The sequence below is a fragment of the Pollicipes pollicipes genome, unplaced genomic scaffold (assembly GCF_011947565.3).
Source record: "Pollicipes pollicipes isolate AB1234 unplaced genomic scaffold, Ppol_2.1 Scaffold_4740;HRSCAF=5597_pilon_pilon_pilon, whole genome shotgun sequence".
Lineage (NCBI taxonomy): Eukaryota > Metazoa > Arthropoda > Thecostraca > Pollicipedomorpha > Pollicipedidae > Pollicipes > Pollicipes pollicipes.
This window is the reverse complement of record NW_023596545.1, coordinates 24,820,245-24,891,576: the sequence shown is the minus strand read 5'-3', so window position 1 is coordinate 24,891,576 and position 71,332 is coordinate 24,820,245. Positions and strand designations below refer to the sequence as shown.

Here is a 71,332-nt window from a genome sequence, read left to right as displayed (position 1 = left end):
GCAACGGACAGCGCGTTTGGGTGTCTTTAGAGGTAAGTTTGGAGGTTCTCTGGAGGTCAGTGTCGTTTTGCTTTGTATCACGCGCTGCGCTGTGGAGTGTTTTACAAAAAAAGACCAGACTCCTGTCCTTTAATTCCTGCAATCATCAGGTTACAATGTTGGACTCCAACCTGAAATTCAGGTCACTCTGGACTTGGACAGCCGCTGTCGGCAAAGGGTTCTTTACGCTGGGTTCACCTGATCAAGCCTTCCCGACATTGGCGGCACCACACGCCACGGAACAGCAACTAGCCACCATTTCCTCAGTATTTGGCCATTTGTTAGGCCTTGAGCTCGGAAGGGCCATGTCTGACTTTTTGCTCCCAGCGCGACGGGGCGATAGGGCATGCGAATAAATCGATCCATTTGTGCTCCTTCGAGCCGAGAGAGGGCTCGGGTGTCTTACCAAAACACGTGGAACGCGTATATATGGTTCAGGATAAGATGCTTGACAGGCGCTAGCAATACAATGGAAAAACAGATGCGAGATTACAGCCCGCAGCGAGGGTACATGAAGCCGAAAGCAGCACCACATCACGAGCTTCACAATTTCCTCAAAAAAAAAAAACGCTACGAGCACCGTCCATCCCAATCGATATCATACTGCTATTTTCAAATCGCGACAAACGGCTCACAAGATCCCCGGCCATCCAGATGGTCGAAAGGATGCGGGATATAGCTGAATGACTCTGGTAACCAGAGGCCGCTGAGCTGCCAGCGGGTCGGCAAGAACCAGCTGGGCGACTGGGCAACCAGAATAGCCTCTGAGAAACCAGAGGCGCCCATTGGTGGACAGGGGAGCCCGGTTGGCCATTCCTACCCCTACGCAAACGATGCCATCAGTGAAGGACTTTCCGGCGGTGGCCGAGAGGGCCTCGTGGGTCCAGAATGGTAGAGCGGCTAAAACAGCCCCTGCGCGGTAAGAGGGCTTTGACATACAGAGCGCGGTACGCTGTCATTGTCATACATAATCTACCAGAGCCTCTCGGGAGTAAGAGGATCTTGAAAGAGGAGAAAAAGAAAGACAAAAAGGGAAGAGGGGCGAATTTAGGAGGGCCGGAGACCTCCGGCATCCATGGCCACCATCGAGCGCATGGTGGCCAGGTGCACCGGAGTGCCCCTGGGTGGCCAGACGGCGTCTACTGAGCGGCAGGGTCGCGATAGGCCCTGAAATTAGTAAAAAAAAAAACAACTCTTGGCCCTTCCCATTCAGTAGTCGAATTTTCACGGCACGCTTACCGAAACGCAGGTCCCGTGCGACCTTCAGATCACAGACCATTTTGGACCATAGTTGTCCCCGCAACTCAGTCTCGAACGGCCGGAGCCCGGCGTCCAGAACCCACAGATCTGTGCCGCATCTCCATCCATGGTTCCGGTAGAAGTCTATGCTCGTTTGGAGCAAAACGTTCGTCACAATGGTAAACTGCTGGTAATTTAGGCACCAGGAACATTTTCCCTTTGTCCATCACAAGCAGCCATTAGCGGAAGATTACGATATAACCCCGCAACACACCGCGCAAGCTCAAGACCCAAGGAGATCGCAGACTGAAATGAAGCCGCGAGCGAACGGCATGCAGCTGTCCGCCCAGACCGGGACACCGCTGGGGGACGGCAGAAGGGGTCAAGTTTAGCCAGGCGCGGCGCGTCCGAGACACCGGCTGGCACACGTTCCTCCGAAGAGCTATGAACACATGAGCAAGGCAGTGTAGCTCCGAGCCGAGCTACAGCCGAGCTCAGAGCCGAAGCAGAGCTCTGAGCATGCCAGGGTCCACACGACGCCCACGAAAATCAGACTGGCCCGCCGGCCATGCCTGCTTAGCAACCACATCCAACAACGCAGCGGTGCTAATTGCCACCCAAGAGGAGAGCGAGAGCGCTCGCCGCAGATGTCATTCTGAAACCAGCTTTCGTATGGAAGTAGCGAATGAAGGCGGCCCAAACGATGATTCCGTATGCTATTGACTGAATGCAGCATAGTTAGGGTCCATGCGTCTTCTTGCGTCTTGTGAGACAAGTGTCAATGTCGCTATGCGCTCTCCCTCTTGGAATGGCCCTAAGGTTACCCGGAGCGCTGTACAAACACCCGCTCCACCTGCAAGAAAGTACCGCATTCCAGACAGCCCTGGGCGAGTTACGACTGTTTTAACAGTCGCACGCCCATTTGGCGACGGCAGACTGTGGGTTTAAAAGTGTGCGACAGTTAACATTGCTTTTTTCACATCACCTCGCGGGGCGCCCAGCGGTTTTCGTCACGAACACACATGTGCAATGCATCCATGCGATCCATAAGGTGCATGGAGCAGCCATTAGCGCAATAATTTACAATGCATTCAGAGGTATCCACACGATAATTATATTACGCTTTTCGTTACCACATAGTACAGACCATACAAAATTCACCTCAACTTTCAACATAACGCTCGAATATCTACGACGCTGCCACAAAGCGACAGCGTGTTACACCCACGATTCCAAGTGGCTACACCCCTCACATTCTCATTCACCAAATATGGACACGCGGCCGCGAACTCCGCGTAGCAAAACACTGCAGACCGGCGGAGGAGGCACAACGCCCGCCTCGTCACGCAGCGGCCGGAGAGCGGGGAGCGCGTGGGCCGGCCGGCGGCCGCCAACGGCTGTCGGGCGGCCTTCGTGCCCCGAGGTCAGGCCACCGCACGATCCACCCTGGGGGGGAATCCGCCCCGGGCGGCGCCGACCCAGGCGATCAGGCCCACAGAGGCCGCGTGGCGCGCAGTGCAGGCCGGGACAAGTGCAATATTAGTCAGTGGCAATGTTGCACCGGTCACGGCCGGTACCGGCGACGCCGACGTGCCGTTCCGGCATCTGGCAGGACAGGTCAGGGTGGTCTTCGTCCCGCTGAAGCAGGCCGCCGCCGCCCGGAGACCACTGCTGCAACTGTCGCAAGGCGGAGACGCGACCATCGCCGCCGGCTGGTGAAGCACCCGCCGTGACGCGGCGCGCTCGCAGGTAGACCGAGGGCGCCACATCACACGCCCCACCCACTACACCCCGCACAGGGTGGCGGGGAGCGCTCGCAGGCAGACCGAGGGCGCCACATCACACGCCACACCCACTACACCCCCGCGCAGGGTGGCGGCGAGCGCTCGCATGCCGAGGCTGGGCGATACGGCCCCAGACGATCCACGTCAGCGAACAAAGTTGCTCCGCAGCACCGCACGGGCATGCCGCAAGACGCGACCGTGTTATCGTCCGCGTCCGATACCAGCTCCGGCGCCCGGAGACGGGCCGGCGCAGTCTGGCCCGGACGCGTTCGAGATACGGCACGCGGAGTCCGCGCCGCCGGCGGACGGAGATGGGGGCGGCGCGCGGCTTCGGCGGATGGCGGCAGAGCCGTGTCGCGCTTACGCTGCTCTCGGAGGCCGGGATAAGTGCAATATACACGTTCAGGGGCACTACATTGCACACATCACGACCGCCGATCGCAGCCTCGCGTTCTGCCGCCGCTGGAAGCACGCGCCCCCGCAGGACACTTCACCGCTCGAGCACGTCAATGCTCCGGAACCACAATCGCAATTGCCGATGGTGCACTGCCCCCGACCGAAGTCGACTTGCGGAGCCGTGCCATGACCGCACGGGCGGGCAGAAGCGGACAAAGAGTGCGCATGCGGGCGCGCAGTTCCCACCCCGCTCCGCTCCCTCTGAACAAAGACTAGCCCGACTTTCCCGCTTCCCCTTCAAACGCTGCTGCGTACGTCCTCCGACACCGCAACGTCGACCAGCGCCGCGCAAAGCGGCGCCTCTCGGCGCCGGACTGTGCGTGGGAAGCGTGTCAGCGAGTGTACCACGCAAGGCTGAACCAATCAGCCGCCTGCGGAGAGGCGGTCCCAGGCCGCGGCCCGCGCCGGCACACAAAGAGTGGCGGCGGGACGCGGCGGCTGCGGGGGGGCGCCGCCGCGCCGGAGGACGCGCGCGCGCGCGCACGCGGGCGGGCAAAAACGCCGCGCTCGCTAGGTGGCGCGCAGAGCGCTCTCAAAGACGCCCGCCGGTACCAGAATATGGCGGGAAAATTCCGCAAACTGCTCGCCGGTGAGTCACGGCGACCCGAACGATCGGAATTCGGTCAGGTCCGGTCCGATGCCCTTGCCGGACGTGGCTGAACTGAGCGGAGCTCGCGCGGCACCGGGGCTGTGGCAGCCGCAACAGCAAACAGTAAACCACGAGCGCCACACAAGTCATCGACAGCCAGCCCGCGAAGCTCCGCCATTGTCGGCAGAAAAGGAAATCCCCCAGCAGGCAGCCGCGACGCAATGACCGCGCACACATGCCATGTGAAAACAATGTATTCAAGCCAACAGTTGCTGCAATACATGTCTTGCAACATGCAGCGCCAACTCATTGCGACTGTAGCGCATGACTGCAGCAAGATATCCTGCATTCATCGCGGTTGGAGTGGTTGCACAATATCAATGAAGAGTGTAGTTCCGTGTTCAGTCGGGGCATCAGCCTCCCCTCCTTGGTTTCAGCGTTTCCCCAACTTTGCGAAGAAAGTGAGAAACCCTGAGAAGAAGCCTGTTGGCATATTTTGGGGCGGTTTGGGTCATTTTTCATTGTTCAGACCCCTCCCCTTCCCTCTAACACGTTTTGGGGACATCACGCCCTAGTAGCAATCTTTTTGATGCGTAAAAGTTTTCTTGCAGAAATTTACGGTTGCGGTCGTGAGCAAAAGGAATCACATTTTAACACAAAGTGAAGGAGTGGTAAGTGCGTGCTGTAATGTCGGTGAGGGGCCAACTTGCGAAACACGACTGATGGAAATACAACCACGCCACATGACATTAATTACGGACTATGAATTCGGGCAAAGTGCGTGTTAAATATCGGAGCTTTGCTTAAAGTGGTCTCACGTGCGAAATAAATACAAAGTGGTGACTTCAAAACTGCGGACACCGCTCTGTTTTGTGCCACCCTAGCAATCGGCCCACGCTTCATCCCCCATGCGAGCGCGCATGACGGTGCGCCTGGGCGCACCTAACGAGTGACTCAGGCTGTCCTCCCGAGGATCCGCGTGAGTGGTCAGCAGTCACCCACCCGCGTTAGTAACGAGTGGCTGACGCGGCCCGCCAGCTCATGCGTTGCACTGAGTCACTTCCGTAGAAACGCGCGGCGGTGCGCGTCCGTGCGACTGCGCCGATGACTCCGCTCCATCGACCGCTCACCGATGACTCCGCTCCATCGACCGCTCACCGATGACACCCCTCCAGTGGCCGCTGCTGATGGCTCCGCTCCACCGACCGCCCACCGATGACTCCGCTCCATCGACCGCTCACCGATGACACCGCTCCAGTGGCCGCTGCTGATGGCTCCGCTCCATCGACGGCTCACCGATGACACCGCTTCAGTGGCCGCTGCTGATGGCTCCGCTCCATCGACCGCTCACCGATGACACCGCTCCAGTGGCCGCTGCTGATGGCTCCGCTTCCGAGTGGCGTGCACAGTGCCATTTCGATGACGGCTGCACAATCGGCGCAGACATTGGAGCGCAGCCCAATGCACGTTAAAAACACTAACTCGAGTCCAGTCCGGTTGATATATTTGTTCGCACTCCTGAGACATGAAGCAAGTTGTGCTGATATGTAAGGGTAAGTTGAAAAACTAATGGCATGCCAACAAAAGTTGCAATCGCCGTCCGTGAACTACTAACACCTGTGTCGGTGGGTTAAAAGCGAAAAAATAGAATAAAAGACCACCCATTTTACTTAAGGAACAACACAAGGACGTTTGACAAATGGTGAATGTTTTTCCCTTGCCCCCGCCGACCTAACCACGGCGCTCACATTCAGGGTCACACCCCTACAGCCCTGACCTGTACGAGCCTCGAGCTGGAGCTGCTGGGTAAGTTCACTGCTCCCTGACGCCCGGTCGGGCACCCCTGGCCTGTGCAGACTCCATGTCAGCAGCCTCTCACGCGGCCCGCCCGCCCCTCCAGGTGCCGCACTCGGCAACGTCCATTGCACGGGCGACAGGCGACGTTCCATTGCCGGACCCCGGGACCGCGGTGCGAAGAGCGGCGCGTCGAAAGACGGCGGCGCGGCGCGCAGTCGACACCCAAACCCGTGCTGTTTGCTCTTACCCCGGTGGGCGGCGGCAAACTTCCGGTCAGTTCAGTCAGCTTATTGGAGTGCCAGCCGAGAATAGCCCAGTCACGCTTCCAGTCACGCGTCACGTGCACGGATCGTGGGCAGCGCGTGACGGCAGAAATCGTGCCGATCTGCGATCAGCTCATCTGCAACCCACGAAGCGATCAAATCACTGCTGAGTAACAAGGTACCTAAAATGACCAATGTCTATGCATATATTGCATATATATATATATATATATATATATATATATATATATATATATATATATATATATATATATATCCATTGACTACAGCTTTTTATCTTCGGCCATTTGTTTAATCACTGTAGTATTGGGAGCAATGAGGTCTTCGTTTCATCTTGTATGTAATTGTTGCGCGTGCCCTTTACCCACTGCAATGCATTGTCCTTATTTATTGTTGAGCGTCGGCAGGTACACCCCCCCCCCCCCCGAATAAACAAGCACGGTCATGAAATCAAAACAACAAGAATTCAGGCGTATTCGATGTAACGTGATCTCTAGAGCACAGCAAAAGACAGAGGAAAAGGCAAGTCACCCATCGTCTGCGCAACGAGACAGATGCAAACTTTCTAAAATACATACCGTTAAAAATCAGCACCGGAACTCGCAAATGAATGCCGTTCATGTCATGAGTTATGCGGCATGGCATGCAATTTTAGATCGTTTAATCTCAAGGGTCTGTAAAAAATATGACAGGATATATATGCGAATATACCTGGCATAGACAGTGATATCAAACAATGGATGTCTGTGAAGTCCATCCGGCCCCCCAAAACATTGTGTGGCAGTGAAGACCGTGCTGAACAAGCCTAGGTCTCATGTGTGAAATACCGAACTTTGGCAGAAGATGCACGCAGTCAAGAAAGCCAGACGGTTCGTACAACATACCGCCTGGTACCGTCTATGCATGCAGCGTTCCGTATAATACAACGTACCGCTAATGAAACCGTTCCATACAACGTACCGTTTATGCATACAGCGTTCATTGTCGGCCACACTGAATGCTTGTGTTGGGCCCTATTCAGTCGCGAGTTATGAGACTTTGTAGCGGCCGATCAGATTATCCTGCCGAGCTCGATGGTGGAGCGAATGTGGAAGTAACAGGCAGTGATAGTGAAGCGGGCTCAAATCTGCGGCCAGCTGACCTACTCGAGGTCTGCAGCAAATGCAGGTACATGCATGCCTTAGACACAGGTTTCTCTCATGTCGGCACAGTGATGTGAGATGCGAAAGTTTAAAGGAGTGTTGCACATTTACATGGGGCTTTGAGCTGAAATAGCCATTTCAAACATCATTGTGCACTGCCCTGTCCGTCTTAAGACCTAACACCCTTCACTTTCCGAGGTACACGCCCGCGAGGATGTGTAGATTATTTCGTGCAGAATATCTTAAGTCCATTCAGGCATTCAGGCAAGACGCCATAGAAACGCCATTTAAATCCTGCCCCGCCTTTGGCCGTGCGGCGCCCAAGGCCAAGAAAAATATTATTGTCGGGCAGTTCAGTTTCAGCGTCCGTGTGCACGATTCCCAAGTGAACTTAACGTTTATTAGCTCTCGCTTAATGCGGAGCAAGCTGTGCAAGTTTATGTCACGGGTCATGTTTTGCACCATCTAGCGTAAGAAGTTGGACGCAACTGTTAATTATTACGGAAATAAAAACTGAAACCGAACAGCTTAGCCTACGTATTTGAATACATGATAATTTCGTAAATTGACGGATAAATACAAAAGCACATCACGAGAAAGGGCTAAAACCCGACCATCTAACGATATTTGAGGACTTTATGTGAATGAAAGGGTGGCAATTCGCACGGCTGCTTTGGTAACACCTCAATGTCATACACATGTTCCATGACACAATCAAACAATGACGTATAGAGGCGCACAGTTACTAAATAAAGAAAATGCGCTGTTCAGAACAGTCTTGTCGACTTTAAAGTTTACCAATACCTGTAAGTGAACTCTGTCATATCTGATAATTGTTTTGATATCTTCAAATGTGGAACACCGCCTTAAGATTGCAACGTCAAGTCGCAATTCAAAAGGATTTCGGCAGGCTGAAAAATTGTTGAGTGATTTAAAGTGATTTTTGCGCAGAACGTTTCGGATTCATTTCCAATTCATTTCGTACCGAACATTATGCCACTATTTTTTTCCTTACGTTCGAATAACCATGCGATTGTCTGGCCTTGGCAGCGACCTTAGGTGGCAGGCAAGTACACTTCAGCTGTGTTTCTGTTAGAAAAGCGTTTGTGTTAGTCCATGGCGTTACTGCCCGATGGAAGCGCAGGAAAGATAATGTTTGCAGTTCAAAATAGTTCGAAGCTAAAAATAGTTTTTTGAATGCAAACGTGCTTAGGGGTCTAGAAGAGAATGAAATTTGTTTACCCCGTCCATGTGGAACCGTCTTACAATCGGTATAACTATTGAACTCTAACGCCCAGTCCAGTGGTGCTTGGGCAATTATTCAGCTCTTCATGCAAGGGTATCAGTGACCTGCGAGTTAATTCTGGCCTTGTCTCCGCGCTTCACAGCCGGAGCCATCTCGTATTGGCGTGCTCTACATTGCCACCAGCAGTGACCTCCACCACAACCTCGGCACTCCAGTCCGAGGATTACTAAAACAGGTCTCATCGAGACACGACCGGTACCTCACGCGCGCCAGCGCGCGCTTCACCATTACATAAACCAACGCCGATAGGGCTGGGGCGAAGCCACGGCTGCCGCCAGGAAAGGCCAATTTCGTAACATTTCCAAGCGTGACGTCATGGCGGTGCGTCGTCCAGCGGCCGGTGCGTTGAATCACCTGGCTACTCCTGACAAAGGAGACTGCGCCGGCTGCTCTGTGGTCAGCCAGCCATCCGGGCGCAGCGGCCGGACGCCGAGCCCTCGGCCCCGGTCCGGGCCCAGCTGCGTGGGACAGAGGCGGCGCTCAGACCCGCCCTCACCCGGTCGGGGCGCCCCCAGGGCGTCTCCGCCAGGTGGCAGGCAGAACGAAATGTCCATCCGATAGTGTCATGCTCCCCGCCCACGAGACGGCCAGCCCCGATCAGTCAGATTGACAGTTCTCAGATTCCCGCCTGGGTTCATCCAGAGTTAATCCAGAGGCCCTCTGGACCCCGTGCTTGCGATCTGTCTGCGCCACTGCGCGGCGCGTACGAAGGGGTAGCCGCGGGGACGAGTTCGGGTTTCGGCGCCCGTCCCTTCACCCTCGCTGCCACAGCAGGGAGGGGGGGGGGGGGGCGTCAGCTGCCGGGCGGAAGGCGAATGGGGTCGGTCGGTGGCAAGGCCCAGCTGTCGCCGCGCGCCGCAGGCCGGTGACGTCACCCAGCCGACCGCTGGGAACGCTCGCGAGTCGGCGGCCGTATTTCCCCGGCGGCGTTACGGCTGAGGGTGGCGACGGTGCCTGTCGCCTGTGCTGTTGCATCATTCGGTTGGCGCGGACGGATCGACATTCGCTCCTGACACCAGTGGCGTCACCAAACATCGTAGGCGCCGTAGACGCTAATCAATTCTGCTGCGGTCCTGGTATTTTGTGTGGAGAAGCCGTAGCAGTGAACCGTTCTGTCTCCATGCCTTGCTAGGGTCCGGTTCCTAGCCACCCCGGTGATGGTTGCGGTTGTACTCACGTATGAGATGGTTCTGCCTCCCCCTCCCACCCTCAACCCTCCCGACCCCTGCTGGAACTTTGCCAGCGGCACTATGACCCGGGAGAGCTCTTTTCAGCACGAGTACATGCTCACTCACGTGTGTGATAAAACGTCTTCAACAGACGACTTTGTTGTAGTAAGCTGAATAGAACCCGAATGCACTCGTCAAACAAGAACAATGCAGTGTTCCCTTGAAGTGAGCACCTTCCCATGCTCCATGGAAGCGTAGTGTTTTTTTTTTTAATGTTTCATGATTCATGAACAGTCGCGGTGCCTCCTACCTGTCATGTCATGTCCTGCTATCCTTTTTGTCCTGTTGTTTATCACGTTTAAGTCCTTCATGCCCTCCGTTACTTACGTACAGAAGAGGTCGAAACATTAATTACCGATCGGAAAGGAACACAGGCAGAACAAGAATCAACATACTGGAGCGTCTGATTGTGGCCACGAAACGTGACCCACTCTCACGCACGTGATTGACATGGCCTCAAAAGCACCACCGCGACCGACATCCAAATCACATGTTCCGCAGCCGGCCATAATCGCCCGCTCCCACAACGCCGCTGTCGAGCGGTGACGCAACAACGGACAGCGAACCACGAAATGGCCCGAGGCGCAGTCCGCGGCAGCGCCTGCGGGCCGCGGGCGGCGCCGCGCGCCCGCAGCAGCTGTGGCGCGGGCGGTGGTGCTGACGTCATCCGCACGATGACGTCAGCTCAGCACGCGCGACCGCCTCAGGGCGTGATGGGGCGGACGGCGGCGGATGCAGCGCGCGCGGCTGGCTATGACGCAATGGGCCGTCGCGCTGTTGGCGAGCTGAGACGGTGTTGATTGGAGACCGGGGACTGGACCAGCATTGGTCACATCAAAGCTGCGTGAGATCAGGACAATTTTGAGGTGTTGTCTAAAGCGATACCGATCCGACTCTGCGACAGAAAACGGATCATTCGGGTTCAGATTTCAAGAACTGACCGATATCCAGAACGGTCGATCGTAAATCACTGTATTATACTTTTATCCTGATGTCTCCAACTAAGATATTCTTTACGTTATTTGGTGTGCAAATGCCATCTAGTCTGGAAAGGTTACATTGAACACACCAGCAAAGACGGCCAGACGTTAACGCTCACGCGCGTTAACGAATGTATTCCTTGTCTGCAGTGTTCTGTTTCAAGCTGCTGCACTCGGGAACCGGTAGTGCGCTTGGTGGCAGCAATGCACGAAAGCTTTTCTGACAATACGCCAGATGGCTTTCTTACATCACGTATTCAAACATCGATACAAGAGGGGTCTAGCCTTGCTGTGGCATTGACTGGCGTTTTACGCGACTTGTCATTTGTCGCACCAATGCAAGAGACGTTCGTTTCCCACAAATACCAATTTCAGCAACATACCGAGGCAAGGTACCTAAGTTGATGGAAGCAACTATTGTTAGATGATAAGCAGCATTTGTTCCGAACGAGTGCTCCTTTGGCATTGACGCGCGTTATGTAAGAAATACTTATGAATTCCTAAGAATGAATGCGCGAATGAATGACTAAGAATTCCTTATGGGCCGACTGAAAGTCCCAGTATCTTCAGATTTCAGTATCTTCAGTCTCCAGTAGCTTCAGATCAGATCCCGATCTAGTTACTGAAGCAGGAGATTATCAGCTTTTCAGTCGACCTATGAAAGTTCTCTTTAACCGCAGTTGTGTGTTCGTCAGCCGTCTTTGAACAGGTCACGAGCCGTTGTTGGTTTTTGTTCGTTCGTATTCGTTTGAGACTTCGCCGCATACCGGCCGACTGTTGGTAAACACATTCTGTTCATGTACAGTTCGTCAAGTATTTGTAAGCTTCAATCTAACATTTTGTGATGCAACAGGAGGAGGTGATCCAACACTTGTTTTCATTTCTCCCACATACATAAGTGTAGGTTTTGAGTCTTCCAGCTTTCGATTTAAGTTCACATATTTGAAGCAGATAAACGCGTGAAGTTGCTCACCATCCATAACTTTGGCTGAAGAGTGGTGGACCGAATATAGAATCGAGGGGGGGGGGGACATGAGGTAGCTCCCAGTCAGTTGCTGGTGCTGAAAGCTAATGAAACTGTGTTTGTGTTCGCGTCCGTTTCTTTTCGTTGGTGATGTCTTATACAATGGTCAACCCAGTGCAGGGCCAGGAGAGGGAAAACGGCAGCTCTGTCAGCTGCCGTTGCTGAAATATGCTGAAACCGAATCTGCCCCTGCCTGAATCTTTTTGTGAAGACTGGCGACAGACAGAATGCTTTGGCGCATGCTTTCTATTCATGTAGTTTTGAGTTAGTTAACCCGTCGCCCTAGCACTCAGCTCAGTAGATTGGCTGACTTCTTGGGTGTCCTAGGGATTGGCGAGTGCGTGCATGATACGCACAGCAACACTAACGCCTCATAACGGCACAAACGAGGGAAATGAAGCAAGGCAAGGGGGAAATGAAAGACGGCAAGAGCATGACAGTTGTCACACAACAACGTGAGAGTCTCGCATACCAGAGAAAGCACATGCATCGACACTGCATTCCTTTGCCACAAAGTTTCCTTTTCACCACCTGTTTGTGGACACTGTTCGTTTGTGTTCGCTGACGACTTAGGCCGCCGACTGTCCGGCCGTCCGCGCACCCACCCTGTTCGCGAACATTACGGTCGCGCTTGTTGATTTACTGGAATTGATGGACACTCATCCTTGATTTTACATGCAAATCGCGTGTTGATGTATTTTAGAATTGTGGTCTTCCCCTGGATCCAGAACCAGCTTTTATCTGCATTAAAGGCCACATAAGGCCTGCATTCATGAATGTCTCAGGCCAAAAAGACAAAGTTCCAGTGCACCTGGCTTTTGCGTCAAGTGAGCTATGCACTGAAAGAAGTGAAAGGGAATCATTTAAAGAATCAGGCACTTTCACAGCAGAAGCCAATCAACTGAATTGATTCCGGGATCGTAGTCGATTCTCGGATCTCTGGCTGGCGATGGCAGTCCTTTGCTTATTTCCTGCAGCGCGATGGACGCGACAGCGGGCCGAAGTGAATGCACGATGCCTATTGTCATGCACGACATATTGTGTCGCCAGTTGCTGCTTATACTCAGCCCCCATGCGAACATGTAAATCCTGTGTTTCCACTCCCTGGAGTGGGCGTTGACGCATAACGGCATTTGCACGCGCTCAGTCCGTCATAGCTTTCAGTTCTGCAGCCTGCCTACACCGGTCATGACGGCGCCCGAGCGCCCCTGGCAGAGGTACAGCCCAGTAGATTTTCGGGTCGCTTCCCTGCAGGAGCCGCAGCATCGCCTGCCCCCCCCCCCCCCTCCCCGACACAGTCACCTCACCAGGGTGTACTGCAGTGGACGTGCACCGTCAGCGCTGCCATAAGCGGCGGGGGGCGGCAGCGGTCGCCGCCGCCGCCACGCCGCCGCCGCCGCCTTGATGAGGGCGTGACCGCCGGTTCATCAGCGGCGTATGGGGAGCGCGCCCAGCCCGGCCCGGCGCCACCGCACGAGAAGGTCACGACAGCTGACCCTGCCAGCCACGCAGCCTGCAGCCATGGCGAGCGGGCTGTGTCGGGCGGTGTAGCCGTCTCGTGCGGCCTAGTCAGCACCCCTAGCATCCAGAATGGTAGACTGTGGGCAACGTGTAACTGTGTACAGTGTACACGGCTGGCTCCAAAGGCCTCCACGGGTCAGACTTTCATATTCGACCCACCCTGCATTCAAGCCAGGTGGCATGAAGACAAACAGAAGCGGAAGCATTTAAAAATGCCTCTTTCACGCATGCGTGCATTTTCGCGCTCGCATTTCACTGATGTGCTGTCAAAGATTGAATTGCAAACATTTATGCAAAGTTTAGTTGTCAGCAATAAGCAGGAGCGCAGGCTGGGGAACACAGCGGTCTCGTGCTGGGTGTCCTTACCTCATGCATGCGATGCATGCGATGCGAATGCCGCTGTTGTCGCGAGGTATCTGCAGGCCCCTCGTGACTGGCGATTAAGAACTCAACTGGAGGGCTCGAAGGAATGGAGGGAGCTGGCCGGAGATCCTGGTATACTGAAGGTCGTTAACTCAACATATGACCTTTGAACTTAAGAGGCCGCTGTCTTGCACACCAAAGCAGTTCAACGTTTGACACCATACGATGAGCATGCATTCGAACAGACAGCAAAGGTTTTGAAAATGGGCTGTGCATTCCCCAAGTATCTCCCCAGATAGTATTTCAGGACTGCCGGAAAGCAGGAACTCGTCGCGACGTTGCCACCTCGACCGCGACGTTCGCTGGAGGTGCTATGAGGCTGGCTCGTGTTCCCCGACTGGGTATGGGTAGCCCTCTAAGGCGCGCCGTAACTGGCGGCAGAACCAACGTTTCAGTGGGTGATAGGAAATGCACACGAACGCCGTCAGATAGCGACATCGCTCCAAGGAGCGTTTGGACGTCTGACTTATGCTCGAGTGCGAGATTCACGACATGCGGAAGCGTTGGTCTGGTCGCCAGGATTGAACTTCTGGGAAAAGTAAGCCATCGCTTCGTTACCTTAGCACATCATGACGACGCAGGTGCGTCGGTGTGTCGACACAGGTGCTCCATCGTAACTCTACCGTATACCTGGGCCCAAACTACGGCAACTGAGAACTGAGATGTTCCGCACAAAACAGCCGGACGAACCACCTGGGTGGCGAAACAGGAGAGAGGGAGAGGGAGAAGGGAGAGGGAGAGGGAGAGGGAGAGTAAGGAGAAGAGAGAGAGAGAGAGAGAGAGAGAGAGAGAGAGAGAGAGAGAGAGAGAGAGAGAGAGAGAGAGAGAAGAATAGAGAGAGAGAAGAGAGAGAGAGAGAGAGAGAGCAGGGATGTTGTGGCGCGCGGCATATTTGTACGCCGCGGGCCGTATGTTTTTCTTTACAATGCGCGAGTACGGCTTGTTACGTTTGTTACATTTGAACCGGAACCGCTATAACATATACGCCGGGACTGTGAACAGGCGACATCCTTGAAATACGCCGACCCGGTCGATGAAATTTTGCCAGCTTGCGCTCTCACACATGAGTATTATTGTTTTTTTTAATGCGCTTTTTCATTTTCACATTCGACCAAAACATTTTTACTTAATTTGAACCGCCAAAATTCATGTGACGGCACAACAAATCCCAACCGCACACCTTTTGCAAACTGTTCCATCACCTGCCATGCAGGCCTAATAATATATTCAGCGAAAGACATGAGCTGTGCAAAACCTGTATACAAACGAACATCGACCACGTCGTGATATTCTTCAGCCGGCTACCGCCAAACAACTGTGCGAAACAGGCATTTCGCGAGGGTCCGGCACTGCCGTGTGACCCTGTGTGGCTACACACAGCTAGGCGGGAGCAGGCGGCAGCGGCCGCAGCAACGGCGGAAGCGGGAGGGGCGGCAACAAGGCCGGGGGGGGGGGGGGGGAGTATGGATAGGCGCGAGACAGCGGTGACAGCAGCGGTAGGGCCACACTGTGGGGCGCGCAGCTTCGCGGAGCCGGTACGCCAGCCAGTCACCTGCGGCAGGACAGGAGGGCACGCTTAAGAGGCCGAGACGCACAGCATGATGACGGACGCGGAGGAAGGAAGGCCCGGTATGGGCGGAGGAAGAATACAGATGTATTCTGCAATCTTACCAAAGCTCTGTCAATCTATTATCCAGCATCAAAATTTAGATCTGCCCATTAAGCATCCCAGTTTGCGCACCGCACATTATTTCTGACCCGTTATGCAGCGTGTACTCTTTTCGTGCTTGCATGCACCGTCTTAATGAGCTTACACAAGGTAAACAATTTCGCCGCCAACGCGTGGTGTGAAATCAGGTGCTGACTCCTGCCTGGTGTCCTTCTGCATGCTCCGATGAACAGTCTGTGTGAAATAGAAGATTCATGAATACGTGCGGCTTGGTTTTTTCAGTAAGGCAGAACGCGTCATAGCCAGGACTTTGTTTCCACGTCAATACCTTAAATAATTTTCCCCGAGTCAAATCGAACACCTTTTTGTCACGACGTGCTAAATGCGTCACACGTGCGTCTCAACGACTGCTCGCGGGTAGCGACAGAGGGAGACCTGCACGTTACCAAGGCGGTAGCTCCTCGCGAGTAGCGATTAAGGAAGTCCCACGCGGTGCGAAATCACTTGTTATAGCCGTAGGTTGAAAGGCTTCACTTCGTGCAGAAGATCGGGATTTGTTCGGTTGGCTTTTGGTCGATCCCTCCGCGACTCACGGGAGTATGGGAACCCTTGATGGATTTGCGACTCACAGAACGCGATATTCGCTTATCAGCTGACATCGTGCGACTCGCAGAAGGTGGAGGTCCAAACAGCGTCCTATTTTGCGAATGCCGAGCAATTTACGTGGATTGATTCTTCCTTTCGTAGATTATCTTGCGACCACAGAAGGGGGCTCGCTGGGATGACCATGCGAGTAACTGACCCTTGGCACTGGTAGTGAATTCGGTCACTAAAGATACCTTTGTTAAGATCCTACCAGCAACTCCTGAAGGCGAGGTTCGCACATGCCGATGATTGATTACGGCAACTGAGGGTTTTGAGCCGACGAGAGATTCCGGGGAGTCAACGAGAGATTCCGGCATAGTTTAGTGACGCAAGAGGGTGGGGGCTACATGGTGATGCCGCGGTGAGCCTTTCACCAGGGCCTACTATTTACTGGGAACAAACTCCGAGGTACACGTGGTTTATGGCTTTACTGCTCCACCTCATCCTTGAGGGGTCTGACCGTTGCATATAAGCTGCAGACAGAGCTGTGACCACACCTGAGGCCTCCCTTTGATATGACCGAGAGCGAGACGTGCATGAGACGGTGTGAATGTGTGAGTGCTAGTTGCGGGATCCCAGTGAAGTGAAGTTTTCTACCCGGCATGTTACGACAAAAGCTTCTTTTTCATGATAGGAACTTCTCCATATTCTAAAATATTGAAACAAGCATCAGGACATGATTAAATAAGCTAACTTATGATTCATGGCATAATTTTAAGAGGAAAAGACTGCTCTAGACAGCACAATTTCCCTATTTAGAAATATGCTGCTCAATACCTCATTGCTTGATCGCGTCATCATACCTTGCAAAACATTGATCGGTAGCTATCTGGAAAGCGTGCTCACGAACGTCGGATATGGACGACTCGACAACAATAATTTTATTGGCCATGATCGCCGCATGGCTAATGGAATGACAGGATTTGAGTGACGTCATTATGACGTCATGGATGCCCTGGGTGACCTTAACATAGTTCTCCCCGAAAAGTCTGCACATCTTTGTGGACGTGTAGCTCAGAAACTAGAGGGGCTTAGGCCTTAAGGAGGGCAGGGCTGTAAACTGTACCGAATGATGTTCAAGATGTCTATTTCAGTTAAAAAACATAAAAATGCGGTGCATTTCACTTAGAAACCGTAAATTGTCGGCGAACAAATGTTTCCGCTACCATTTGCGTCGCTCCAAACTATCTAGTTCATGACCGGGAATTGTCTGCGAACCAGTAGAGTGGGAAAACGACCTTGAGCCGTCATTAACTGTGACATACATGATTAAACTAATCAAAGATGATTGCTGCCGATATACGTACTTATCCCAAGGAACGTTTCTTTCATATTACTAATTATTGTTGTGTACCATTGTTGTCAGGACAACGAGGGGGAAGGCGAAGAGGTGGCATGCCGTCGATGTTAACGGTATTTACCGGTACCTTGCTTACAAAAAAAAAACGCACGGGAGCTCCACCTGAGCGATTAAGTCAGTTATGGCGCTTGTTGCTTTCATGCGAGGTGAACTTTGGGAACCTGGCGAATGCCGTTCATGCCGGTGATGAATCGGTGGGCGAACATGACTACCTTACGAACAAACGAGGAGCGTACTGCGTACGGAGCGGGGACCATACTGGCCAGTAACGAGGTGCCCAGTTTGGGGAGGCGCGCACAATCAGAGGTTCAAGGAAACGCGACACAAATGCAGAAAATACTCACCGTTACAGAGACTGAGAGGAAACCAGAGGAGAGAGAGAGAGAAGGGGGAGAGAGAGAGAGAGAGAGAGAGAGAGAGAGAGAGAGAGAGAGAGAGAGAGAGAGAGAGAGAGGAGAGAGAGAGAGAGAGAGAGAGAGAGAGAGAGAGAGAGAGAGAGAGAGAGAGAGAGAGAGAGAGAGAGAGAGAGAGAGAGAGAGAGAGAGAGAGAGTGAGAGGCTAGAGTCACCAAACCCAGCTCATGGGGCTGGGAGAGAGAGAGAGAGAGAGAGAGAGAGAGAAGCATTCACGTGCTCACGTGCAAAAGCACTTCATCAGCCGCAAGCACGGTTCTGCCACTGGTAGAGTCCCAACGTTGGTTCAGCACAACTGCTGCTACGGCACCAAGCAGTGCTGTGATACCAGTCTCTGGTGCTGCAACGCCGTGGAGCGTGGTTCAGTTGGACGCTGCAGTCGGCACATCAGCGCCCGACGACCGCCCGATGACGTCATCCCCAGCGCAGTGACGTCATCAACGTAGCACGATGGCCGGATGAGTCACGGCGGAGGAGGCGACACGGCGAGGGCAGTCCGACCGCGGTGAGCAGCTTCAGGGTGGAGGGCAGTCCCAGTGCGGTAAGCAGCTACCAGGCGGAGGTGGACAGCCGCACGGCCGAGGGCAGTCCCACGGCGGAGGGCAGTCCCGCGGCGGAGGGCAGTCCCACGGCGGAGGGCAGTCCCACGGCGGAGGGCAGTCCCGCGGCGGAGGGCAGTCCCGCGGCGGAGGGCAGTCCCGCGGCGGAGGGCAGTCCCACGGCGGAGGGTAGTCCCACAGCGGTGAACAGTGCGACGGCAGGAGTGGCTGCAGGCCACACACATCAGCGTTCGTCCCCGGACCGTGCGGCCGTGAGAGCTGGCACGTGCAGTGTTTTGCCAGAGATGCTATGTAGGCCTTAGGCCACCTGATTTCTGAAGATCGCTGAGCCATGCTGTAGTAGGTCAGTACTTGGTTAATTAAGGTTACCTTATCTCGATTAAAAAAAGTGGTTAAGAAACGTTACCTGAGCTTGTCTGCTGGTGAAACCATGTGCTACTCCATCGTGGCGCTCACAAGCTCGATTTTGTCCCTATCTACGAGCTAAAATGTCATTCCTCTCTATCAACCCCGGCTGCTTAAGATTAGCCCACAGCGTTACCCAGCACACATCACCAGTACGTCGTATCACCATTCAGACCCGCACGGGCCGCGAAAGACGTACCCGTGCTAACTGCGCCGCAGGAGCCGCAGGTTACGGGCGTTTCCGGGCTCGCCCTGCTCCGGTAAACCCGCCCGTGAGACGGACGGTGGCGGACGCGGGTCTCTCTCAGATACGGCCGCAGGTGAGCGTCGGTGCGGCCCGCAACAGTGACACGCGGGCCGCCGCCGCGGTCGCGGCAGGTACCCGGACGCTGCGGGAGGATCCGCTCAGTGCAGACCCATTGTGTACGTTCGACAGGACAAACCGGCGTATGCATATAGCGGCTTGCACGAGCCATTACGGCCGAGCTGCGGACAGGAGTGGCTTGTCTGTCAGTCACGTTAAAAGCCCCTCTGGACCCGCCTGACCACTCGGACGCGACGACAGGCGGCATGGCACATACCAGCGGTGAAGTGAAGCACCGAGCACCATCGGGGCAACACGTGAACGTTGTGGGGAGCTTGAACCCAGCGTCGTCAAGATGGCGTTACGTGAGCATTGGGCATCTGGCTCCCCAAGATCCGCTAATACCACTTCTCTGCAATAAAGCCTAGCACAGGGAGCCGGCATTTGCTCAAAATGTCTTTTTGCCAATGGTGCTGCGAAGTTGCTGTGACGCAAAGCTCGCTCGGGGTCGCAGCCCCGTATCATTTTTGAGCCTTGTTCCCCGGATAACTTCAGAGCCAGATCAGCGGCCGTCAGCAGCCGCCTGCCCCGTAGCCGACGTGGCCGGCCCTGCGACGCACGGCGGTGTGGCGGCCGGCAGGCCCCCCGCTGTGGCTGCAGCCGGCCGCGTGCGCTGCAGCTGTCGAGCCTACGCCGTACCCCAGCGCTGGCGGTGGGCTGCAGAGAAGGCCCGGCTGCGACCCAACAGGTGGGCACGCGGAGACGTCACCGCCAGGGGCACGCAGCCTCATGGGCGGCGGGGACGCGGCGCACACTCATCACTCATTGCCGCACATCCCGCGCCACGCAGCTCTCATGGGCACGGGGACGCGGCGCGCACGCGACCTCACCGTAGGGGCGCACGCCTCATGGGCAGCGGGACGCGGGCGCACGCAGACTCACCGCCAGGGGCGCCACATGCAGCGACGCGGCGCGCGCTCATGGGCGCACGCGGCGCGCACGCAGCCTCATAGCACCGGGGACGCTCGCGCACGCATCGCATTCAGCTCTCCCTCTCCGCATTTGGAACATGAAGCAAGTCAAAGCTTCGGAAAGAGCGAGTTTGGGATAAGGATGATAATGTGTGCGGGGGGGGGGAGAGGATCTCTGCTGCCGGCCATGAGACGACTGGGCGGGGGAGTCCTGACGAACGCTGCCGCTGACCGAGCCGGTCTGAGAGCGCCTTTTAACCAGAACTAGCGCGGCCTCAGCGGCCGACCCGGCCTGGTCCGGTCCGGCCAGTCGCGTTTTTGACCGGCCATTTTACCTACACAGCCAATGACGGTGCCGCGATCGGATTTTCAGCACCGAGCAGCTCAAGTTGTGCTGTATCGTTTTTGAAGACGCTGAAATGCTGCGACTAGGTTGAAGGGAGTGTTCCACCTTTATATGGAGCTTTGAACTGAAATAGCCATCTTGAAGACGTTTCAGTGCTGTTCATAACCCTGTCCTTCTTAAGACCTCAGCCCCTCAAGTTCCTGAGCTTCATGCCTGCAAGCTACATCGGAGAGAGTACTTCAGTCACCTTGGCATTCATGACGTCATTATAAGGTTATTAAAGTCCTGTCGTTCTATAAGATGTACAGCGATCAAAACCAAACATATAAAATTGCCAATGCGTTCGTATCTGGCGTTTGTCATCGCAATTTCCAGATATAACGGCCGTCAATTGGCTCTAACCCAATGTTGTGCAAGGTACGATGGCGTAATCAGACCATGATTCATTGAGGGACACATTTACTGAACAGACAGTTTGTTGTCTAGATCAGACTTTTCTTTGCTGGCTTAGAGCAGGCTGTGTTTTCCACTTAAAAAGTATAGCAATTGTTATAAAGGAGCTTATTTCATCATATTTGATACTTGCTTCAATCTCTTCACGTGTGAACAATTTCCTTTAAAACTACTGTTTTAATAGGTGGCGTTTGTCTGCGACGTCGCCAATCACCCCTGGATCATGTCCCAGCTCGGTTACCACGGAATGCGTAAAATCTTCAAATCATGACGAAAATCACGAAAATGGTCGTCAGAAACGAATCCAAAGCTCAAGGGCCGGGCGTCGCAGCGGGATGAGTCTGACGAATATGGGCGGAGGAGAGAACTCACACGCATGGGCGATCATCTGCCATTGTTACTGTCATAAAAGGCGATCGACCACCTTTCACGGAAGTTTAGGCCAAAGCAGGATAACACGCGCAGTCGTGCGCATGCCACGAATCGCCCGTTGTTGGTCGCTTTAGATTGTTGTCAGATCAGATGACCAGATGAGATCCGAGTAGGTCAGATCTTGGCAACGAGAGCAGGTGGACGCAGGAAACCAGCAGCATAATGCGTGGCGAATGCACCGTGCATAGATCTTCTAGCAGCGTCAACGCTGTCCGATCCACAGGCACGCTAGTGGTAGACCAGGGTGCCACCACGTCACCTTTTTACGAAACCGGCTACAAATACAAAATTGCTGTGGCGTAAAGGGAGACAGATCGCGGCATGTCAGTTATTCGTACTTCTCTGCAAGACATACGTCGTCGCTAAAACTGAACTGCTCGAAATTCACACCTCGTCGATTAAAATTCCCAGGTCCAAACTGCTTGCCAACCCCACGACGCTGAGCAGTAGTACACTATCGCCTGCCAGATACACGCGATTAGGATATTCTAATGCATCGGCTCGTCCCAGCCGTGTAGGTACCCAAACGCGATGGCTTTACCGTTCGCTTGTGTTAACACGCGCTCAGGTGGGGGCCAATCTGAACCGCCGCAACGTGCTTCCAGAATGGTTTTTGGACGGCGCGACGCAGTTGGGCCAAGTTTTGCATGCCTGTAAGAAAGTAAACAGTAGATTGCGTGGTGTAAAAATTAGACGTACCCTGCAAGGCCGCTGGCCCACTATGGGTCGAAGTCAAGCCATGGATTCAGCGAAGACAATTTTTTTGGAATCTTTCAAGCTAGTGTAGCAACTGAGTGTTAGACGAAACGATGCATCTCTGAGATGGTTTCTTAGGCAACACAACAATTTTATGAAGAAATTCTATTAACCTAGGGTCATGCATGAAGGTCACACAAGGTCATAACCAACTTGCTTTGCTACTGAGCAGCTTGCTGAGTAGGGTAGTTTCTGGTGCTCATTTTGAATTTAATGATAACAGGAACCGCATTATACATCTTTCTTAAACTTCTTAAAGGTCAAAATAGGTCACTGATCTGTAATGACCCCGTCAAAATTTCGCTTTTAGGAGCGTACTGCCTATCACAACCCTTGAGGCTTATTCGAATACAAAGCTTAAAGCAGTTTTGTATGATTCAGGTCAAATGACCTGCGAAAGGTCAAGTAAGGTTACTGATCTGAAATGCGGACCCGTGATCTTTTGCTTAGAACAAGTATCTAGATTCAGGGGAACTTTGGTCACCGTTACGGAGTTTGACCTTCCTTGGCCTTATTTGACCCGAAAGTCCAGACCTGGGAACTACAAATTTTGACACGAGTAAGTTTACATGCCCGTTAACGCACCCTATGAATTTAGTGTATCTAGCTCTCTTAGTCTCTGAGATCTGAGGGGAGTCAAATTGACTCCCACCCGAGCAAAATTGTATCCAACCGGTCACCGGGGCGCGTGTTAAGGCACGTACCATCCGTAGGGTGATAGCAATCACGTCTGTTGTGTTCGTCCCACGCCACAAAGGACGTCTTTGTGGTTGATTGGACACAGAACGATGGGTTTCGTCTGATGTGTGCCTGCCGAGCATAGCGCGGTGGCTTAAACATGCCATGCTGTTGTTGCTGACCGAGATAAATGACCGACATCCAGGGTAGCCTTGGCCCACCGCATGCTGACCTCTTCTTCTGCAAAAAGCCCAAGACACATGCATGCCTCCTCGCCAAACGAGGCGGCACGGTGACAAAATCCAATCACCGCATATGCGGCGAGCAGCTCGCCCACAGGACTGCCCTGGACTTCAGGACTTCCACATTAGAGAGATGCGCCGGTGGGAACAAGCCTCCGACGGCGGCGGGGCGCAGTAGATACCCCCGCACAGTAAGCGGTGCAGAACGCCGCTGACGGCGTGCCTGCCTGTACAGTAAGCCACAGCCGACTGTGTTCGCTTTGCTGGCCATGGACGATTTACGTCAGCTGGGGTGCCGCGTGCCGTTGTCAAGCGTTTATAGGCTTGCCAAGCGTGTATGCTGACGGCAGAACATGGCGCGCTCGGGAAAATGGCCATACCAGAGAAGGTTTGCGGTCCAGACTATTCGCGCACCAACTATTTTCCCAAGACGACTGCCGCCCCCTGCACAGCGGCTCCGGATCTCCGCCACGGGCGCCTCGGTGGCGGAGGTCCGTGCCGCCCCGTGCAGCCAGGCGCGAGCGACGCGGCGGCGCCGCCAGTGGGCTGACCGGGTGGGGCGAGGGGCGGTGCCCTGCCGCCACAACACCTCCCGCGGCTGTGACCGGCGCCGGGTAACCTGACACGGACCGTGCGGCGCACAAACAGCCGGTCCGGTCGAACGCGGCGCCCGGGTCCGCCGACCTCTCCCCTCGCCCCTCCCCTCCCACCGCACGCTGCAGCAGCCAACGTGAGCGGCTGATTGATACACACACCTGCGTCCGCCGACCGTATAAACAAGGAGATGTGCCCGTGCTGATGCCAAACGCTCTTCGGCGAGGACTGGTAAGCTGCGTTTGTTCGGCATTTGCGGGATTCAGTGGAACATTAACTTGTGGTAATGATGAAACAATTAGTCTTTGAAAGCCAAAGAAATTTCACATGGATATCCTGTTCCGGCAGACCATCTTACGTTTCATCTACGTTTCACGTTGCAGATTTTACATTTCCTCATTACATACATTACATTGGTAAAGTTATACACACACATACGCACGCACGTACCTGCGCTTACACGGTGTACTTGCAAGAAAAATTCATCCTCTCATACCGCCACATACATTACAGATGAACCCGCAGCGACCCAGACGACCAAGAATCCATGCCATCGACGTCGTTCGTGATGTCATACCCCATAGATTCTGAGCCCTTTGATGTTCACAGCAACCCAGACGACAAATATTTATGTGCCGTCACTAGAGCCTTTGACGGGCGCGCGAAATCTTTTCCCGCAATTTCATCTAGGTGGGACACCAATGACGAAACAGATTCAATTTCAGTGAAGTCAGCTCACGGTCCCAAAAACCGACCGCAAGTAATGAAAAGGTAATTATTATGATACAAACATGACAATTTTCAGTTTTCGCTGTAAGCATGCGTAGAACATGCAGAAGAAAATTTCCGTATCTTTTCATACGCAATTATTGTCGCGACTGTTGCCAAGATGAAACAGATAGCGCGTCGGGCTGCGAACACCTCCGGCCAAGATTTCCCGTGAGGTCACGCAACGCTGAAAATTCCTGGGACGCTGCGAAAACACCCCAGGTAAGAGTCACTATCGCGGAAGCGATGCAATGACAAGTAAGGGTGAGAAAACATATTTAGTGGCTTGTAATTCGTCTCACGAAACAAGGAAAAAACATTGTTATAAATGACAGGTAAAGCGCGAAGTCGGAAGAATGATTCACTTCAATCCGTTACATTCCGAAACAAAACAGCATCCAGAAACAGCTCATTTCGCACTGAATGCCACTTGTTTGCGTTTCAGTGCGCCATAGCTGCCTGGTTTATTTAGTGCCATGACCAGGCTGAAAATCATTTCACAAGCGTGGGGTTGGCGGAAAGCGCTCCGTAATGCGATCCCACGAACGCTCACAAATGTATTCATGAACAGTTCTCGCTTCTCTTTATTAAACTAAGTCACATCCATTTCAGGCGATAACCAGACATGGCTCACGGCACGACAGGAACTGCTGTGTAAAGGTAGGAGGGCCTCAGCGAATTTTTTTCGGAACAGGAATTCAGTAAATCATTCGATGCAGCCTCCTGATGTTAAAGCCAAAAAAGGTGAACGCCTTGCGTTCAAAATATGTCCAAATTCCCTTTCTGAACACGTATGCTTAATCCACCGATACCTACAAATGCTTCTCCTGAACAATTTACCCGGGGCCTTTTTGACCACGCACGGCAGTTATTCCTGTCAAACCTGGCATCCGATTGAGACTAAGTGGCGCCACAGCCTGGGCCGACCGGCCGCCCGGCGCCGGCTGGCGCCCGAGCCGGCCGGCAGCGGCACACCCGCGCACACCGGACGCCAGCGGCCGCCCTTGTGCGTGTCGCCCGTCTGTCTCGGTGGAAGACACGAGCGCAAACGGCCGCCGAGCCCACACCACACGCACCAGTCGAATCCAGCTGCACTTTATTGGCGGGACATGTAAGAGAGACAGGCGCCTCCGGTCACGCTGTTTGCACTGTAGATCGACTTCGTTAACAGTGAGCCGATCTCTCGGCAGCTGAGCAGTTTCGCTCCAGAGCAGCTCTATCGGGGCTCCTCCACGGACTAAGCAGTGACTCCTTCAAGGCGTGCAACGGTAACAACCATCTACCGTCTACAGGCGACTCGGTCAACACACTGTGGAAGATCTACCGCTCCTCTTCGCTGGCTACGGGCTCATGAGCGGAGCGCGTGGGCTGCGCACACAATAGTTTTTAGGCTGAGGCATCTGGCGAGATTCACTTCTGGCGCGTGTCGCATCACGCTCTATCCTACCCATCCCGATACAGCACATTCAACACAGCGGGTAGTAGGAGAAAACGTGGTGCCCACTCACCACTTCCATCGCAAACAACGGCAATACAGCAATTCCAAAAAAACAAGTGAGCAGTGAAGCTATCAAAGAGTAGCAGCGGGTATGACCTGGGCAGACGTTGAGACTCCTCCCAGTCATCACAAGTGATAACCACGAGGCCAGCTGCGACACAGATACTGCCCCAAACATCTCGTGAAGCACAACGGAACACCTAAGGCAGTAAAGATCGCAACTCCAAAACACAACGAAGAGCGCCACGAGGCTGACAGACCGCACTACGAAACGCATCTCCAACGCCACAAGACTGGGGCGTCGAGCTTCGCCGCGGCAGCCGATATACTGGGAGCGCCCCCACGCGCAGTGCGCGCGCGGCACGGCGCAGTCCACGCGCACTTCCGCACGATGATGTCACTAATATAATTCGATGTCAATGCAGAGCCTTGTCACACTCCACGAACGTAAACGAACACATGAGCAGAAGCGAGATGTGCAAGGGGGGAAGGGGGATGGTGATGGGTCGACTCACAGCCCGCCGCCATCTATCTGCGGGCGGATCAAGACACGGGCGAGGCCCTCGCCCGCGACGCTGTAAAGCTGGACGGCAAAGCGAACTGGTGAGACAGGCGCGTCAAACACAACAGATGAGAAGTGGGATGGAATGTACGAGCATCCGCCCGCGGCGGGCTGCCTCCCCGGCCGCGCGCCGGGCACCTCCTAGATGAAGAACTCCTTCATCTTCTCCACGTGGTGGCCGGTGCGTCCCTGGGCGACGGCCTCGTCGGCGTCCTCGGCGCCATCGGCGCCCGAGTCCTCGCGCGTCAGATAGTCGCCCTTGTGGCGGGACGTGTAGCGGGCGATCAGGATCGCCATCACGATGATGGCGATCAACACGACGGCGAGCACGCCTGCCGAAGGGGGGATGACGGTCAGGCGGGCCTGGGCGGGGCCGGAGGGGCGGGGTTCAGGGGTCTCGGTCAGGGGTCACGCGGGCCCGGGCAGGCCCGGAGAGGCAAGGTACGGAGAGGCCCGGTCACGGGGCCAGAGGGGCGGGGTCCAGGGGGTCTCGGTCAGGGGTCATGCCGGTCCGGTCAGGGGTCACGCAGGCCCGGGCAGGCCCGGAGAGACAGGGTACGGAGAGGCCCGGTCAGGGGTCAGAGAGCACCGTCTGCCGGAGGGGCAGCGGCCGATGTCAGCGTGACAGGGTGCCAAGGGTTCGTGTCAGGGGTCAGTGGGTCACGGGTTGGTAGGAGTCAGATCGGTAGAGGACACTGTCTCAGACATAAGGTCAGATGTCACAGAAAAGATGAGCAGGGAACAGACGTCAGAGATTCAGACGAACGAAACGGAAGCACCGCCGGAGTGTGCGTTGCAAGACGACTTCACTGGTTCAACAGATGAATCAATAGCCAGTCACTTTTCCGCGCGCAGCCGGTCATCACAATCAGATTTATCACGGCCCACGCAAAACGACCAAACACCACGCAAAACTACGCCCAAACTTTTCCGCGCACCAACAAACACCGTCCCACAGCGAACTTCCATGCCTTCCCTCCGTGAACATCACGAGCGGGCGACGACCGTTTCCAGCTGCTGACGAACAGAGCGCGGCGCGTGGCCCAGGCCGGTGCCGCGGGTGGACTCACCGCCGAGCACGGCCGCGTCCAGCTCGTTGTAGAGCGAGCTGACGATGTCCTCGTCGACCTCGGGCGGCGGCCGGGTCTCGGTCACCTCCTCCGGGTGGCGGACCGGCTCGATGCCGCAGTAGTCCTCGTGGATCTTGGCTGCGCGGGCACAGGGCACGCACGTCACGCCGGCAGGCCACGGGGCGTGCTCCCCAGCGGTCTGGGACGCGAGGACCGCTGAATGCCCGCGTCACGCCCACACAACACAACAGACCAGACCCCGGGCGCAGCCGCTACTCGGAACATGATCAGCAAGGATCACCCTACACTGCAGCAGTGCCCACTCTGCTGCGCTGTGGATTTGGCCTGCTCGAACTGCGCGCCGGTGGCAGCTTGGCCACCAGCGAGCACGACAGATCGACTATGGCACGAGGCAAACGGCGGGCAGGCCGCCAGGACGCACAGACCGGAAAACAGGCAGCCACAGCACGCAGTCACGGGACAACCAGGCACAACAGCAACACCGACACACACACACACACACACACACACACACACACACACACACACACACACACACACACACACACACACACACCCACACCCACACCCACACCCACACCCACACCCACACCCACACCACACCCACACACACCCGCACGTAGCAGATCGCAGCAGCAGGCTGCGCGCGGCCACGGCCAACGCCCGGCCCGCCGGAGACGGCGCACCGCCACCTGGTGCGCCCTCTAGCGGCCGGCCGGGACCGCCCGGGGCGCCGGTGTTTGGGCGGAGCGCGGCCGCCGGCGGCACGCGTCACCACCGCCCCGCCGGGGTGTTGATGCTCGGCAGCGCCGCCGGGAGCAGCGGGCCGCGCGCTCCCGCCGACGCTGCTGAGCTGCCGCTGTCGCGGCGGCTCGCGCGGCAGGGGCGGGGGAGGAGGGGGAGATGGGGCGCACGGGATTCTCAGAGCCAGAGCTATGCACTGGAAGGACGGGGCGGGCCCAGTTGGAGCTGCGGTTACTACCGCGTCGCCTAAAGGGGATGCTTCACGTTGGGAGAGCCAGACGCCCAAACACAGTGACCATGAACGCCAATAAAAGTAACTGCACACGGCCTGTGAGAAAACATTATTTTCCGCAGCTAGTCATAACTGACGGCACTAAAACGAACTGCCAGATCTCGATGGAATGAGAGAGGAAATCCAGCGTCAGCACATTCAGGCTGGACAAGCATTAGCAAACAGAACCGCACCAGAGAAAGCAAGCGATGCCAATCACGAAACATGGATGACGCCCGCTTCGACCAGGGTAACATGCAACTCCCAATAAAAGTCATCACAACCATCAACTGCACGTTCTGAGCTACAGGCGTCAGACAAGACGTTCCGTACCGTTCTCAGGCCGCACCCCGGTTTCTGCGGCATCAGCGGGGCACGGGCGCCTCTGGAACACACACCACCTCCCACACCCATACCGCACGAGCCTCCCTCGCCGCAGCCCAGCCGGCTCCCCTCGAGCGCGCCCCACATCCGGCACCAAACTCACGCGAGCTGCCCATGACGTTGGAGGGCCGGTTCTCCTGGAACATGAGCTTGAGCGGGTAGATGTCGTCAAACTCGACGCGGCTGATGCAGCCGACGAAGCCCTCCAGCATGCTCTCGTTCCTGCCGATGTACAGGTACTGGATGTTGTCGAACTGCACGTCCGCCGAAGGGTTGACGTAGAACGTCTCGCTGAACGGCGGGTAGTTGTCCACCTGGGCGGAGGGCGGAGCGTGAGACGCGCGAAGCTGGCCAGGCTCGGCCGGGTGCGGCCGGGAGACGCCGGACACCGCCGGTACGCGAAGCGGCCCGGGTCGCCGCTCAGTCCAAGACAACCGCCGGAGACACCCGGTGTAGCCCAGCCGGTCGCACCACCCCGCTCCAGTTGCACCCCACCCACCTGGATCTGGATGGTGGAGCCGCCGTTCAGGCGCCGCACGCGCACGTCGTGGAACTGGCCCTCGTTGAAGATCTTATCCGGGTAAACGACGTCACGCCGCTCAAAGCCGAAGTCGAACACCACGCGGATGTGCCCTGGCGGCGGGCGGCCGACCCCGAGGTCACGCATCGCGGACCGAGGTCACGGCTGACGCGCCCGCAACACCGCGCACGTCAGATACGGCCACGTACGGCACGGCGCGTCATTTATGGCACGGCATGTCATTTATGGTACGGCACGTCATTTATTGCACGGCATGTAATTTGCGTCACGTCATTTACGTCACTATCAGGATGGCCGGAATGTTAGCATTACCAGCGTGTTTCTGCACGGTAGAAGATAGATAAAGAACTCAACCCGGTGGGGCTGCATTGTGCACGCCACAAAGAAAAACATACAGTTTCCCGTCAAGGGACAAGACATACTATACATCATGACTTTCTCATGGCAACTGGAGACAAATTTAAGAAGTGAGTTTCGCGGCGTGACCAATAATCAGCGTGACGAAACGGCGCACTGGCGGCTCGCCGCCACGCGCCCGGGGGATCGTGTCCACCCGGCGGAGGGAGGTGGCCACTGACCGCTGTTGGACACCATGATGGTCATGTACTCCTTGGTGATGTTGGAGACGAGGCCGACCAGGAAGCCGGACGGACTGGTCGTGGTGAAGCCGACGCGGATGTCCTCGGCGATGGTGCTCTTGTAGCTGCCCTCCAGCTCGTACTTGACCATATAGCTGCGCGTCATGCTCACGCCGATCTCTGCCGGCGGGCGGAGCGCCGTGCAGTGTGGAGGCTGAGCGGGAGACCAACGTAGCGCGACAACGCCGCACAATGACGCGAGAACATCGCGTTCGCACTACACTGTAGTATGGGGCGGTGCGGACTATGACCCCACAACGAAGGAGCCTGCCGTGCGACATTCTACTGCCATGTGACACCTGCCATGCGACATTCCCCACGCCCTGCTTCAGCGAGGGCCCGCAGCGGCACGGAGCACGTGCTCCTTCCAACCGGCGCGGACGACGCGGCCATCCCGTCCGTCCTCCAACGCCGCGTGCATCGTCACCCACCATCGGCGCAGATGGGGCCCTTGAAGGCCGTCCAGCGGCAGTTGCACGTGTAGTCGGAGTAGCCCTCCACGCAGGTGCCGTTGTTGAGGCAGGGTGCGCTGACGCACTTGCCCTGGCAGCCGACCGACACGCCGTACAGCGGCCGGCCGTACAGGCCGCGCTCCGCCAGGTACTTCAGGTTCTGCAGCTGGCCGTTGATCATGAAGGCGCGCATGCAGCCCACGAAGCCGTTCCGGTACTGCGTGGTGGCGCCTGGCGGGGAAAACGTCACGCCCGGTCAGGTGAGCGTGCGACGAGAGGGAAAGACATGGACGCGCAGGTCACAGCGCGACAACGACCAGCTGCGGCAGACGAAGACAAACTGATGCTACTCAGTCGCACATGGCAGATGAGGCAGCGGAAGGCTCCATGGAAAGGCCCCATCCCAAACCGTGCAACACCCACCTCAGCCTGCCGCGCGCAGACGCGGCCCACTCCTGCACTCTCACCGCAGCACGGCTGGCGCCGCTATCCCCCGCCCTCCCAGACGTCTCCGGGCGCGCCGGCGCCACCGCCTGCTCCCCCCGCCGTCTCCGCCGTCTCCGACGCCCCCACACGCACCGACCACGAGCCGAGAAGTCAGCTCCATGGAAGCGGACGGGCCCGGACGGCTCGGCGACGTCCTCCTTCAGGGAATTGTCGACCAGCAGGCGGGCCTGCTTGCGGTTGCGCTCCACCAGCACCGAGTGCCAGCTGTCGTCGTTGAGCCGGCTGCTGACGTCGACCGAGCCGCTGAGGGACACGCTGCCGGCGCGGTACTTCAGCTGGATCGAGTTGCCGCCTGGGGCAGCGCAGGCCGTACGGTCAGCCAGCACCACCGACGTGGCGAGGCGCACGTGACGCGGCGGCGCGGAGCCGCACGCACGGCTCAGGCGCAGGTGGTGGGTGCTCGCAGGACGGCGGATCAGTGACTTGTTGCCAATACCACAAGGCAAGTGGAGCAACGCTGCCACTGGCGTTTGAACAGACACAACTGTTTATAGGGCGCACCGTGTGCTGGCCTTGATTCAAATGTCAGGAACCAGCGCTGGAGGGTCCGAATATCCGCTACAAGACGTATTTGTCATTTATCATCATTCGCAACCGCACACAGCTGCCCACCTATTCGTGCAGACCGACATCCTATATATAGGACCATCACAAGCCTACTGGATATGGCGGCAGGTGTTCAGTCGAGCACTGGTCGGGCTCATATGCCCCCAGCGCCGCATACGTGCCAGTTGTTTGCGTGCCTAACATGCCAGAGAGCCGCATTTGGACGATGCCCGACAACCGACAAATGCACCAAACCGACATCACAGCACTATTCGCAATGGCTCAACCGTCTAAACCCTCCCGACACCGTAACAAGTCCCTCAAAGTTGAACAGCAGCGCCTCCACAATCTACCCCACGCCTCACCAGTGATGGAGACCTTGATGAAGTCGCTGGGCCCCTCGATGTGGAAGAACGTGCCGGACTCCTTGGTGGTCTTGAACTCGAAGTAGATGTCGCCGCTGTAGCCCATGTCGAAAGGCGGCAGGTCAATGGTGGCGTCCGCCAGGCGAAACGTCACCGTGTTGTCGAAGATGGCTGCCGAACGGGGCACAAGCTCAGTGAAACGTCACCGTGTTGTCGAAGATAGCTGCCGAACGGGGCACAAGGTCAGTGAAACGTCACCGTGTTGTCGAAGATGGCTGCCGAACGGGGCACAAGCTCAGTGAAACGTCACCGTGTTGTCGAAGATAGCTGCCGAACGGGGCACAAGGTCAGTGAAGCGTCACCGTGTTGTCGAAGATGGCTGCCGAACGGGGCACAAGCTCAGTGAAACGTCACCGTGTTGTCGAAGATAGCTGCCGAACGGGGCACAAGGTCAGTGAAACGGAGAAAAGAAGCTCGCCCCGCCTGCCCCCTAAATGAGGGTCAGTGACGAATATTGTGGTCTGACAGAACACCAACTCTTAGGTCACAAAGTAGAACTTGAACAAAAACCCAAAGAAACGGCTGTGCCACACCCCAACCAACTAGTCAACCACCCAGTTAGCCCACCAATCAGCCAAATCAACAACCATCCAGCCGACCGGCTAGCCATCTGACAAACGAACCACCGCACCACTGAGCCAGCGCGCCGCCACCGTGCCAGAGCGGGCGGGCCGGCCGTCTCGTGGGCGCGCTCACCGTCGCCCTCGCAGATGAGGCTGCCCAGACGGAAGATACCCCGCTTCTCGTCGCCCGGCGAGCCCGTGTCGCCGAAGCGCAGCTGGCGCACCGGCAGGTGCTCCTTGAAGATCAGGTCACCACCGTCCGACGCCTCTCTGGCCAGCCCTGCGGGGTCGGGTCGGGTCGGGTCGGGTCTGGTCAGGTCGCGGACGGCGGCGGACGGACACGGCGCCGCCGGTCGCCTTTTTAAGCGCAGAGGTGATTTTATGCTCCATTTTAGGGTATATCATTTCGATCTTCTTGGCATCACGGGTTGACTGATTGACGGAATCAAACATGTCGGCGCTTACTTCAGTGCTACCATGCAAACGGTGCCACGCCACGTTTCTGACTGGTGCTGGACTGCCAAAAGGCAGCCCAGCACGAGTGCAACACTTATACTACACAACCCTAAGAGGCGTTACGCCCTTTTTGCCAGGCCATTCGATACGCATACGGAAGACGCGACAGACCGCAGCTGTACTCGGGATCCTAAAAACCCAAACCTCAAAAACTAACCTTCACAAAGTACTGCGCTTCCCATTCCATCTTCCCCGGTTCCCCTCCTGCCGCCACTGACAGCGCTCGCTCGCCCCCGGCCCCGCATTGGCAGCGGGTCGGGGGAGACGCAGTCCGCTCACCTGCGTCGCAGTTGCAGTCCTTGGTGGGGTCGATGCAGCTGTCGAGGATGCCGCACTGGCACTTGCGGCTGCCCGGCTGCGAGCCGCCCCAGTAGTCCATGATCTCGTTGTTGCGCGACACCCACCACGAGTACGGCTCGAACAGCTCGCCCTCGCGCACCGGGCTGTTGAGCAGGCGCGAGCGGCGGCACGCGTAGAACAGCTCTTGCCTGCAGTTGAGCGAGGCGTTGATCAGCCGTTCCACCTGCGGTGGGAAGGAGGCGGGGGCGTCAGTGGGGCACCCAGGGAACAGGCGGGGCGAGCAGGGCGCACGCGGCGGCGCCACGGGTGCCCGCCGCGACAGGCCGACGGTTCAGCCCCGCAGCCGCCGCCCGGCGCCGCCGTGCCGCGATCCGCGCTGGTCGCACCGTGGACTGTTCGTACTCTGACCGCTGGCTTCGTCAGCCGTCGCCGTTTGAGTCGGAGCTGAGCCGGCCGGTGACCGCGCCCGCTGCTGCATCTGGCGTTACGCCCCTCGACAGGCGGCCGACGACAGCGGTGTCAGGTAGACCACAGACGTAACCCACAGCAACCCTTCAAACGCTGACGCTCATCTACGCCGGGCGAACCGCACAGCTTCAGGCGGCCTTCGTGTCACCATCCGTGCCACGCTCCGCGCGGCTCCCCCATCTCTCGCCGCGGCCAGAAAAATCGGACCAGTTGTGACCAGCAGCCGTCCTGCAGTGTCTAGCACTCCCCTGTCTCCCGCGCCGCCGTGACCAACAGCTCCCCTGCCCATGCCGTGAGCAGCTCAGCTCTCCCATCCCCCGCCCGTCGTAAGCAGCAGCCCCCTCCCCCAAACTCACCTGGCGCATGTCGGCATCATACGTGACGTCCTGCACGAAGCTGCCGCGTCGCTCGAAGCCGTCCACCAGCTGGTCGCCGGGCACGTCGTGGTGGAGGTGCGCCTCCACCTGGCCCTCGGGGGTCTTCACGCACGTGACGGGGAAGGCGGCCAGCGGGCCGGAGCCGTCCACGTCCACGTTAATCAGCTCGCGCCGGCCCGAGCGGCTGATGAGGAAGTGCTGCGCGCACGACACCGGGTTCGTCGCTGCCGGCCGAGGAGGCGTGTCAGCGGAGGAGGGGGGGGGGGGGGGGGGCATCCAATCGGACGAGTAGCCGCGGTCAGGCTCGAGACTGACCCCGGTCTCAGCACTCCACGTTCCAATGTCAGAAAACTAGCGTGCAAGCTATTGAAGCCTGTTAGCCCTGATAGCCATGAGGAATGCTCGAGTGTACGGGAGCGCGGGCTGGGTACAGCCGTGGCATATTCCAAGCACAGAGCGGCACACTCTGCCATTGTTCTGGCGGGGCTTGGGCCGCCGCGGCTGACTCACTGGCGTGGCAGACGGCGCCGGCATAGCCCGTGTCGCGGCAGTCGCAGAAGAACTCGTGCGAGTCCTGCGTGCACACACCGCCGTGCTCGCACGGGTTCGGGTTACACCGGTCGTCCATCTGGCAGCCGTCGATCACGATGTAGCGCTCGTTCACTTTGTTCTGGGAAGGCGCGGCCGCAGGGTCATGGTTAGGAAATGGCAGTGACGAAGTGTGTTTCCGTCGAGCGGTGCTCAAAGTACTGAATGGCGTGCAGTGGCATTAGGATGATTGTTTCCCGTCACAACACACTTGGTTATCTAGAGATGCCTGGCCAGTCAGTAGTACATCTGATTGTCCAGAGATGTCTAACTTATAAGCATTTAGAGCTCAACTGTCATCCGGCTGAATCGGAAAAGCAATGCCGCACGCCACGTTCAAATCGGCACAGCAAGAGGTCCCATGAAGACCCAGATAGGTTCGCCAGGGCCCCGAAGAAGGCCGAAAGCAGAGGCAAGTTCAAGTGATCCACGTATGGGATACAAGATACGAGAGGTCCAGAACGGCGAGCCCTTGATCGTCCATAAAAGGTGGCACTCTCCACCTAAAATCTCTAATTCTGACATACTGTTGCACATCAAATTTTAAACACATTCCAGGTCGATGATAATGCCGCTAAATCAAAGTGCCACCACGCTTGAACACACGTTCCCACGAGGCGCACACAAACACGCGGCCGGGCACGCTAAGCCGGCACCGGCGTGCGTGCCCGGTACGGCTGGGCAGTGGACAGCACCAGGGAATGACGGTCACGACGGTTCCTCTCCAAAACAGCGGACGGTTCATCTGCAAAACAGCGGTGTCTGCAGTACAAGAGAGCGGGCCGTACCGACCAACCTGCGGTGCCGAGGGATCCGTGGCAAAGCGGGGCGCGCAGCATCGACGGACCTGCGAGCGGAGAGGGGTGCGCGGCACGGCGGCGGCGCCACGGGGCCGGCGACCTCACCTGCGGACCGTACCGACCAACCTGCGGTGCCGAGAGATCCGTGGCAAAGCGGGGCGCGCAGCATCGACGGACCTGCGAGCGGAGAGGGGTGCGCGGCACGGCGGCGGCGCGACGGGGCCGGCGACCTCACCTGCGGACCGTACCGACCAACCTGCGGTGCCGAGGGATCCGTGGCAAAGCGGGGCGCGCAGCATCGACGGACCTGCGAGCGGAGAGGGGTGCGCGGCACGGCGGCGGCGCCACGGGGCCGGCGACCTCACCTGCGGACCGTACCGACCAACCTGCGGTGCCGAAGGATCCGTGGCAAAGCGGGGCGCGCAGCATCGACGGATGCGAGCGGAGAGGGGGTGCGCGCACGGCGGCGGCGGCGCGACGGGGCCGGCGACCTCACCCGCGGACCGTACCGAGCTGTGGCAAAGCGGGGCGCGCAGCATCGACGGACCTGCGAGCAGAGAGCGGTGCGCGGCACGGCGGCGGCGCCGCGGAGCCGATAACCTCACCTGCGGGCCCAGGTTGAGCGGACTCTGGTTGTTTCCGCCGGCGGAGATGCTCCTCATGCAGCCCAGGTAGCCGGGGTTATCCACTCCGGATAGGCCACCTGAGAAACGTCGACAGTCTATGTGGAGCCAGGCACGCGGTGGGCACTGTGACAAATTACCCGGGTAGAGATGTAAAAGATCTTGATCTTTTTTGCGAAGAAGTCGTGGGAACCGCAAACAGCCAAAATGTTCAGATAGTAACAGTGACAAAGGACGGACAAGAAACACAAATGAACGCGAGCTGCAGGTATGTACACAACGAACAATTATTAAGACAAAAGCCAAACAACAAAATAATTATACCCCACAGAGGCGACGGGAAAGTAGGCATAACTTCTCCAGCCTCATCAGCCTCCTCCTCACGGACGTCTCCAAAGTGGATCCCTACACCCCGCCCAAGGAGCGTCAGGCCGACATGCCACGCCTCCACCCTGCCCCTCAGGGCGCCTGCGCAGCGTGCTACGCCCCAGACCCTCCGGGGGAGGGGGGCAGCAAGCGGCCACTGACCGGCGAACCAGTAATCGATGCTCGTGGTGAAGGTCATCAGCCGTTGCGTGTACATGGGGTAGCCGTCGATGACGGTGACGGCGCTGTTCTCGGCCAGCGCCACCGTGGCCGCGTGCCAGCGGCCGTCATTGAACGTCTCCTCGAACGGGTCGAGCACCACGGCGTCGTTCCTTTCCGTTGCCAGCTCCACCTTGAAGCGGCCCTGCTGCAGGAACACCTGGCGGCGCCGCGGAGGGTGGCTGCTCAGCGCAGACGACCGGCGGCCGTGGAGCGGGCGCCAGGCACGGCATGAGGCTCGGGTGTCTGCCGGCGCGAGCTGCTTACACAACTGCACGCGAGTAACTGACGCTAATGCACAATCCCGAATGGCACCCATTTGAAGATATATAGCCGCATTCAGCTGGCTGTAGCTGTTAAGTATACAACCACAAGTAGGTGCAGGCATGATAAGCGAAGGCGTGTACATGACCGATAATTTGATTTACCAAAGCACAACACGGTGTCGGTGAGAAATCCGTGACATGACACACTGGTAAGGCTTACAATGCAGCCACCTCCCTGGAACACCGCCAAGAACAGGCGATGGTCTGTACACCAACCATACCTTAACGGAACCGGCCGAGAGGAACTTGTGGTACGCCATGACGCCGTTCTCCTCGTACGTGCGGAAGCCGAACGAGATGTTGAGCTGTTTCTGGCCGTCGTTGCCCGTGACCTTGATGAACGCCGACCGATCCAGGAACGTGATAGGCACGGTGTGCACCGCCTGCGGGCGTCAGGGAGCGGGCCGGGTCAGCCACGACACGGCTCGCCGGTCGGCCGACGCCAAAACGCCTCGGACAATGCAGTGACCGCCGACGCCAGAGGAGTACCGACGTGGCCCATATCGACGGAAACGCGGCACCACGAGATCAATCACTGGCGATCGCTACCTGTGGGAAGGAGGCGGAGGGGGAGAGACGCACACCTTGGCGCAGAGTAGGTCACGCGCCACATACCGACCGTCCGACCACCGACCGCCAGCCCCGTGGCAAGGCCCTCACCGCGCGCCGCAGAGCCACCCGTCGCCCCCGCGGCCAGGACCACACCACACTACACCTCACCATACCACACCACACAGCCCGCGCTCAACGTTCGACATCCATCCTCCCGCCGCCTGACCCCGCCCCGCCCCCGCCGCGGTGCTGCGTGCTGCCAGCGTCAGCGGAGATCGGTGCGCGCGGACGGGAGGCTCACTCACCGGGCAGTTGAACTCGCCCTTGTAGTTGGTGTAGTCCTGGTGGCGGTCGCGCACCTCGCCGATGAAGTTGGTGCTGTTGATGTACAGGTTCTCGATGCAGCCGGTGAAGTTGCTGGCCACTTCGATGCCATTCCGGATGTACGGCACGCCGCCCAGGTACAGCTGAAACACGAGCCCAGTCAGCCGATGGGTGCGGCGTGGGGCATTCGTCCCTGGCCCGCGGGGGAGGCGAACTAGGCTTGAGGATTTACACGAGTTAAATCGTTTAGATGACGTGTTTCACAGCTGTTTAAAATATTGCTTGAATTGCACGATGGAGTGCTGGTTTCAGACTCATAACTAAACGGACATGGCAGGGTAGTGACAAACCACAGAATCAACATACCAAACTTTACCTCCAAATCACGGACGAGTGTTCGATCTTCCCCGAGTCTCGATGACGGTGCGGATGACCCAAGGAGGGCCTCAGCCTACAAGCTTACCTCCACTATTTTTGATAAAGGTTTGACATAATCGTACTACGGTTTATCGTCTGCTCCATGATCGATATCACGGACAACGTAACGCCCACAACGAACGCCCCGGCACCTCCACGGGACTGGAAGCATGGAAGCAAACCAGCGCACGGACTGCACCGATCATAGCAGCAAACTCCTCGCCACATCGCCGCCTCGGCCACCCTCCTCCACCGCCGCCGGCCGGCACTGCCTACCTTGTCGTTGAGGTCCAGCTTGCGGAAGACGCCGTTGACTTCGCGGGCGACCTCGACCCGGTCCACGGTGAGGTTGACCATACGCTCCGTGCGCTCGATGCGCACGTCATGCCACAGGTGGTCGTCCAGCAGCGAACCCACCGAGAGGGTGGTCATCTGGCGCGCGCCTGGCGACGCAGCCGCGCCACATTAGCCGTCAGGGGGCGCCGATCGACAAGACGTCACGACGCATGGAACGGAGGGCGGCTAGCACGCTGGACGCGGCGAAGGAGACACCAGCCAGGGCACTACTGGGCTACCAGTCGCTCAGTTGTCACGCTGCGAAACTATGGCCACGGGTGCACCGAAACAAACACATTGGGCTGACAGTCTTTTGTGTATCCCGCCAACAACTCCCCACGTCTGAAAGGCAGTCCGGCGCTCAAAATAGAACAGCAAACCGCCACCCACACCTTTCACCAGTGAACGGGCATCCCGCCCAACTGGGAGGGAGAGGCGGGGGGGGGGGGGGGCGGCGTACCGAGGTCGATGTTGAGCCGCAGCTTGTTCTCCACCAGCTGGACGGCCAGCATGTCGCCCTGCGCGCCGTGGCTGTACATCAGCACGCCGTTCGGGTCCGAGGTGCGGAACCTGCCGGGCCGGCAGCCAGATGAGCGGCGGCCGGCGCGCGCAGGCCCCACGGTCGCGCCGCGGCGGCAGCGACCGAGCGGCCGGCCCGGGGACCGGCGCGCGGGGTGGCGGCGTGCGCCGCGACCGTAAGGCGCGGGGCAGAGTCGACGGGAGGCGCCCATAAGACGGCCTTGCCACGGCGGCAGCGACCGAGCGGCCGGCCCGGGGACCGGCGCGCGGGGTGGCGGCGTGCGCCGCGACCGTAAGGCGCGGGGCAGAGTCGCCGGCGGCGGAGCGACCGGGCGGCCGGCCCGGGGACCGGCGCGCGGGGTGGCGGCGTGCGCCGCGACCGTAAGGCGCGGGGCAGAGTCGACGGGAGGCGCCCATAAGACGGCCTTGCCACGGCGGCGTCACCGGGAGATACGCGGAGATGGCGTGCGTTACCAGACAGTGTCAGACTGCGCAAAACACAACCTGGTGTCGACTTCGGAAATAATCGTCACGTAGTTGCAAGACAGTCTGATATCACAACTCAGACGTGTTACACACTGCCCACATTCCTGAACCCTGTGCAAGGTAGGCTTCTGAGGTCGATAAAACGGTACAGATGGATGAGTAACATCGCCAACGAAATTTGATAAAGCGCGGGACATGCTGCCGACGAACCTGAATTGTATTCTGTCGTAGAGGGAGTGAACCTCGTTCCGGACCAGGCTCTTCTCCACGAATCCGTCACCGTTAAACGACATGGTAATGCCCGCTGGAACGGCAACACATCGGCGAGCTCACACAAACTGCACGTTACGACCGCTGGAACGGCAACACATCGGCGAGCTCACACAAACTGCACGTTACGAATAAAGACACGCACCGGACAAAGCCCCAGCGGACGCCACGGCGACACGAGCAGGAGCGTGCCTTAGGCCGCCGTGATTTGTATGTGAGCATACACGAGGACCGTCATGTGTGCTCCAGGAAACCGGGAACCGGGAATCACATACAATGCTGCCGGTGGCATGTTGTTAGCCGCGGAATGTTGTGCTTCGGCGGGTCAATCTGTATCAATGAACCGCTCACAACCCAATAATGAAACGAATTCCGTAACAGCTGGTGCTAAAAATCATTACAATAAGGGTGGGCTACTTACAGAACGCGCATCCCATACAGTTCCAGTCGCACCGACATGCGGTCCTGCCACCTGGTGGGCCGGAGACGAACGAACTGTGCCACAATCGGAGTCTCGAACCGGTTTTCCACGATATCGTCGCCGTTTTCGTTTCCTTTGAACTCCTGCAAGGCGTTATTTGTGAATATCGATCCTTCCCGTGTTACCGACCGAAAAAAATAGCACTTTGATGCCTTAATAATGCAAGAATAAACCACCCATTGAGCTTTAATTTATAGGGCGCAGACAATACAATGCCACATGAAAGTGCCAAGGGGCAGCAATGATCAATCGGACACTTTGAGTGGGAACATTGACGTCTAGATTAAGTGTCTACAATTTCCTGGTACGAGAAGGCACACAAGCATTTCTGCCTGTAAGTGAAAGAATGTATGGAAATCACACTCAAATAATGACAGCAAACAAAAACAAGCAAAAAAGGTGCAAACAACCAGTCATCATGGCAAAAATCTCCGAAAACAGACGTCATTAACATCCAGAAGCAACATGCAAGCTGTTCCCTCCTCCAGGCGGGAAAACGTGGTTATCATAAATATATAACTAATGAATATATATATTATTGGAATATAAACATGGTGTGTGCATGGCTACTGACGTCACGTCCACGACATTCATTGTTGACGTCAACCAGCAGGTCACGAGCTCGGGGTCTCCCCGACTCGCTGGAGGGCAGGTCAAACAATGCGCCGCAGACCAGTGGAACGACACCAATAGCACGCCGCCTGAACAGCCAGCCGACGAAAACAGACCGGAACCAAACACGACACAGAAAGCAGCAGCTGCAAGCACGACTCAGACGGAACAGAGCGAGCAAAACTCAAGCTCTGGAACAGCAACGGAGCCGGGCCGAATGGAAACAAACCAGTCAAAATCAACGACACACATCAACAGGAACAGGAACGCGTCCAAAAAAAAAAAAAACTGGAGGCAGCATACCCGACGAAGCCAGCACAGCACGACAGACTCGAGCAGACCAGGAACGAAAGCCAATGTCAAAAGGCCTCCAGTGCTGGCAGCACAGGATAAACCACGAGTCAAAAAGCGAGCCCAACTTAAACCGAGCGCCCCTGACCGTTGCCGTCGGGCGCGCCCCCGCACGGCGGCCGTGACCGTGCGCTGACCTCTGGCTCGCCGCCCTCAGTGCGGTACGGTCGAAAAGCAGCGCCCGTCCATCGAGTAATCGACCATGAAGTGGCGGACGAACCAGCGGCTGCGCGGGTAGCCCTGCGTGGCCAGCCGCGTCAGGCGGAACGTGTCGCCCAGGTCCACCGTCAGCGCCTGCATGCTGTTGGTCAGCCGCGCCGTCCACGCCCGGGCACCTGCCGAGTCAGGTCGGGCCGGGTCGGATCGGGTCGGGTCGGTCGGGTCGGGCCGGGTCGGATTAGCTTGGGTTCAGGTCAGGATGGGATCGGGATTGCTCATGGCCGGATCTGGCTTCACGGTCGGGGCGTCACCTGTTCAAACGACGCGCTGAAGTCGGTCTTGACCAGGCCAACGGACAGGTCAGCACCGGGTCACGGCCCCCAAGACCTGTCGCCGCCTGATGGTGACCTGATCATGACCTGGGCCTAGCTGTATACCTACGCACTTTTGAATCGCGACGGGCGAAGTCACGCAACATAAAACGACTTCGTTTGACAGATACGCCATCTACGAATGACTTCGATCTATTCGATGAATGAACTTACGATTCGAAAGCCTTAAAATCGACACATTTCCGACCGTGCGAATAGATCGCACGACTCAAGCGCTCAGGACCACAAAATCGGTTCCCTATACCCAAGGTCATGGCCGATCCCACGCCAGCCAGCGACCGACCAGTCTCCCGGCATTGGCTGATGGGCGGCGCTGAGGCTCTGACTACGGCCCGGCCAGACTCCCCACCGAGCCCGTGGCGCCGGTCCCCGCCGGCACACTCCCCGTCGCCCGGCCGCCTCGGATAGCGTGCGGCCGGCTCATGCAGCGCCCGGCCCGCACGCGGTCAACAGGAGAGCCGCCCGCACGCCACAACAGCCGCCGCTATCTCAGCGGCAGCGAGCACGCGGTGCCCCCTTAGACTGATTGGATGCCGGCTGCCCCGCTCCTGGGCGGGCGCGGCGCGAGCATGCAACACATGCGGAGCGCACCTGCACACACCTGGGTGCCGGTCGGCGGCTACCAGTGCAAACGTCCATGCGACTTACCTTGAGAGACTGACCGGTCGGCATCAGAGTCCCCCGAGGCCCAGCCGCGATCCGTCGCGCGGCGCTGCAGTCTCCTGTCTCCCCCGCTGCTCGGCGGTGCTCGCGGCGCCATGGCACGCACCGAACCCACTCACCGCAGGCGTGGCGTCCGGTCCGCGCCCGCACGCCATCGCAGCGCGAGCTGGCCGGCGAGACGCCAGCCTACATCGCACGGATGTTCCACCGCGACGCGCGAACCGGACGGGATGTGACGGTGATCCGAGCGCACTGGGGTTCCAGGGTTCCGTAGCGTATCAGCAACGCCACGTCCCCCTTCAGTTGCGCGTCACCGATCCTCGCCACCAACGCACAGCAGCGATCGGCGGAGCGTACGTGACCATTTATTTATGCAGAAAACTGTGAGACGGGGGCCACGTTGCTCAATCTTCTTACCGAGCGCTACCGACTTCTGTGACTGCATTAAGGCCCAGCAGGCCACAGCTCCAGCACAGGGATCAAGCCATGGGGAAAGCCCGAACCGCATGAACAAGCCGTGAGAGAGAACGTCCCTTCCCAGGCCTTGTCTCGCGGCGGCGCCGACGGCCCCGCCCGGCGTCACTCAGCCTCCGCTAGGCCTAGGCTGCCGGCAAGGCCTCTAGAGCTGCCGGCAGTGCCTCAGCGCCGCGCCAGCCGCCGTACGTACCCAGGCGCCGCCCTGCGGGCCGCGGTAGTCCATGAAGTCGCGGCCGTTGAAGCCGTACGCCAGACTGTACTGGCGCACCCACTCCTCGGAGGCGGAGCGGCCCTGCGTGGCGATGCGCGTGATCTGGTACACGTCGTTCAGGTCCACCGTCAGGCTCTGGCCGACGTTCGAGACGCGCGCCGTCCACGCACTGTCGCCTGCGCGCAGAGCCAGCGGCCGGGTCGGGCGGCGACACGTGCCGAGAGCGACGATCGTGCCGCATGCGGGAGCTCCGGAACACGGCCGAGTCGCAGCGGTGTCGCCTTCCATTGAGTTATAGAGGGGGGGGGGGGGGGGACCCCCAGCGGCCCCACAATGCACGGTTCTAACGTTGTTTACTTAGCAGCGCAATGGATACTGTGCTTTAGAAACAATGGAAGGAGTCGCCTTTCTCAAGTGGAAAACGACACCCTGCTACATGCACAATCATTCAAATTCAGTGCCAAAGGAACACCCAAAGCTCAGAGAGGCAAAAACACAACAGCGCAACAATGCCACATGCTTTTCAAAACTAAGGGCAGGTAAGCGTCCACGGCTTTGCCCACACAGCACAGCATTGGACGACATTCACAGCACAGGGCACATGCGGGCGCATCACAGGCCCACCAATGCGGCGCGTGCACGACCATCACGGCCGGTCATTGCTGGGGACGGGAGTGGCAGGGCGCGTCCCCGGCGCCTGCGCCGCTGTGGAGAGCCCGGCATGGCAGGTCACCAGCGAGCTGGGCCCTTGAACGCAGGCCCCTGGTAACGGGTGCACTGTAACCGGCTGCGCTGCCACGGTGAGGCCGCCGAGGGTTCGTAGCGGCTACACGAATCAAGTGACCCACCGGGCGGGTCACCGAGGATAGGTCACAGGTTAATGGCGACATGATATCTGCTGATGGAGACACACTGACACCCGGACTTGAGACGTGGGCCGATTCCGCAGCGTCCGCTTTGTACGAGGCGCTTCACAAGGTAAATAGCGAAACAACAGAACGTCGGTATGTTCGCTGCAATGCAGCTTGAAGCCCAAGACAGGGGGCAACGCGATATGCTCTTCCTTTCTGACCCTCCTCCCACCCCCATTCTTCCCTGTCTACCAGCCGCGTTCCAGGGCACGACCCGCACACTGAAGCTGCCACGCAGAGGCGCGCCGCGGCTGTGACCTGTGCAGAGAGTCGCGCCGCGGCCGGCCGCCGTCGCTCGCGCCCGTGACGAGAGGCTCGATCACGGAGGAGCCGGCGGCGTCGGCGGTGCTGGGCGCCGGCCGGCACCGCCCGTCACGTCCCCGTCACCGTCGGGACCGCGCCCGCCGGTCGATACGCCCGCGGCGAGGAACGGTATAATGGGGCGCCCGGGACGGCGCGCCGGGCGCCACAGGTCGCGAGCGCGCACCGACATCGCACGAATGCGCAGCCAACTGCTCCAAGCTGGCAATCATGCTGTGGTTAAAATGACTAGTTTACATTAAGATAAATACTATATAAGATAGCACCTTAGATGACATTTTGATAGGTGACTGTGTGATAGGCAGGGGTAGATTTGTTCACTCATTTTGTGGCTTTTGAGTCCAACAAAAGCGCAACATTCACAACATTCAGTACACCATTATTAACCTTCACTTTGCAAAGCATTGGGGACAAGTTGCAAGCACACCCAACAAGCTTTTATAACACATGGTGGGAAAATCTGTCTAAATCAGTCATCCAGGAACATGGCACAAAAAGGCCATTTTTCCACATAAATAGTGCCCGAAAAAATCTGAGATTTGGGATAATTTCACAACAATGTTGTCACATCTGAACATAATGTCCTAAATAAATATCTGCTTGATGAATGATACTCCCCAAAACTGTCTAATCTTAAAGAATGCATTTTCAGTACACTTAGCAGAGGATAAGTACATAAAGGCATGACACTATCACTGACACAATGTTTTCCTTGTCAAACTGCCAATGGTTTCTCTGCCTTGCATGTAGCAGCTCCTGATTTCAGTCCAGCAATTGATCCCTTATTGTTTGTTGGAGGTCATCAAAACATGAAGTCAATAGCTGAATCTTCTAATAACTGCCATATCTTCTACCACTATATCTACTGATTATTTCTGAATGTTGACATGATGCTGGTAACTCAGAATTTGGGCTAATACATATTCAAATCTTTGTATATCAAGGAGTAGATGGCAGGATGAATTGGTTTGTGACAGTATTATGCATGCATGGAAATGCTTAAGTGTGGGTTGTGCATTGTTACAGTATGCTGGTTTGCTGCTGCCATGCCTTTGGTTTGGTTATGATCAGGATATATATAAAGAATTCAGGGTTGTTTTCAACAAGTGCAAGATGCCACTTTATAGTCAAAATGACTATTTCCCAATACTGTACTAATATATATATATATATATATATATATATATATACATATATAGATAGATAGATAGATAGATAGATAGACAGATAGATAGATAGACAGATAGATATCTGTAATCACCTTTGTTCTCACTTTTGAAATTTGTTTTACTCAAACTTTTGCAAATGTAGGCATTTATTCATACACTGATAAATTTTTCTGTCAGTTTTATGTTTAGATCCCAACAGTCTGGTACTTAAGTTAAAATTACCACCTTGCACCAGCAATTCAAAACCAAAATGTATGATTCCATTATCATGACAGCAAGACACAAGCCTTATGCTACAACAGTTATATATATATTTCATAATCATGGCTCATCCCATATTTTACTTCTTTACTGGGCCAACACAGTAGTCACCACAAAGTGTGGCCACACAGGAGGATAAAAATAAACATCTGCCATAACATGCCAATCCATGATACCAATCTTGTCAATTATCACCACTATGGAGATCTCTACTGAATTTCTGCTGGTGCATACAATCTATGACACATAACTCAATCTTACCATTCAGCCTGGCATACTTCGCTTCCTTGCCATGAAGCTCTGAAGTGGCCGTAAGCTCTGCACCTTCCATTAATGGATTGTCACAAACATCTGCAAATAATGAAATTAAGTCAGGGTGGTCTTCACATCCTGGCCACATGGGTAAATCACTAAGGATAATATTGCTTGTGGGAATATTTTGATGCCAAAATACTTCAAACTGAGTTAAACCAGACTTCATATTTCTCATAATAAGAGCTATCTTACATCAATATCCCTTCATACACATGCACACACACACAGCATTATGAGCTTGAACTTTCATAGGTGATCAGTTGACTAGATCAGTTATTTTATTTCTTATGGACACATAAGGTGAGAGCATGCACCTACTTACCAGAATAACTGGGGATCACCAACAGACACAAGCATGCCAAATACAGCTGCCAAAACATTGCAACCAACAACAACTCCTTGCTTCAAGAATCACTGGCCAGTTGTTGGCCAACTAGAGCAGTGTCAATAAAACACAGACATCTGCATTATCAAAGCATAAGAATCTTGATCTTCCAGCGCCATACAGAGGTATCACAGGTATGGCCAAATTCAATGCTCGGGTACTTCTGTTTTGTACTTCGATACTGCCTACCAATCTCTTAAGCAAAAGTTAAACCCAAAAACAGCAACTGAGATGAAGAGAAATAAGCACCGCCCTTGAAGACGGCGGATATCACTGGCGGAAAACGGAGAACAGCGCAGTTTGAGAATGAAATGTTTCCTCCAGCACTAATGTCATCCACGATAAGGCGCAGAATTAACGACAACGCCGAGCGGGTGCGGCTCTATAGCCATAGGCAATAGACGAGATTGGCGCGTCTGGACTGGAATGTTGCAGCCAGGGTAGGGACTAAACTACTGACGAAACTTTATGATAGCGACGCGCTCCGGGACTGTGAAGTGGATGACTAAAATACTTGTGTCACTAGATTCAACATGGTTGATGCTAATAGCCTGTATCTTTGAGAACATGGCGAGCTTATGCCAGATCAAATATCACAAAAAACATTTCAAAACCTCAACGGTTTGCAAGTAACGCCATGCCCCGAGTCGCGTCTCCGTCCCTGCACATATAAAAACGGCACCAGTGTAGAAAATCTGTCGCAAAACTACCTCATCACAATTTTTTTTCTCGCTGGGCTTCTAGGCCCGCGAAATACTAAACGTAAACAACAAAAACGACGAGGGGGCGATGGGTGGCAGTCAAGGCACTACAACAGCGGAAGGGCGCCATGGCAACAAGTAGTAGGAGTTCTATACGTCTGCTCGAAGGTAGCGATGCTGAGCAAGGCAAGCGAATTGTCAAACTTAAGGTACTTTTAGGTGCGCGGCCATGGTTAGATTACCACCATTGGACCCCCTCTAACCACGTGCTTTGAGTTTGTGTGCGTCAGTGGTTGCATAGGCGCGCAGTAAGAAAACTTCTTTAATTTGGTAGCTTTGCAGCACATTTCTGCCAGAGATGGCGATTTTTTCAACCGGAAAAAAACTTGTACTGGACGCCGGAAAAGCCCAGGGACGGGCCTGCGTGCGTTATGGAATAGGACGTCATATTATATGTAGTTGACGCCTTTGGAGGTGGCCGGGAAAACTCGTAACGCTATTTCATTCCTAATCTTTTGGTTTCAGCTATGTCTCCTCATCTCAATTCCTATTTAGAATTCATTCAAGGAATTTAGTTTTGGTACGAGGGAGGTAAGCCGGTCATGATTGATCATTTGATCCACGTTAGACCCATGTCGAATTGATATGGAGTTCCGGATGGTTGTTTCTTTTCCTTTTGGTGGCTATATGTCTCTTGAAAAGAGGCTCTAAATAAATGCAGGAAAAAATGCGGATTTCAAGTGGGGTCCTGATGTGGAGTGGTGAATGTGTGCATTAACCACCACTCATGTGAGAAACCAGAGGTACAGGGTCCAATTCCCCATGGTGCCCTCACTTCCTGCTAGGGTTAGTGGCAGGTGATGCCATATATCCTCAGTGGCGGAGTGTGTGGAGAGCCCTTATGACAATGGCAATGCTTGATTACAAATAGATCCCTGTGATGACTGGCCAGCATTACAATAAAGAGTATGCTAATATTACTTTGCTATTTTTCTTTATCCCATTGTGGCAGCCCTGTGGCTAAAATACACAGCCAGGGTCATATATGCAACCAGTTTTGTATTGCTGTTGTCTTGTATATGTTTTTACATACTATTAAGTTTCAAAAATACACTTGTGAATGAAGAGAAATGGAAAGAATGAAGCCTCAAATAGTATTTTTCCCAACATTTGATCTCAAGTTGTTCATATGGCTATGATACTAAGGCATTATGGTTGTACCATACTGTGAATTCTGTATTAAACAGGAGACTGCAAAAACATGACAGGGTGTTAAGCAAATAGGCAGTACAAATACAATTGGTGCATGATACAATAAGCTGACTGAACCTGGCTTAACTTTTTTGCATGCTGCTTATAAGTATTTTTGCTGGTCCATGCATGTTTAACTAGAGCTAACCATATATCAGTTCATGTATTGCTTCAGTCTGGTTAGATCAGCACAAGCTTGCTATCACCATCCATCAGCCTGTGCTATTCTTGTTTGGTCTGGTCAGTGACTAGATGGAGCATATGGCTGATAACTGTTTTGACAGTTATTGTGCATTTAGTTTGACTGTATGGTAGCTGTGTGTTGCTATCATGTGATTTATAGATCATATATGTCATTTTCCTGTGCTGGCTGCACTATTTAGGAGGCAGAATATTGCAATGATATTTTTAAAGAATTAAGAGTTCTTTAAACATTTTATATGTTAGGGCTATTAAACACCTTTCTGCTGGTCTTGAGCCATTTGTAATGGATCAGTTGTATTTGTTTAGAATCCAAGGCTTGTGAACACTGATGTGTGGTGTATGCAACTGCACCACACAGCCCTAAATTTGTGAAGAGATACATGGGTTAAAGAAATCCATGGTTCTGTTCTACTGTGCACACCTGTGCCAGATTCTCCTTTGGTGGTAATTAGTGGTAACTGACTCACAATGTGTGCTGTTGAATTTCACTCTTACTCTAAACATTTCAGTGCCACTCTGAGTCAGTGCTGCTTTTGACTTAAAGTGATGCAGTTCAATTCTGGAATCAGTTCTGGTGGACTTTATTCTGGTTACAAAAGTTTGGGAAAGTAAGTACCTGCTACATGACTTTCATGAACCTAAATAACATGCACAACAATGTATTCTTCAGGTGTGCAGTTTGCATCAGCATCTGCAGCTTGAATATATTTGAAGTGAACATAACCTTCTAAGTGCAAGAGGTGCAGAGTCAAGCATATTTGTCACTGCTTCTCAAAAACTGCTGTTATCCCACCAATCACCTCCTATTCCAGCCCAAGCATATTTCTATATAACTCTGCCTCCTCCTTTACTGCAATGTCTGAGACCACATCACAATGTGTTTAAAAGACAAGCCTGCCACCCCCAATACACCCAGATGTCACAGCTGACAGCAGGTGTCAGCTGCAGACTGAGTGGGGCCGACCCGCCCCCGCGCCATGGTGGACCTGGTGCGCGGTTCGGCGGTGGCACGGGGCCTGGCCGGCCGCACCCAGGGCGTGCTGCGCTCTCGGCTGCGCTCCATGGTGGACGGCAGCGACCGGCTCATGCACGGCATCTCGGCCCGGCTCGAGACGGCGCTCAGCCTCAGCAGCGGCGCCGACAGTGACGTCAGCGGCGGCACCGCAGGTGAGACTGCGCGGTCCAGAGCCGCGGCGGTGACGTCACACGGCCTCAGCAGCGACGCCGACAGTGACGTCAGCGGCGGCACTGCAGGTGAGACTGCGCGGTCCAGAGCCGCGGCGGTGGCTCTGGACAGCGGCCTCACACGGCCTCAGCAGCGGCGCCGGACAGTGACGTCACTCGGTCTCAGCAGCGGCGAAGATAGTGACGTCAGCGGCGAGAAAGCTGGGAGACTGACGGGGTAGGGGGGGGGGGGGAGAGGGGGCCGAGAGGTGTGGACTGTTGGCATATGGTACGGTTGTATTGGTTTCAAAGGAGGCATGTGATCGGAGCTTCTGGTTCGGAAGAAAGCTGACACAGATTTATCGAAGAATTAGCTCGTCAATCATCTGGAACTTGCCCACTGGACGCAAGCATGAAAAACGCCTTTCTGCTATGACCTTCGGTTTTAGTTCGATGGGCCTGCTTTTGGAATATTGGGATACAGGTACTAACGCTAAAGGCTCGCCCGACAGATGGCAGTAGAAGCCGGTGGATCGCTTCGCCAGAGCGACCACAGGCGTGTTGACAGCGGCTTACCAGCGGTGCTGTCTGAGTGGGCGTCTCGTGTGGCCATGTGACTGGCCGTCTGCCTCCCTGACAGCTCCTGCCGGACCTGTTCTCAGGCGCGAGCAGCGGCGCCGGCGCGGCCGGGACCGACACGGAAGCCGGCGCCAGTCGGGCCCCGCTCGGCCGGCTCGGCCGAGAGTCTGGCCAGCGGCAGCTCGGGCTCGCGCTGGTCGGCTGACCGTCCGCTGGTCGCCTGCGGGCCCGACCCCTTCGACAAGCTGCACGGCCGGCTGTCGGGTGAGCGGCGCGGCAGACCGCTCGGACCGGTCAGACCACTCGGACCTCTCGAACCGCTCTGGTGACTCGGACTGCACGGGTGACCTGGATTGCACGGATGACTCGGACTGCTCGGGCCACTCGGACCGCACGGACCACTCGTACCGCACGGACCACACGGACCACTCGGACCACACGGACCGCTCGGACCGCTCGGACCGCCTGGACCGCTCGGATGACTCCGACCGCTCGGGTAACGTCGACCGCTCGGACTGCTCGAGCTGCTCGGGTGACTGACCGCTCGGACTGCTCGGGCTGCTCGGACTGTTCGGGTGACTCTGACCGCTCAGACCACTCGGACTGCTCGGAGTGCTCGGGTGACTCTGACCGCTCGGACTGTTCGGGTGACTCCGACCACTCGGGCTGCTCGGACTGCTCGGACCGCTCGGACCGCTCGGACCGCTCGGGGGACTCTGACCGCTCGGACTGCTCGGACTGCTCGGGTGACTCTGACCGCTCGGACTGCTCGGGCGGCTAGGACTGCTCGGGTGACTTCGGCCATTCGGACGGCTCGGACCACTCGGACTGCTCGGACTGCTCGGATGACTGACCGCTTGGACTGCTCGGACCGCTCGGATGGCTCTGACCGCTCAGACTGCTCGGACTGCTCGATCTGTTCGGGTGAATCCAACCGCTCGGACGGCTCGGACCGCTCGGACGCGGCGCCGGGCCGGCAGGCTTGGCGCCAGCTGGCGGTGCCGGCCGACTCTCTTAATACATCGCCTGCCGAGCTATGAATTGGCGGTGAAAATTCATGAACCTTCATTAGCATGCAGTATAAGAATATTTATTGACTTGACCAAGAACGGTCTTGCCAAACTTAGTGCATGGGTAACTAATGATATGATGCCTTGTTTTTGTATCGTATCCATCTGGAAGCTTACATGAACATCAGCATACGCTAGAATACATTATGAGTTGATATGGACGAAAGGGCCTCTGAGTGGACACGTGCCGGGATCCCATGGACGGTTCCAGGATATCATAAAGCTCAAGACCTATGGTAACCCGTGCCTGTCTCTGAGGTCATGTGATAGCACATTCGAACCGCAACTTCCGCTTATTTCGCTGTCGTTGTCGGGCACGAGGCTGTTGCTTGCCTGAGTGTCCTGCGCTGTGGGAAACAATGTATGCTTTGCCTGCCGTCGCCCTCCGCGCTTGCAGTCCCTGTCGGTTGTTGCAGACGTGGCCACCTCGGACTCGACCAGCGATGCAGACGGTTATGGCCCCAGCACCAGTCTGGAGCTGTCCGACGGCGGGCGGCGGCCCTGGGTCACATCAGGTAAGGCATGTGCGGTCTCTGAAGACGCCCCAGCACCAGTCTGGAGCTGTCCGACGGCGGGCGGCGGCCCTGGGTTACCTCAGGTAAGGCATGTGCGGTCTCTGAAGACGCCCCAGCACCAGTCTGGAGCTGGTGCTGCGGCCCTGGGTCACCTCAGGTGAGGTATGCGAAGGTGCCTCACTTGAGAGCTCTAAGAAAGAGAATGAAAATAACATCACCGGCATGGTGGGCGTCATCAGCCGTCGTCCAGCCGTCGTGCCGGGCCCCCGGAGAATGGCCGGCGCGCCGCAGCTGTCTGTGATATCACAGGCTTCCCGTGTGCGTCTCCGGCACCAGTCTATGACAGCAACGGCGCCATGCTCGCAGTCTGTCAGGGGCTTGGGCGTATGGCCGCCGTGCCCGCCCGTGGTATCTGCACGTGCCGCGTGTGCCGTCGGCCAGCGCGGCGTCGGCGCCGGCGTGGGGCCGGCCAGCTGCCGCCGGTTCCGGGTGGTGTTATCTGGGCGGCGGCCGATACGGCCCGCGGCCGGCGCGCCCGGGCGGCCGCCGGCGCAGTGCGCCGCCCGTCTCCGTCGTCCTCCCCCAGCCATGTGCGGTGAGCGGCCTGGCCGGCGGTGCGGCCGCCCTTGGCCTGTGTCGGCGCTGGTCACTCGGCCGCGCTGCTGCGCCGGCCCCGGTCGGGTCGCCGAGGTGCTGTGTGAGCGCTGTTTAGGTCGTGTGTGGGCTCCAGCCGGGTTAGCTCGGTGGCGTGGGGACTCCACCGGCATTGGCTACGCTGCTTGTATCAGCGAATCAACGACAGGTGTCTTATCGAGGTCCTGGTGAAGTTAGAATGATGGTGATGACAGCGCCATAGCATGTAGCAAGATCCAGCAGTATAGGGATTGTAAACTTTCAAAAATGAAGAATTGAGTTAGTTGGGAACCAAGAAGCCATGAAGTATCCGTGATTCAGTACCTCAGTGGTTCCCGAACGGCTATAGTCACAGGGGTGTGACGAAGTTGAGGCGTAATATCGTTGTGAAACACCACAATCCGCTATTGCAGGAATACGGGGTAATCAGGGTGGCCCATTGCACAAACTATGGCACCAAAATCCGACCGATAATTCCAGTGTCATCATCTTGTCATCATCATCCCACGAAGAAAAGAACAGGCTGGAGGTATAGCCAGCTCCATGTCATACAGGGACCAGCTACACGTTGAGACGCCATCTAACAACGGCCACTTATGCCGGGACCGCAGAAAAAACGACGGTTGACATGAAAGGTACTCAGCTTAACAGGCTGCGCTGGACACGGACAGCGGCACAGGCAAACCTCCGTTGCATCTAGGTCGGGTTAACTTTACGATTAGTTGAACACACGTGAAATATTGCAACTTCGTTTATTATGTAGAAGTGAAGTAGCTAACTGAAAGCCATTACACCACCTGTGCGACTATGGCGGACGTATCACTGTCGTAAGAAAAGCACACTGCTTCTGATATCGAGTTACAACATGTCGCCCACATTTCAAGAGTTGCAGTATTCCTCCGTTTACCGCTACGCAGTCTGCAGCCGTTCGAAGGTTTTACATTTGACTTTAGCCGCCTGTAAGGGTCACTTTGTCCCCTATCTAGGCCCAGTGAAAAGTTAAAATTGCGATATTTAAAAAAATGTGTACGTAAATCCGTAGAATTCGTCCCGCAATCATGTTCTCATGCATGGCTCGTCACCCCGTGGTACTGAGCTACGACACACCCAGCTCGGGGCACAATTTATAGCCTCAGAACACGCGACGGAGAATGCCCCCACCTAGACCCGACCCGCCATTATCGATGAGAAATGGGCATTAATGCAGGCGCGGCTTGCTGCTTTTGTAACACGATATTTGTTGCATCGTCCAGTAAAATGCTTGCTGCGAAAGCGGATGTCCGGAACGCTGCATTCATTATTGGCTGCTGTTGTTGGCTGAAAGCAATGCGAGGCGGCGAAAGGGCAACATACATTCGTGCCGAAGGTACCGTACGCTAGAGGCTGTAGCGTGCGCAGCAAAATGCTTCCGCCGCGGCTTGTTTTGTTGCCAACCGCCCTCCTTACCCCCCACCCCTCTCGAGCATGCCGTTACCGCGACGCCGTGGAGCTCATCTGGATCAACAGTTGTGGGGGGTGTTCGCCGTCTTCTCACGTCTCTGGACCGCCCTTACGTGCATGTGTTGAAAGGCTGGCGTCCCAAACAGTCAGCTTGGAATGACAGGTCAGAAAACCACAGACAGATCAACAGTCATGCCCGATGACTGGATCAGACGCGTGGCGCTCCGGGTGTCGTCTTGGATGCCTAACGACGCTGGTCGTCGCTCTCTTTACTCGTGATGCGGTGGGTCGAGTGCCACTCATTCCATCCTAACGTGAACTGGACGTGTCGCTATTCGAAAAGCAAGTCGTAATCACGTTATATCACGCCGCTTTACATATTGCCCTTGTCCGGTTGTTAACTCTAAATGCGCACCAGAATCGCGATAGGTGGTAAATACCTCTAGGTCCAAGGACATTCGAATGCCAGGTATGCCACCTATGTGCTGCCGCTGCTATGCGCGCCACCCGCTCTCTGATGTCAGATTGACGCTGTCGCTGCGCCGCCAGACTCTGAGGGCTCGCTGCGGTCGGTCTCGTCGGACCTGAGCGGCGACAGCGGCGCCGACGCGGCCGCCTCCGACAGCCGCGCCTACATGCAGCAGTTCGTGCAGCAGCTGTTCAGCAGGTCGTGCGACATCACGCTGGAGGACAAGGCCAAGTTCGGCCAGCTCCTGCAGGTGATTGTGGCGCCGGAACGGCGTGAGGCTGGGAGCGCGCGGTGTCGCTGCGGTGACGCCGCCGGCCGCTGCCGATGTACGGGACGTGGGTTGGCGGTGGCGGCGGGCGTTTGGCAGCCGATCCCGCCCGGCCGGCGTCTGACTGCCGCTGGTACACTGGGCTGCGCGTGGCGAACTCCCGTGCTGAGTTGCCGGTCGTGTGTCGGAGTTGTGCAAGTGAGTTCTTTCTGAGACGCACTTGCGATTGAGAACAAATGCAGTTCGTTGCTTTCGTTGTGCCTCTCAAAGCATCCCACCGTTGCGTTGTCACAACTGTCAGTATAGGGTCCTGCAGCTGGGGCCTGACGGCCCCGCGCGGGATGCCGTGCCGTGCCGTGCTGTGCCGTACCGTGCCGTGACGTGCCGTGACGTCCCTACCCGCGCCGGCAGACGGAGCCGGGCCGCGCCTGGTTCGCCCGCTTCGTGAACCACCAGCGCGGCCGGCACCGCTGCGTCGGCGAGTCGACCTTCTACTCGCTGGTGCAGTACTTCGCGCTGGCGCTGTTCGAGTGCGCTCAGGCCGAAGACTTCGGCCCGGCCAAGTCCCTGATGAACATGTGCTTCACCTTCTACCACAGAGGTACGGCGGCCGGCTGCGCACGGCTGGAACGCTGCTCGCCGGCCGAACACATACATATGCGTGAACGGTTCAGGGGTGCGTAAAGTTAGGGAGCGTTATGGAGTGCCGGTGTTCGTGTTGCCTTACGGTTTTATTGGGATAAGTAGGTGTCATGGTTATCTAGTTCCCTGGCATATTTTATGGGTTATCAGCAGTCGACTTAGGCGACTGATATACGCACATAATAACAATAATACGTTCCCAAAAATTGTTGTCAACGCAAGCTCCGTAGCAGTCTCCTGGCTTTCTGCGGTCAATATACTGCGTTCCTTATCCGAACTGACTGAAGAAATTCTTCCTAAAAAAAGATGGACGGAGCATGTTGCCGCATTCCCGTAAATCTGACAAAAGGTTCAGCCGTATCCTGAGTCGTGAGAAGGCTTTCCTGGGACTGCTCTTGAGAGCTCTGCACCCGGCTTATGCCCGATAAGGCAGCCTATTGTGGGATCAGTTGCACGGGATCTCGTTGGTCATAAATCCAAAGCGATAAAGGAAGAAGGGGAAAGAGCACGAGGCTGAATCATTCGTGTCAGGTACGTGTAGCCTATCAAGAGGTGTGTTAAGCATTTCGGCCGCTAAATGGACAAGAGCGGGTCGAGTGCATCGGTGTCAGCTAATGGTTTGGCTCACATCAGAGTGGCCTCTGCGGCGCCGGCTCACTACCCGCGGACGGGTGCGAGCGGCCCCAGCGGCGCCGACTCCCCACCCGCCGACGGGAGCGAGCGGCCCCTGCGGCGCCGGCTCACTACCCGCTGATGGGTGCGAGCGGCCCCAGCGGCGCCGGCTCCCCACCCGCGGACGGGAGCGAGCGGCCTCTGCGGCGCCGGCTCACTACCCACGGACGGGTGCGAGCGGCCCCTGCGGCACCGGCTCCCCCAACCGGCACCGGCCTTCGTCCACACGGCCCATCTGCCGCGGCCGGCCTTTAATTGCGCCGGTACAGGATCGTGTCATCAGTCCGTACGACTCGCTACACTGAGAGCCGACCCGACCGGCGTAGCGGGCGGGTGACTGGCCTTCTGTCGGACCGTGTCGGCCGCACGACCGGCGGCCGGAGCGGACGCGCTGTGCTGCGCGCATGCACGGCCCATTCACAGTGCCTGTGACGGCATGTCAGTCAGCAGTGAACCGGTAATTGGGAGCTCGGCTGGTGGTCAGGACACGGCGGTCGGGCGGCGAGTCCCCGGCGGGCATGGGTGGGCACCCGACTGCCGTCAGTCGGTGAGCACGGCCACCGACGTCAGGTCACGTGCATCATAGGCGGTCGTCAGTGAATGCCGATTTACAAAATCATGTAATTCAATAAAGCAGAATAGTACGCCATTTGCCAGTCACAGGTCACATTCCGAGGTTGCCGTTGCCTGCAATACCGGCCGTTTGCAGAGGCGCACGTGGGTCGGCATATATATATATATATATATATATATATATATATATATATATATATATATATATATATATATATATGCTTCACATCTTATGCGCCATATGCCAGTTGGGCCTCCGAAATAGGCCGCTGCCGGGAGTCCACGAAATCATCGTTTGTTCGTACGCGCATGTGAGTTAGATGTACTTGAACTGCACGACTGAACGTGCACGTGAGCCATGTGGTGACTCTATACTTTATTGCCTATATGTGACTCAGGGATTGATAGCCACTGTAACAGCGGGTTACCCCGCGACAGTAATATGCAATGTTACGTACATTATGGCCATGCCGATGGTGACCACGCCCACCGTACGGGCCCCTGCCCCGGTCGGCGCTGTGGCCGGCTGGGGTCCGGACCGACCCGAACACCTCGCCCTGTTCTGGTGGACGGCGAATCGCTGCAGGGGCCACCCGAAACAATCTTGGTGGCGAGGCGATCCGTGCGCGCTCAGTTCAGCTCGAGCCGCCGCCGTGACTCAGGATAGAGCTAGCTCGTGGCAGCGGCAGCGGAGCAAGCGGCTCTACTCCTGTACGCGCCTGCGTGACTGCCGCGCGCAGCGGATGCTCACAGCGGAAGTCTCCATTGGCTCAGGTGTCCTCCCATCGATGGCTTCTGCGCTCCGACCGGAGTGCAGCCGGCTGTGGAGTTTCCAGTTCAGGGCGGTGGTGACTTGGGGTAGTCGGCTGATCAGAGGTGGTGGAATTTGGGAGTGCTCCGCCCTTCAGAGTGATCCGAGGTGATGTCCCGAGCTGGTGTCGGGTCACACCCGCCACCTCGGCAGCTGTGCGCGCCCTGAGCGCCTCGTGTCGTGATAGTGAGCCGTCCGGGAGTCGAGGTGTTGCTCAGGGGAAGCAGCCTGCCCGCAGGCGGAGATCGTCTGTCGGGTGATGAAGCTAGATGTTACTGGGTCTAATGCCAACCTCATTACAAGTCTCATTGGTTCAGTATCGTCGAACGACTGGCGTAGGGGCTTACGGGTGGTAGCCGTTCCCCTTCCGACACTTCAAGATGGATGGCACGTTAAACGTATGCAGGACGGTCCTCATCGTCATTGTTTTATTTCGCCCGAGTGGTTTTATCGTTGTAATATACTAACTTTAAATGTACAGCAGATTAGCTCCCCTCTCCCTCGTGTATGGGGAACCGTCAGAGGTGCTTGGGCGATGATGTTGCGCACCGCTGTTCCAGTTGGGAACGATCCGGCAAGGAAGCAGTACCTCCACGAGCTGCTGGGCCAGCAGGCCATTTGGCGGAGCATCCGGTTCTGGAACGCCGCCTTCTTTGATGCGCTCCAGGTAAGCGGTGCTGTGGCAGTGGTGGGGACTCTGGGAGACGCTCCTGATAATCATCCTGTCCTCCCATGGTGTGGCAGTAATGGGGACCCCAGGAGACGCTCCAGGTAATCGTCCCGTCCTCCCGTGGTGTGGGAGTGGTGGGGACCCCAGGAGACGCTCCAGGTAAGCGTTCCATCCTCCGGTGGTATGGCAGTAATGGGGACCCCAGGAGACGCTCCAGGTAAGCGTTCCATCCTCCGGTGGTGTGGCAGTGTTGGGGACCCCAGGAGACGCTCCAGGTAAGCGTCCCGTCCTCTCGTAGTGTGGGAGTGGCGGGGACCCCAGGAGACGCTCCAGGTAAGCGTTCCATCCTCCGGTGGTGTGGCAGTAATGGGGACCCCAGGAGACGCTCCAGGTAAGCGTTCCATCCTCCGGTGGTGTGGCAGTAATGGGGACCCCAAGAGACGCTCCAGGTAAGCGTTCCATCCTCCGGTGGTGTGGCAGTGTTGGGGACCCCAGGAGACGCTCCAGGTAAGCGTCCCGTCCTCTCGTAGTGTGGGAGTGGCGGGGACCCCAGGAGACGCTCCAGGTAAGCGTCCCGTCCTCTCGTAGTGTGGGAGTGGCGGGGACCCCAGGAGACGCTCCAGGTAAGCGTCCCGTCCTCTCGTAGTGTGGCAGTGGCGGGGACCCCAGGAGACGCTCCAGGTAAGCGTCCCGTCCTCTCGTAGTGTGGGAGTGGCGGGGACCCCAGGAGAACGCTCCAGGTAAGGCGTCCCGTCCTCTCGTAGTGTGGGAGTGGCGGGGACCCCAGGAGACGCTCCAGGTAAGCGTCCCGTCCTCTCGTAGTGTGGCAGTGGCGGGGACCCCAGGAGACGCTCCTCCCGGTCCCCGCGACCTCAGGGCCAGTTGTCGCGAGTGTCAGAGGTTGGCATTGGACGGTTGACTACATGCTATTTTTATTGGAGGTAGTACCACAGGGTAGGACGCTCGGCTGCGGATCAGTGTAGACGGCTGTGAGCTCGGGCTGACTCGGTCACCGGATCATGATGCCACCCTCTCACGCCTGCGCCTGTGGCTGGTTAAACCTTTCGGCGGCATCAGTTACTACTGTAACCTGAGAGTCCGGAGGTGAATGTTGGACAGGTCAGATGCCTGCGCCCAGCCGTAGCCGCAGGAAGAGCAGGTAAGGCGTCTGGGCTGGTGGGCTGGGTTGGCGCCTTTTGACCACGCTTACGTGGTGGGGCTACACCTGGGACGGTGGTGCGGCGGCGGACCGCTGTTGGCAGAGTACAGGTGCGGCGCGGTGCCGTAGACGTGTCGGCCGGTGCAGCGGCTTGCCGTGGTTCGCAGACGGAGCGGTCCAACCGGCCGGTGCCGACGCGGCAGCAGCTGGCCGACGGCGACGTCACAGCCCCGGCCGACGACGTCAGCTATCAGCAGAACATCACCTTTGGCCAGCTGGGGTCAGTGTGTCGCCGGCCAGGTGGCATGACCCGCGTCACTCGAGAGCGGGAAGACGGTTGGGGTGGAGGGGGCGCCTGGCTGCATTAGCGGTGGCTGGCCTTCTGGACTGGAACCAACTTTGCCCCCAACCCTCGAAAAACCTGGTTCTCGTCGAAGTCGATGGTACCTGACAGAGCACATTTTGCGCCTTTCTGGGCGTCAAGAGGGAGGGTACGCCTTCGGAGGGGGAGGGGAAGGAGACTTGTAGATCCAAAAGAGGAACGCAACTTTGACGGAATGCTAGTTATTATTTGTATATCATGCTGCCGTTCGCGTTGGGATTCTTCTAGAATATGACCATTGCTTTACTCTCGATGTTCTATGCGTTTTATCACTCGTAGTTCAAGAAATGGCACAGTTGAAGCGCTCAGGAAAACTTTCAGAATCCACCACCAAGTAACTTGAACTTAAGATCCACAGTTTTCTGTGCATGCGTCATTGTCACGACGGAACGCATTTCTGTAGCACGTTCGTAATGAAGTGGTTTCACGCCTACGGGGCCAGCTCGAATGCTGGGTATCGTAATGCTCAGCTCTGGTCATTTGTATGCGAATATCCTGTGTTGTGATGTGATGTTTACAGTTTTGAGACGCTACATTTTGTCTTCCTTTCCTGTTGTACAAAGCCATGTCTGTGTGTTATTGGATAGCAAGGCAGCATTGCAAGCCAGCTGGGGATCCATTGGTCCTACTCCTTTCCCACGATACACGCATAAATCACATGTTTGACTGTCAGGACGTGTTTGTCCTGGAAACAAGAATGCCGGAGAAATGAGATAGTTTTTGCTGACCCCGTGCCTGTTTTCCATTTGTTATCACAGCTGTAAGTGCTTCTTCACGGTGTTGGGTCTGTGATATAAACGCGAACCCGATCCACTGTCTAGCGGCGGCTGGTGTTTTTACGCGCCGCCCTTAAAAGGTCGCTGCGCTGGATGTGCTCGGCGGCGCCGGCCGCCTGCGAGGCTGGCGGCGGCGCGGCAGACCGACTCATCCGCTGACCACCGTGCCTGTCCGCCTCAGCACGTTCACCCACAACATGTACGCGCTGGGTCTGCCGCGGGAGCTGTGCCTGGAGTTCCTGCGGAAACAGAGCGCCATCGCCAACCTGCGGCAAGGTGAGCACAAGCGCCTGCTCCCCCCCCCCCCCTCTCTCTCTCTCTCTCGTGTCTAAGTCGAGGGGATTGAGCGATCGCCACGTGGCCAGACCAGCCTTCAAAACTGGACGCTAAACTGCGAGTCCCGTAAATGTCGTTTGGGTAAAACTCAAACTTCAGCAGGCGTAGGCAAAGTGAAGGGAGCAGAAGTGTAGGTCAAGTATGGGGGAAGCAATCGTCACCCACGCTACTAGATGGAACTGTGCGGCGCTGTCCGCAGTCCAGCAGGGGTGTATTCGGCGGGGTACAGCGCTGTCTGGATTCAGCAGGGGTGTATTCGGCAGGGTACAGCGCTGCCCGAAGTTCGGCAGGGGTGTGTTCGGCGGGATACAGTGCTGTCTGGATTCAGCGGGGGTGTGTTCGGCGGGGTACGGCGCTGTCGAGTTCGGCAGGGGTGTATTCGGCGGGGTAAAGCACTGTCTGCATTCAGCAGGGGTGTGTTCGGCGGGGTACAGCGCTGTCCGCAGTTCCACGGGGCTGGGTTCGGCGAGGCCGACCGTGCGGGACTGCCGGCCGGCGCGCGTCAGAGAGACGCCTCGGGACCGCCCACGAGGGCATGTACCTCGACCGGCTGCCCGGAGCCCATAGACGGCCGCGCGCGGACACACGGCTGGCGCCAGTGACCGGCCGTCTGGTGTGTTGCAGATCAGCTGAACCTGCTGCGTGACAACATTGACGGCATGTACTCGGGCGGCGGACGGGTGGTCACGTCGCAGCGTTCGTAGGCCGGCGGCGACAGCCCAGCTCACGAGCGTCCTGGGATGGCGTTCAACGATCTCCTTTTGGTAGCTGCCTGGCCGCGGTCGCTGGTATTTACCGGCCGTGAGTCTTAGACACGCGGTAGACTTTTCTCGTGGGTCGCGGTTTTCGGGCTCCTGCTCTCCTCGCTGACAGCTGATTCGCCAGCCACCTTCTACTTATCGCAGCACCGAAGCCTGTTAGTGGTGTGGACGTCTGGATCTCGGACAGACGGTCTGTTGGTCGGTGTTTCGCTCCCTAGGCCCCAGTCACGCCGGCCGAGGGCGAAAGTCTCCAGCCATCTCTTCCCTGGCGCTCCCTCGCCGGCAGCCGTCGCTGCATGCACGCGCGAACACTAGTCTCGCTTACTTGTTACTGTCGAGCCGGAGCGGTGCTCGGGGATGGGGAGGAGGCCGGGCCGGGGGGCGGCTCTCGCGGCGCCGGGAATGTGATCGCTGACGGTGCTGTGATAATGTCCGGCCTGTCCACTGGCGGCGTAACCAGCCACCGTTTGCGTACAGTAGTGTGCCGGCCGGCGCATGAAGTGCGGTCTGGTCCAGCGGTGTGTCACCGGTCTGATCTGGTCCGGCGGTGTGCCATCTGGCCTGGTCCGGCGATGTGCCACTGATCTGGTCTGGTCTGGTCCGGCGATGTGCCACTGGCCTGGTTTGGTCTGGCGATGTACCACTGGTCTGGTCTGGCCCGGCGATGTGCCACTGGTCTGGTCTGGTCCGGCGGTGTGCCACCAGTCAGATCTGTCTGATCTAGTCTGGTCTGTTTCGGCGGCGTGCCACTGGTCTGGTCTGGTCTGGTCATCACATCAGCGCGTGATGATGGGTCTGGACGTATTTGTTGCCGCCTTCAAAAGACGAATGCCACGGGACGGCATCCATCGGCTCAAGCAATAACAGTGTGACCCGCTCAGCGTATGGGCGAGGCGCATTATGGGCCGGCCGACACGCATGTGCGCCGGCTAACCCCAGCAATAGGCAGCAATGGGCACCGCCTGCGACGCTGCCCTGATTGATGGCTGCATGTGATAGCGCCAACTCGAGCGACGTGGTCGAGAGCTCACCTTTGTATTCGTCTTCGCGTGTTATCGCTGTACATGTCTTTCGGTTGCGACTAGTCCGACATGGCTGTATGCGTTGGCCAGGACGGGGCGGCAACGACGCGGCCGGCGGCGTCCATGGTCAGATCATGTGGACGTGTAATGCCGCCTGGACCGACGAGTTTTCTTTAGATATATGAATATGCATTGACTAGCGTAATAAATCATAGATGAATGTATAGTGTGGGCACTTAATTGAGTTAAGGATTATGTTGCGTTATGTTCATGACCGATGATGGATACCTTGATGTAGTATTGATAGCATCGAAGTAATTAGCGGAAATGGGTATGTATTGCGTCGCACCTGTCATTAGTGAAGATACAAGGGAGTGTAATCTACACGAATCTGACCGTCAGCACTCGTCAGCATTGCGCTGGCAGGGAGGACGGCTGTATCGTGACCGATTCGCCGTGATCACTCTCTCACTCTGATTGGACCGTGTAACGCCCTCTCTGATGTCTCTGAAGCTTCTTTTAAAGTATCAAAAACTTCAGTCGACATGCTTATCTTGCAACAAATATAACCAACATGCGGAAAACACCGCACCAAAATGCCGTTGATTGCATTGCAACAAGTTATGCGGCAACACTATTTGCATGACGCCCGTTAGCACGGTTTGAGCCACAGCTCACCGTGTACGGCTGGGTATTTCCTGGTACCGTCTTTGGTGTCGGCGCCGGCTGCCTGTGCAGCCATGGCTCACACGGAGTGGGCACCCCGTCCAGGACTGATCAGCGGATCACTTCTGTACATGTCGCGGCGTCGGATTAGCACGGTTCTCTGCGTATGTTACCCAGTTAAGGCGACGACATTGCTCATGTGATATAATTGGAAGGAGCAGCAGTGGGTTAGCTTGGCGCTTGCGCTTCGAATGCGTCGCGAGTGCTGCATTATTACGCGCCCTGGGGAAAAAGGAAGAGGGGGGGGGGGGATCCGCAGCCTTTTGATAAATGTCTATAAGTGAAGCAGAAAAATGTTTTGTTTGCTACTTTCGTGGAATGAACCTGCCATTGAGCCAAAAGCACCGCTGGCAGCTGGCCACCACTGCCACCAGCCGCAGGCCATACCTGTACAAGACAAACATCGAGCGCCTAGAGCGGCTAGAGCGATTGGAACCCACCCCGCCACGGGTGGGTGGATCAGAGGGCGGGCGCTCTAACCAACTGAGTTATCGAGATGGCAGAGTTGTCGGGACGAATATACTTTTGGGATGTAGTTTTACAATTATTTAGAACTTGCCATGTAGGGGCATATGTAGCGGTAGGTTTGTTCTTCAAAACCGGCGCAAATATACATGATATCTAAATCCGTTAAACGCTCGCTCGTTAGAGGTTATGTGGAACCTATTGGCTTTGATTTTTAACAGCAATTTATATTTTGTTATATTGTGTTCACTTGACCTGTCTTTAACGAATCGAATGGAAATTTATGATTTTGGAACGTCAAAATAATCGTGACATTTTGAGTGAATTGCGAACACATGGAATTATAGACATCTTTTGTTGGCATGTCAGTGTGTTAACACCTCTTGTTTTGAAACCAAACTTCAAGAAAACTAAATGGGTACTGTACGATGGTATTTGGAGCAAAAGTCTATCAATTTTTTTAGACCACTTTCTAAGTGATCTAAGCACAAGCGGGCCGCACCCCTTCGATTAAGTTTAAGATTTGTAGACGTATGCACCGTGACCTATGCGCCGTAACACTGTCCAAAAACTTCCCGGGATATCAAAGGTCCAAATTTAAGGTCATTCGGGGCGGACCCTTTTGAATGACCCAAAAATTAGATTCATACATCGTAGCATAGACACTTGAAAATAACAAAAGCTAAGGTAAGCATCTAAGCCTCCCGAAACTTTTAAGGTGCAAGTTCAAGCTAAGGTTTTGATTGAGCTCAAGTTTTTTAGACTCGCACACCTCTGCACAGGCACTTGAATGCTCTGCATGCTAATTTGGACATTGAAAACTTCCCGATATATTAAAGGGCATGGTTCGAAATCAGTTAGTGCGAACCTTCCTGATTTAACTCAAAGATTGCGTACTCGTAGACCATAACCCAATCATATGACAAATCGAAGAGCTAAGGTGGATATCCAAAATTTCGTGAAATGTTACAAGTCAAAGTTCGAGAGCAATCAAAGCAGCCGTAGTCGGTTCAGCTCAAAATGTGTGACTTGCACGTCATGATTCAATGAGTTCTAAACCTAAAAACCTGAGGCACGCATCCAAAACTCCCGCGATGTTATCGTGTTCATGAAGGTACTTTTGCGGACTGGCTTTCGAAGTCAGGCATGAAGGTAGTGACTTCCGACGTCCGTAAAATTTTGTACATCCCCCGCACCAGTTATAGTTTTGAGATCATTGTCCGTGAACAAACGTTCATTAGAGATGAAGGAATGCCGCCTTTTTGAAGTTTTTGTTTTCTCAAACAGAATGCTTCCTGTTTACGCTTGTTGCAGTTCATGTTACTTGAGTTTAATCACCGCAAAAAACGCCGACCTCTTTATCTTATGAGAATGCAATGCTGTAGCAAAAACATAAAACAAAGACAGCAGACAGATGATGTCTTACGGGGAAAATCCAGGTAATGTCGCACAAATGTAATGCGTGCGTTTCTGACCTACCTACGTCGCGCGCATGGACACCACTAACATGGTGAACTGACGTAAAGAAAAGTCCCTGCATGTTTTGTTTCTGTTGTGGTCGCAGTGGCAGGTGTATGAGCTTTGCTACAACTGACCCGCATCACGACTGCCCGGCAGGACTCCCAAGGTTTTGAACCAGTCATGAAGCGCTCGTAACGTTCGCCCTCTTGTTGAGTAGATATACCAAAGCACAGCGCCTACCTAATTGGTTCCCAGGCGCACCGATGTTTCTGGTGCCACGGTTCTGACATTTTTTATTTTATTATTATATATATTTTATTATATTAAGTATTTTTTCATGCCGGGCTACCCTACGTAATGACTAGCTGGGTCTGAATGGCCCCTGTGGGCGGCAACAGCTCCGCCTCCTGGAAGCCACGTGATTGGCTCTAGGACAGCCGCCGAGCATCGGGGGGCGCAGCGACCCGCTCGGGCCTCGTCGCCTGGATACTGGCGGTCAACGACGTCCCGAGAGCGGCTCCGACTGTCGGCCCAGTGGCGTCGGTGGCGCCGTCCCGTCCGTTCCTCGCCGCGTCCACTGCACCCGCTGCGCCTGCTGTCGGGACTGGTCCGGCGTCATCCCGGCACTGCGGACAGCTCCAGTGGACTTCCGCTGTGCTCCTGTCTGCCGGCATGACTGGGCCGCCGCTGCTGCAGCTGCTGCTGCCGCTGCTGCTGCTGCAGCCGGCCTGCGGCAGCACGCAGGCCTACTCGCTGCGTGTACGGCCGCGCGGCGCCGGGCCACATGCGTTGCAGCTGCGGCTGGACTCGGCCGTGCAGTGCGCGCTGGCCTGCAGTCGCAATCAGGCCTGCTACGCCTGGCGCCGAGACGCTGGCAAGGGCCTCTGCCAGTACTGGCCGACGCCGGCCGGTGACCAGCCGCTGACACGGGAGCCGCTGTACCAGAGCAGCGCGCTGGCGCCGCTGACCACCAGCGAACCGACCACCGAACCCACCACCCAACCCACCACCCAACCGACCACCCAACTGACCACCGAACCCACCACGCAACCGACCACCGAACCCACCACCGAACCCACCACCGAGCTGACCACTGAAATGACCACCGAGCCGACCACCAAACCCACCACCGTACAGACCACCGAGGTGAACACCGAACTGACCACCGAGCTGGCCACCGAACTGACCACCGAGCTGACCACCGAACCCACCACAGAACTGACCCCCGAGCTGACCACAGAACTGACCATCGAACTGACCAACGAACTGACCACCGAGCTGACTAACGAGCTGCCCACCGAGCTGACCACCTGAGTTGACCGCCGAACTGACCACCGAGCTGACCGCCGAACTGACCACCGAGCTGACCGCCGAACTGACCACCGAGCTGGCCACCGAACTGACCACCGAGCTGACCACCGAACCCACCACAGAACTAACCCTCGAGCTGACCACAGAACTGACCATCGAACTGACCAACGAACTGACCACCGAGCTGACTAACGAGCTGCCCACCGAGCTGACTAACGAGCTGACCGCCGAACTGACCACCGAGCTGACCGTCGAACTGACCACCGAGCTGACCACCGAACTGACCATCGAGCTGACCACCGAGCTGACCACCGAACCAAGCACGACTGGAGCCGTGACTATGGCCGCGCCGACGGTGGAGTACACCGTCGGTCCCGACGGGATCGGCTACCACCTGCAGATCTCACCAATTCTTCCCCACCACATGGTGAACGCCCGCTGCCTGGAAACGAGTCCCCGAGCCACGTTCGCCGTGCCCACGACCGACGCCAGCGTCAGCTTCCTCAAGACGTGGGTGTCCAACCGAGGCGGCTACACTTTCGTGGGCATCAGATACGACGCGGCGATCATGAAATACGTGAACGTTGTGACCGGCGAGTTGTTGGCGATGCGGCCCCACTGGTTCACCAGCGGCATGGTGGTGGCCGGCACCACATCGTCGTGCGTGGCCATCGGCGCCGCCGGCCTCTACCACCACACGTGCAGCCACCAACACTCGTTTGTGTGCCAGATCCTAGGCTACGTCACCGAAGGGACTACGGAAGGACAAGGATTTCCCACGTGAGCGTCTGAGCGTAAGCCTGCTGAGCTCATGCGCTCATTACCCGTCCTTGGACTTTGCGCTGCTGCACTCCTATGGTCTGGTTGTATTCTGTCGTGCTCCAAAGTGAGCTATGTTTGTGCACCAGTATCGGGTGTTCTCGTTCCATTGCCTATGATATTCTTGACTACCGGTGTGATTTGCTGTGACTGTTTTGATATTTGCCATGTCACATGTGAACTGCATCCCTAACAACTAGCATTTCATTATTCCATTTACACCTAGGCGCTAAATGACCGTCATAATAACGTCCATGGCAATCGCACTAATATCTGGCGTTCTGACCATTCTTAGGTGTTCCATATTCAGCCTGCAGTACGCTACGACGCTACTCAGTTATCGATCGCTTCTGCCTCTTTTAATACAGTTTTGTGTCCCCTCTTCGTGGGCTCTGCGCTATGCACCAGTCTGCCGACTTCATGTCCACAGGAATGGCCTCCGCCCCAGGGTTGGGCGCCATCTGCAGCGTTACAGCAGGGTGTGCGCTGTGCAGCGCAGCGTTTTTGTGCAACTTTTTAAGTTTTCAATAATTGCTTCTCAGTGGCTTTCCGACCTTGCGAGAAGAATGGTGGTGATCCTGGAGGCCTATGATCTTTTGTGTTACTGCAAACTGTTTTTGCAACATGGGATGGTCTTTATGTGGATGGTCAACAGTGGATGGTCTTTTCGTATAATTCGCAGTCTACCATACATGGATTGAAAATAAAATGGAAAAAAATGAAAATTCAAATAAAAAATGAAAATAAACAAAGGAGCGGCAGCTTGGATGCCTACAAGTTGACCTGGAGCAGATTGGAAGCTTAGAGAGGCAGACTCGATTTCTGAGTCGGTCATGTCTTGTACGTTTTAGACAAAGTATTGAAATAGAAGCCAGATAAGTTGATCGTATATGATCAAAATTGATAGCGTCATCCCGGAATTTATAGTGTCTTCATCCGAAGTGGCGGCATTAGCCAATCAGCCATTCATCCCTTCTAATGTGGTGATGACTGAATGCCGCGTATGCCTAACGGTGTTGACTACCCAATATGTAGCGTCCTTTGGGGAAGAAAATACCACCGGTAATTGAGGCATGGATCATAATGAATGATCCCACATAATTTTGATTCTGCTCGTACAGACAGGCAAGACGTGAGCCCGGACCAAATAATGAACTCCGTGGTGACTTTTGAAAAAGATCACGTCTGGGAGTGCATTTTGCTGCCCAGCTACAGTATTGAAGACTTGGGCAGACGAGTTAACACGAGAGGTGGACCGAGACTGGGGAAGCATATTATTGGTGAATAGTTTTTCATTGGTAACGCGAGTTTCTAAAAGCAATTCTGATAAAGTAGATGTTGGTTCCACTATCATCTCAGAAGAAGATACGGGTGGTGGAACCAACGTGGGAAAGTGAGATTTGGGCTTGGCCGGAAATGGCGCAAGAGTGTATACCAGAGGGCTAAGAAGCACATTTCGAAACGCTGGATGTAACGATTTTGAGTTTATTGGTTAGAATGAGAGGAACAAAAAGTGCTAGTAGAACTGGTAAGTACCGAATTCGGGGTGTATATGACCAAGAAGACGGTGTGCATGAGGTTGTTAGGTGACGTGTTGGGTATCCGCAAATTGGGAGGTGTTGCTGAGGGTTTTTTAGTTGGGTCGGGTATTTGTGCCAGTAGCGGCGCAAAGACGGAGTGAAAGGGTAAAACAATTTCGGAAGATTCTGAAGATGAAACAAATAGTCCACCAAGTAGAGCGAACTGTAGAATAGAGAGAGCGACAGGCGGCACGAACGTAAATTGAAATGAGGCCTGTGACAAAGCCGGCGGGAGGCAAGAAGTATTTGAAGGCGTTTCTCTGCAAAAACCGCAAGGAATACGTGAGCAGTGAGTCCAGCTTGGTGAGTGGGCGGCACCAGAAAGTACGTTACCTGTCGGCGTAACGAATGTGAATTCAAATGATACTTCATTGTATCAAAGATAATTTGGTAAGATGGATTGGGATGAATTTTGAGTAAAGTGATGGATGGGTTCGAGGTCGTCTTTGTGGGCTATAAATGTCCCAGTTCTACTGAAGGAAATAGCGGTCATGGCAGGTGATAGACGCAAAGACACTGTCAAACCTGACCGTGTCAATGCTAGATATTTTACGTGAAATGGGGTTTTGATAGATAGTGTCTGGTAAATATAAACCTCAAATGAAACGAGGAGGGGCCAGCAAAACCAAAATCGGGGAAACATGAAAACATAAACCTATTTGGTTAAAGCAGGTAATGCAGAAGCACGGTGACATCAGGTCACATGGAAATGCGTCGCAAAAAGTGGCGTAGCTTCAGCACAGCTGGTTCTCCGGACGAGAGCAGACGTCTTGGCCCTTGCGACGTGGTCCGGAGTCTTGGGACCGGGTGCAACCAAAGGCAGCATCGTTCCGAAGGTGATTTGGAAAAGGTCTAGCGATCGTATGCGAGAGGTCGTACAGTTTGTCTTGAAATAGAGCTTTTGTTACCCAAATCACGACTAAACATGCTATTATCACACGGCGTGACGTAGCCAACGTTCGGGGGAATTTTGGATGTGGAAGGATTGAAATTTCCGACAACGCCTGTTTCAGTGCCGTTCTTGAAATAACAAAGACCATATAAGGTCCACGCATGGACCGATGCGAAATGCCTAGCCGCGGCTATTGTGCAACATTACCGGCTCCACGTGGGTGCCCCACGCGTCCACCCCGCGTGCATCCTGAACACCTGGAGGGCAGGGCCACGCCACTCTCTTCCAGGAACACGCGCACAGGATGGGCGCATCAGTGCTTCGCGAGTGGGCACATGTATACCAGTATATATTGCGAGCCTGTCCGACGCAATACAGCCAGTGCCTTCTCAGCACCCCTTGGCGCAGCATTCTTCAAGATCCCCAACCACACTAGCACTAAGCCGTGGCCAACAGGTGGACAACAATGATGGTGCATCTGAAAGAAGTATCTTTGAATGCTTTAGGACACCAGATGGTACAATGGGTACATTGTCCGGGCGTATTTTCTTCCCTAACGGACCCATGCTGAATTGCGTTGGAGGGCCCACCGTTCGGTGCTGGGGGCACAGCACTAGAATCTAGGACCGGCACCAGACCCTTCCATTGTCTCAATGTGAACACTCATCATTCATGTCTCCCTTCATTGCCTGAGTTCCGGACCAACGCAAGAAGCCCTTTGCCGTTCGGCGCCTCGTTCCCTTTCCTGTTGACCAAATCTTCCCCTGGCCGACTGGAGGCCCATTGTTGACACAGAATACGCTGTTGGGCACTGTGGGCCACTGAACGATACAGGAGCCCCGCATTGTTGCAGGAGGCCGACCAATGTAAATCGCAGGCCCAGCCATCTCACTCCTTGGGAAATGGGCCCCCGAGCTCAGACCGACTCAGAGCCGACTGTCGGTACTGGTGATCTCTGGCCGAAACAAAGGGCTCTGTCTCAGCGTTCCTTTGTTTAGGCTAGAGGGGCAATCGGTGCAAGAAGACCTCAAAACGACGTTTGAGACCACGGCCCAACAGGCGAGGTCCTTGATGTGACCTACAGCCAGTCATCTGGACCCTTCAGCCTTCCAGTCGGGCCCTTGATCTTTGGTCTCAAGAGACCCTTCGGCTCC

General features: G+C 56.1%; 2 protein-coding genes across 2 annotated transcripts; one reads left to right on the top strand and one right to left on the bottom strand.

The window, feature by feature from the left end:
* Positions 1-25,488: 25,488 nt before the first annotated feature.
* Positions 25,489-47,208, bottom strand: LOC119098603 (neurexin-4-like). The gene is given in 24 exon segments (XM_037221570.1): positions 25,489-26,801; positions 27,540-27,677; positions 29,063-29,273; positions 29,459-29,592; positions 30,079-30,258; positions 30,570-30,821; positions 31,170-31,200; positions 31,202-31,389; positions 32,009-32,179; positions 32,765-32,911; positions 33,427-33,670; positions 34,272-34,516; positions 34,803-34,962; positions 36,286-36,383; positions 36,832-37,048; positions 37,436-37,597; positions 38,072-38,233; positions 38,784-38,950; positions 39,304-39,413; positions 40,059-40,152; positions 40,540-40,682; positions 41,700-41,897; positions 46,388-46,477; positions 46,764-47,208. Coding segments are annotated over 21 exon segments (3,318 nt in total). The 5' UTR covers positions 40,556-40,682; positions 41,700-41,897; positions 46,388-46,477; positions 46,764-47,208; the 3' UTR covers positions 25,489-26,610.
* A 3,450-nt stretch (positions 47,209-50,658) lies between these two features.
* LOC119098086 (uncharacterized protein KIAA0513) lies at positions 50,659-63,148 on the top strand. Its single transcript, XM_037221013.1, has 9 exons — positions 50,659-50,664; positions 50,890-50,989; positions 52,212-52,310; positions 54,933-55,102; positions 55,532-55,721; positions 58,379-58,485; positions 59,815-59,927; positions 60,987-61,081; positions 61,766-63,148. Exons 1-9 carry the CDS (start codon positions 50,659-50,661, stop codon positions 61,843-61,845), a joined length of 960 nt encoding a protein of 319 aa, XP_037076908.1. The 3' UTR covers positions 61,846-63,148.
* Positions 63,149-71,332: the final 8,184 nt, after the last annotated feature.

What these genes read in the sequence shown, in the direction of transcription:
- LOC119098086 (XM_037221013.1), top strand. An exon ending in GCTGCACGGCCGGCTGTCGG is followed by an intron (nt 50,990 to 52,211) that starts GTGAGCGGCGCG and finishes CGGTTGTTGCAG; the next exon opens with ACGTGGCCACCTCGGACTCG. An exon ending in CCTTCTTTGATGCGCTCCAG is followed by an intron (nt 58,486 to 59,814) that starts GTAAGCGGTGCT and finishes CGTGGTTCGCAG; the next exon opens with ACGGAGCGGTCCAACCGGCC.